A 72,089-nucleotide genomic window follows, 5' to 3' on the forward strand; every position below is an offset into this window, starting at 1 on the left:
GCAGTGAACCGAGCAATTATCACAAAACATTGATTACCGAGCATGCAAAATCAGAATTTTGTACAGTATAGTGATAAGAGGAGTATATCTAAATATACTATTTCATTGACTAATGTACATACTGTCTGTTTAGTCAAATTTTGCAAGTATATAGTTTTTTGAGCTATGAGTTTGAAAGTAGTTTTGTCAAACATCTCAACTAATGTCAAAAGGGGAGATTGTTACTATTTATTAAGTTGCCATTAGTTTTATATCCAAAGTCATTCTATATACTCTAGTTGGTTACCTCTACCAAAACATTCAGTCGGTATGCATAGAACAGTCAGTTAAAGAAGAAAGTATTCACAGAGCTCAATATACACTGAGCTGTCTACCAAGTATCATTCCATGTCTACCAAGCAGCAATAATGATACACCGAATTGATATACACCAAGTGAAACATTTTACCAGATTCATTGAACATAGACACACATGTGGAAAAGTGTTACAAGATCGAGGAACATAGAACCATTATCACATTGGAAATTGCACTTAAGGATTGTGTATGATTTTGAGGTCATCTAACCAATGAAATATTTTGTATGGTTATTCATTCGATAAATCATGTTTGTAAGATCGAAGCAATGAATCAGATCAGCGACATAAGAGATCTATTTATACTGATTCACCCCTCCCCTCTTAGTACATTAGCTTTCCATATTGGGCCTAACAATAGAGTTGTGAGCCTATAGTATTTAATTTGCACTATCGTCAAGTTGAAGACAAAAAAACACAATGCAACAAGGCTTCACTTATCCTTCTTCACTTTGAGCTCCACCAAACTCAAGAGGGTATTCCTTGCCTTTAAATCTTATAAATTTTACCAATGAATCTTTAGTAAAATCAACCATAGATTTTTTAGTGGTGGATAATTCTCAAATTTATTGATAATGGGTGTCAATGATTAAATGATTATTCAATATTTGTTCCATTTCTTATAATTAACTTGTGAGAATAACAATTCTACAATCTGCATGATATATACTGGAAAGAAGCGGTCCATACTATTGTATACACATTAAATAGAGTTCAACTAAGAGTGATAAAAAAAATGAGACCTATGAACTATGGTATGATAGAAAACCCTCAATGAAATACTTCAAAGTGTTTGGCAGCAAATTCTTTATGAAAAGAGATGAAGATGGATTAGGAAGCTTTGGTTCAAAAAGTGATGAAGGTATCTTCTTGGGGTACTAAACTCACAACAAGGCCTATAAATGTTTCAACAAAAAACTGAAGAAGGTGGTTGAGAGTGTACATGTGAAAGTGGATGAAGATTTACATAAAAGAAAAAAGAGTATAATAAATAAGATTGAAGAATCACATAATGAAGATTAAGAGCAATCTGAAAGTGAACATGAAGAAGAAGCACCTAGCAAAGCCCCTAATAGATATGTGCAAAAGAATCATCCAAAGGATCAAATTATTGGAAACAAAAATGATGGTGTGCAAACTAGAAGGAGAGAAAGGAACACTGAGCAAGTAAATTTTTGCCTTATGACAGAAATGGAACCTAGGAGATATGATGAAGCCAACAAGAGTGAAAAGTGGTTAAAGGCTATGGAAGAAGAGCTACAGTAGATAGAGAAGAACAAAACATGGGAATTGGTTCCCAGACCAGCTGATAAAAATGTCATTGGAACCAAATGGGTTTACAGGAACAAGATGAATGAAGAAGGCAAAGTGGTAAGGAATAAAGCAAGCCTTGTGTGCAAAGGATATGCTCAGGTTGAAGGAATAGACTTTGAAGAGATATTTGCACTAGTTGCAAGACTTGAAGCTATAAGGATGTTACTAGAATTCTCAGTATATAAAGGATACAAAATATATCAAATGGATGTCAAATCTGCATTCTTGAATGGCAATCTAGAAGAAGAGGTGTACATAGAGCAACCTGAAGGCATTCAGCTGCATGAAGATGAAAACTTTGTTTGCAGACTAAAGAAAGCCGTGTATGGTATAAAGCAAGCACCTAGAGCATGGTATTCTACGTTGGATAAGTACCTCCATCAACAAGGTTTTAGAAAAGGAAATGTTGACAACAATTTATATATCAAGGTAGATGGAGATCACATGATCATAATAGTGGTATATGTAGATGATATCATCTTTGGAGTCAACAAAGATGTTCTATGCAAAGAATTTGTTGATCAAATGTAGTCAGAATTTGAAATGTCCATGCTTGGAGAGTTATCTTAATTTCTTGGTTTGCAAATATCACAACAGAATAAGGGGATATTCATCTCTCAAACCAAGTATGCCAAGGACATGTTAAAGAAGTTTCAAATGGAGGACAACAAACCAGTTAGTACTCTCATGGTGATAGGATGCAAGCTTAGCAAGGACGATGAGACACCAAATGTAGATCAGACCTTGTATAGATCCATGATTTGTAGCCTATTGTATCTCACAGCTTCAAGGCTTGATATTGTGCAAGAAATGTGCATGGCAACAAGATTTCAAGCTGCTCCAAAGCAATCACATGTGAATGTAGTTAGAAGAATCTTCAAGTATTTGTAGGGGACACTTACTTATGGCTTATAATATCCAAAGAAAGGAGATTTCACTTTGCAAGCCTATACTAATGATGATTGGGTAAGTTGCCTCGATGATAGGAAGAGAACCAATGGTGGAGCTTTCTTCCTTGGAGACAGATTGGTTTCGTGGTACAACAAGAAGCGTGATTCTATTTCTATCTCCATGGTTGAAGCAAAGTATATAGTTGCTACCACATGTTGCTCACAGGTTTTGTGGATGAAACAGAGCTTAAAGGACATTCAAGTATCATTTTCAGATCCTATTTCTATTATGTGTGATAACTCAAATGCCATTAACATCTCCAAGAACCCAGTTATGCACTCAAGGACAAAACATATAGCAACTAAGTATCATTTTCTCAGGGAGAAGGTTGCAAAGAAGGAGGTAAAGGTTGAATATGTTCCCACACATGAGCAGGTTGATGACATTTTTACAAAGTCTCTTCCAAAGGACATGTTTCACTATCTAAGATTCAAGTTGGGTGTTGTTCCACCTTCCTTCAACACTTAAATGTGTTGTTGGGGTCTGTGGTTTAGGGGGAGCATACTTTTTTTTAACTTTTCATCCTTGAACCTCATGTTTGTCTCGGGGGGGTTCTAAAATTTTTGTGAGCAGTATTAATACTGCTTCTTATATTGTAATAATGGTTCATCTAGTGGACTCTATAGAAAACATCAATTGATAGGCATTATCCAGGTTGAACGTTTATAAGGGAAGAAGGTGTGTACAAGTTTTATGGCAGGTGGTGTGCAATTCCCTTTGCCATTGTTGTCAAAGGGGGAGAATGAGATGCCTATGTGTGTTGAAATCAATGCCAAAGGGGGAGATTGTTGGCATTATTGTCATTGATGTCAATAGGTGTTGCAGGGATGCCTTGAGGATGCAGAGGAACAAGTGTTGCAGGTTGCAGGTTGCAGAAGAGATCAGAATAATACTGATAATCATGATGTTGAGGAACAAGTGTTGCAGATTGTAGAAGAGATCAAAATAATATCGATAATCATTTTTTATCTTCTAAGTTTAGTCTGTGATTGTACCAGGATAACTCGGTCGATGAGCAGCGAGGAATAACAAATCAGAATAACTAGGTCAATACCGAGTTGTGTGGAGGAAGTTGCTATCGACATAAGTCAAGTTGATGTAGGATCATGTACAATTTATGTCATATCGGGATAGCTATGTCGATCAAGTGACCGAGGATGTGCATTGGGATAGTTGACAATGGTGGAGTAACAATTTTGTGTAATACAGATAGAGTAAACTAATCTGATGTCAATGTATTGGAATAGCTATTCCGATAGAAGGAAGATAAAGAGTAGACCCCTTGGTAAGATCTTTGGAATAACCTATGACGATGAGGTTTGTCAACATGGAGATTGTGTTTTGGGATAGCTTATGGCGATAAAGGTGAGTTGACACTATACCATCGGAATGACTTGTTCTATCATTCCAACATGTTTTTCCTATGCCAATAGTTATGGTCATTCTGATATGTGGTCGTTTGGCTTGGAGGTTGTTTGATCAGGATAGCCTATAGCGATACATGAAATCGAAGGTGAGGATTTCATCAAAGTAACTCATGCAGATTTCAAGGGATCAAAGGCATCACATGGTCATCAGGATAGGTTGTGATGGCAGAATAGATGTGAGATGTCTGCTCGATAGTTAAAGTCATTCTGATGGCATGTGAACAATGTGACATTGTGATAACTATGGCGATGAACATGAGGAAAGAGAAATCTGATAGACAGAATGGATAGGCATAAGTATTTGGTGTCAACCCGATACATGCAACATGTTCACATAACACAAAGGTTTGTCACAGCATGAAGTTAAACTGATCTGGGTAGCCTGATGGTCCACAAGGATGCTTATTAGGATTGATAGAGTGATTTGGACAAAGAATATGAAGACGTGTGGCTTCTTGGTGGATAGAACAAATCAGATTTGCAGAGTTAGTACATCTGATGGAGATAGGTGTCGATCTTGTATGGGTAGGTCGACAAAGGATGAAGAAGACATTAATGGCGAACCTGTTGCAGTTGGTTGATGGGCTTGAGGTGATTGACAAAGGTAGGATCAGATCTGTTAGATAGATCAAGCTTACTAAACTTAGCAATTCAGTACAGTCATTCAATGCAAGTGTTCGATCTAAGAAGAGAGATCAAATCTAATTCATGCCAGATCTCTGAGGACAAGAATGAATTGATTTTTAAATTTCAGTTGAAAAAAAAAAGATTCTCTGATGCAAAGATGATTGAGAAGAGCAGTAAATGTGATTGGACTAAAGTAGTGAATCTTGTTGAGATAGAGATAGACGTGAAGTGCTAAAGTGTGGTGAAATGGCTGAAATGATTTGTTGCTAAAAAAAAAAAAGTGTTGCCACCAAGAAAAGGGTAGAGATTGAGAATGGTGAAGTGTTTTTGTGGAAGTGAGGGAGAGGGAGAACATAGAGAGAGAGTTGTGAGCAATCACAAAACTAGTAACAAAGAGTAGCAAAGATCAGTAATCATAGTGCAGAAGGCAGAGACAAGTAGAGGCAGCAAGAAGTTGAGTAGGGACAAAAAGAGAAGCATAAGGAAAGAAGAGCTAAACAAGGCACAGAGAGAAGAGAGAAAAAAGACAAAAGGAATTCAGTAAGGTGCTACAAAATTTCTTTCATAGCAAGGTATCTAATATGTAATTGAATCTACTTTTATTGTTATCTCTGAGTGGGTGCTCAAAGCGGAGATAGGTGCTCCTTTGACTAGGTGCTCATAAAATTAGGGGTTGGTGCTCCTTGGGTTGGTGCCCTAAACATTGTAATTAGTTTTACTTGTGAGGCTGGATTGGAGCAGTAGACTCTAGCAGCTATTCTAATCAAGGTTTTTCCCACATTGGGTTTTCCTTGTACATTTGGTGTTGTGTGATGTGCTCTTGTGTGTGTGTGTTTATGTTTGCATTACATCCTTAAGATATGCATACTGAACAAAGTTTTGAAATACACTGATTCACCCCCCCTCTCTTAGTGTCCATTTGTGTTCTTCAAATAGGGGGAATAAAGATTTGTAGTAAATTAAAAACTAATGTTATCAGCTAAAGAAAAGAGACTAAGAATTAAAAGCCAATTTACGAACGATGGCAAACCCTTGAGGGATGGACTTAAGTTAAAGGTGACTGGAACAGAAAGTCAGTGATAAAAAAGACAATGCCCGCCCAAAGGCATTTGAATTCTGATTGGAATTTTGATTTCCTCATTGAGTTATCAAACTTTGATGGTACTAACAAAATCTTTGCAAACAATGATTTCATAATACTTTGGCTCTTTTCATTCAAGATCAATCTTTGGTGATTTTCTTTCTAAACCCTTAATTCAACACTGTGAAGGTTTGGACAACAATCTGCAATTTCAACAACTTTATTATTCTGTGCAAACCCTTGGCATCTACAAGACTTTAATAATCTCCTTCAATGATTTTATATTCTAGCAATCCTCATTACACTCATACATTTAAACCTGTGTTCTTGAGCTCTATTCATGAACATGCTCCAACTTAGACCTCTCCACAACACTTATAGCGTGCCTTGATATGTGTCACACCCAAGATCTCCAGCATCTACTTCGATACCACTTGTAGGTGATGGATGGCATGGATCATAACACAAAATATAGAAATAATATCAACACATCTAATATAAACACTTTATCAAAAACTTATGTGTGCTACAGCACAACTCTTCATTAATCAAGTAATTACAAAATCATTACATCAATTGAGAATGTTGTTGCATTCACCATACATGATTAGCTAGAATCCCTTTACACTCAAACCATTACAACTGCCTCTTTAAATAGAGGTCTTTAGACTTCTGGAAACTAGTCAATACATTCTAGATGTCAAGCTGACATGCCCAAATTAACAAGTATCTAATATTTTCTTCCTTTTAACCTTATCTCTTTTTGACTCTAGAACATTACATTCTTATCTAATTTCTATTTAGAAATATATTGGTTTCAATTTTGTCTTTTTCATTTAATTAATTGCATTGCATAGGTGGGAGAAATTACATATTCCAACAATGAAGTAGTTGTTATCAAGCCTTAATAATATGGCCTCAACAACTAGGAAGGGCAATTTGTTTACAATACACTCCCAACTAAATTGTGTGTCCCTATGGATAGGGTTTGGCCAGCCTCATCTAATTTCCCCACAATGCCCTTAAATTCATCACCAAAATCAAGGGTTCCATCACCAATGACTAAACTCAACTCGACTTTAAGAAGAGAGAAAACAAGAATAACAATATGAATATAAAAACCAACAAACTATTACATGCATCTCAACTTTAAAAAATCATAGATTTTGCATGCCAAAAACAAAACAAACTATAATTCATCTCAACTTCTAAAAAGTGATTGATTTTGTATGCCAGAAATAATAATAAACTTTTCAAATTCCAACAAGGTTTTAAAGAATGGTGTTTGAACAAATTAAAATTTCTAAGTTTGTGAGGTTTGGAGGTTTAAAAAATCTTAAAATAGATAAAATTTTGTAATTTTGAACGTTTAAAAACAATAGATGAAGCTATATTTGTCACAATGGCCAAGTATTGAAAATCCAAAACAAAACAAAAAAAGAAACAAAAAATATATTACAAAACCTCGATGTTAACATCCTTCTTCCTCACTTTTTCTTCCTTCATCCTCATTTTTTCTTCCTTCTTCCTCTTTTGTCCTTTATTTTTCTTCACCTCTCTTCAATTTGCAATTTCTTAAAATCTTATCTTGGTTTATGCAAATGAAAAAAATAAATTAGTATACTAGGACAATAGGAATAAAATATTTTTTTTTTAAATGGTAGTGACCTACTCAATCTTTTAGGTTTTTCTTCCTTTTTCATAGTGTACTAGGGAAATAAGAATAAAATATATTTTTTTTAAATGTTCAAGAGCCCACATATTTTAGGTTTCTCTTCTTTTTTCTTAACTGTGGGTTTTAAATAAATCACGTTTCAAGTGAGACACTATAAGAGGCATCAAAACGTTGTTGAGATATCAGAGGCACATTAAAGACACCATGATGTCCCACAAGGTCCCTTTAATAGGTAGCATGTCAAGAGACATCCCTATAATTTTGAGCTACACCTCAAATTTTTAAAGAAAAAAAGACAAGGTGGGATATACTCATCTCTAAAACCCATTGAAAACAAAGAACATTGGGTTTTATATACATAGCCTTATTAGCATTTAAATTCAATAAAAATTGGTAAACTACAAACCTCCATCTAACCCTATATGAAAAAATATTAGGACCATTAGGCTTTGGCTTACATAGGCAGGTGAAGTAAAAAAGCACTTACAAAAATTACAAAAAAAATCATAACCATAAACTAAAAAAAATATTTTATAGTTAATGTTAATGTTAAATATAACATAAAAAAGGCAACATTTATTTTTAATCTTAAAATTGATGAATAATGATGAACAACAAATACCCTAATCGGTACTGAGAGGGGGGGAGGGAGGGGGGGGGGGGGGGGGTGAATCAGTATAGACAAAAACTTTCTCAACAACTTATCAAGTTAAAACAATACCAACTAGTTGTCTTCATCACTGAACTTAACCATGGCAATACTGGTTAAACATAGTAAGACTTCAAACAACATAAACTGATAAGTCTGATCACTTCAAATACATTTAATACTTGATAACAACTTCACCACAAACATATGCATGTGGTATACCAATAATACCATAACCTATTAGCTCTTCATGCATAATCACTAAAACACAAAATACTTAATCATCACATGAAAAATGCACAACTCATGACACGTAGATTTTTCACGTGGAAACCCAAATGGGAAAAACCACAGTGGGGATGAATACCCACAAGCTTGTTTTGAACTCTTTTGAAACTCGCTCTGTTAGGAGCCTAGTTCGGTTAAAGACTTTATAATAAGGTTCTATTAGGAATCGATCCTATTAAAGATCACCCGGTTAAGGGATGGCTATATACCCTGTTAAAGGTTACCTCGCTAGAGGATTTGAAGAGCTCAATTGTCTTGAGTCACTCGGTTAAAGGATTTACAATAAGCTTGTTAAAGCTACTCGGTAAAGGGATTTTCCAACAGTTGAAATGGTTAGAAGACAACAGGTAAAACTCTGATCTGATAACAACACTACATGCCAAGGCAGATCCTTTTCATTTCCTCTCTTCTGCAATCATAGTCTGTAGTTTTCCTCTTACTGGTCTGGCAAGTATCTCATCACTCGGACACACACACAACATTTGCCAACAACAAACAATAACAAACATCATTGACCTTATAGACAACAATTAGGTCGGTAGCATAAACCATAAACCCTAAGCATTTAGGTTTACAATACAAGCGGTCCAATCTTGACCGTCCAAACACTTTGCATAGAGCAATACAATCTCAAACAGGTCACAAGACAATCTGCATCATTCATTCTTCACCGCATATGGGAATCAGTAACCCATCACTCTCTCTTCTCATATTGCCAAGAAAAATGTTCATTCTCGAGGTAGACTTTTAATGCAGTCGATCTTCTCATGCAAGATCCTCAAGAAAATCCTTCACATGCACAAAACTGATGTGGCACCTCGATCTCATCCACATCTCTTAGCTAAATCATCACAGGATGTCTTCGGTTGCATCGCACAAGCTAGATTGCCAAACCGGAAACCCTAGAGCTAAGACTACAAATCGGTAGTCACACTTAGTGAAACCTCGACACCGGTTCACTACATATCTTCATACCGGTTCACCATCTTCTTCCAATCTACATACCAGTTCACTTTCACTTATTGACATCAATGACAACATACATTATCATCATATCATCATGCCGGTTCATCATATGCCAACAATATCCAACAAAAATTTGTGCTTAGGATTTACACCTTCCTAGAATTTTAACACTTAGGAAGATAACTGGAGTTGAATTATTTAAAACCAAAAACAAAAAATTACTTCGCAAGAATGTAAATTAATGTAGACATCTAAAATTATCCACACTTGGCTATACACAACTTTATCCTATCCTAAAATTAATTAAATAAAGAAAAGCATTTAACTAACCTTTTCAACCACCTCTCAGCAATTGAATTCATCCTCAATCTTAAACATTTTTTGGAGGTCACCCTTTTTCATTTGAACCTCAATGCCTTGACAAGGCATCAAACTTCATCCATTTACTAAAACCCTAATGAGGTATCATACTTCTCCTATCTCTAATACCCTAATATCAAACTTCTTCCTTCTCTAATACCCCAATATAGGACTTTTCCCATCCAATACCCAATATTGGACTTCTCTCTTCTTTGATATCCCAATATCAAACTTCTCCCTTTTGTGATACTTTGATATACAACTTGTCCTTCTTCGATAGCCCAATATTGGACTTCTCTCATCTCTAATACCTTGACAAAGGTATCATAATTCTCCAATTTCTAATGTCATGACAAAGGTATTAGACTTCTCTTATTTCCTTTGCCTCCCAAAACCAAAATGAAGTCATCCAATTATTCTAGAAAATCATAACCCTGTGATCCATCCACATGGATTAAAATGTAAGTAATTCATCATTTAATTGTTGAACACACTAAGAGGCTAAGAGGGAGGGGGCGTGAATCAACATTAACTAAAATTTAATCATTCATTAACCTTTTAATCATTAAATCATATCTACAAAAGTAAAGTACAGAAATAGAATACACACGACACAAGAACACCAAGATTTTTATGTGGAAAACCCAAAAAGGGAAAAAACCATGGTGAGGATCAACTCACAATATATGAAACAATTTTTACAATGATTGTTTTAGGCTCATTACCAAGGAAGCCCATTGCTCCTTGAATGGAATTGCAGGCTAAGGGACACTGCCCTAGGGCAAGATACAATGGACTTGCAAACTGAAGATCACTTCTCCAAGGCAAGATACAATAAGATTACAACAATAAACATAATGTGAATTGTTGTAGAAGAAGCATTTGACAAATGTTGATAGTGCAGTCCTCTTGTAACCCAATTTTTCTTGTAACATAAATTTTGCACATCACAAAATTTCACATCAACTCTCAGATCTTACCAAATGATTTATCCTTAGATATCCTCCACAACATCCCAAAACACCAATTAGGTCAGCCCAATAGGACCTAACAAATGAAACGTGTGACATAACATAGGTTGTCATCAAAATGTATTCATTGTCAACAAAGATAGGTTGCAAACCCACTCAACACTTAATTGAACTCCAAACATGTCATAATACATCCTTCAAAGCAAATGAGATAGGTCAAGATCAATCAAGATTGAAGGAACATAATCTAGTCGACTCAAATACCAACTCTTCTATCAAAATAGTTAACCGTTAGCCACCGTACCACCGAGGAGAAACTAAAATCACCATGTAAACCATCATGAAGGATATGTAGACCATCAAAGACCTTTCTACAAACATCTGCTAGAGGAATCAATCCTCAAATGTTGGTACAAACGAAACAATCCACTGAATTGGTAATCGCAATGCAAATCGAATAGACTGTGTGACATCAATATAATAAATAATATGCACCGAAGCACCACCCCCCTTGAAAATCATCATTGATCCAATACACCATTCTTAACATATCATTGATCCAATCATCGTAGTGGAATGTGGAGCATTCTAGTGAGCCAACAGAAACACCTTACACTAACAAATTGTGATCCAAAGTACAAACCCTCATAACTTTTTTTGTACAAGTGTGAATTTCATGAAAACTAGTAGAAAGACACTTTTCATGCTCCACAACTTGACTCCTCAACCACACGCCCAAAGCATGAAATGCAACAAGATGCAGACCAAGATTACCAATCCACAGTCACACTATTTTGTACTTGGAAAAAAAATTCAATCAACCGACTGACTTCTTGAACATGTAGACACCAACTAAAGTGACCGCATCATATAACCAAATCATAAGTCGTGTATCAATACATACCATGTACCTAGGCTAATATATTATCATCTAATGAACCTCTAGACTTTCTTTTGTCTTTGATCAATTTGAAATGGTACACAATGCTCTCAAATACATGGCACAACTGCTCTTGAATATGCACAACAGACATCATCTAATACATCAATGACCATAGTACATGTTCCAATCATCTCCTCAATGACAACACATATTGCCAACCATCAAGTTGAAATAAATGACAACACATATTGCAAACAATAACATGCGTCCTCACCCCCTCCATGCTATCATATGTGAGCATGCTAACTTGGAGGCATGTTAGCTCTCCACATCAACCCACTTCAAGCTCCCATATGTGAGCATGCTAACTTGGAGACATGTCATCCCTCTACCTCATCCCTTGACCTTAATTTATCTTCACCTCTTTACTCACACATATTTGAGCATATCTCCCACATATGCCACCTTGCTCACACGTGTGAGCATGCTTGGCCTTCCACCCCAGATGCCACCATACTCACATGTGTGAGCATGCTTGGCCTTCCACCTCACATGTCACTTACCTATTTTCATTTAATCCTTGACCTTAATCTAATCAAATCTTTTAATCATGGATATTCTCCCTTGTCAGTTGTCAAAATGCTATGACTTCAATCCATGTAAACTCAATCTTATCCCTCCATCCTATTTTTGCATCTTGGCCCTGCATTTTTCTCTTATCCCTCCATCCTATTTTTGCATCTTGGCCATACATTTTCTCTTGAAAAATATATTTAATAGAGGCTTGTCATCCCATTTAATCATTCACTCCTTGCTACTCTTATGCTACTATTTTTGTGAGCTAATCATCCATCCATACCAGCTCTAAAATTGGTGAGATGAATATAAAGAGCAACCACATCTATGCATTGGAACACATCCACAACCAACAATGAAGATATAAATGATTCCAATTTTTCTTATCTTGCATTATCATTCATTATCTTCAATGGTTTGTCCTATCTAAATATACCTTTCATTGAGTTTTGGATTTGTGTTTGCACACTACTCTATTTGTGTTGAAAGCTCATCCATAAAGTCCACAATCAGTAATCTTGAATGCATATCACACTGTTTTGCCTTATAAAGTCTGATATTTTTCCTTATAGTCTAAAGTTTAAAAAGAAAAAAAAAGAAAAAATCAAGCATATATAACAAAGAAATTGCGGTTTCTTAGAAAAATCCACGAGTAATTCATAGGTTTTCATGGGTTTGAATTGAAATCTCTCATCCTCTTTAACAACTAACTTTCCTAAATGCAAATTTCCTTTTATGCTACTGTTGGATATTAGGTTCTTGTGAAATCTTGAGATACTGAAATGCTAAGAAACATGATCATCTGCAAAACAGCATAGTTACACGGGATATGTAGAACTAGCTAAAACAGTTTCTTACCACCACCTCACAAGCGTATGGACTGACAAAACTGAAATATTATACAATGTGGATCCTATATTAGAAGTGAATGAATTATAAAGTAGAAATAGAAAGACAAGTGACAGAATAAAACTGTAGGATATAAGGTAGAGGAATGTTATATATAGAAGAACTAAATACTAATGCCACATTCTGTATATTATTTTGAGTTGTTCAATATCAGTTTTACACATACATGACTGAGAATGCTGACAAATAATTAGAATGCTGAAACTGTTCCTACACTACTATTATTTCACATAAAAAATCCATTTGAGTGAAACCCCTATGAGAGCAACGCTGATATGTTTACAACCAACCTTCAAACCCTGGAATGTGATCAGATTAGATGAAATGTTAAATTGCAATATAGCTTGTAAACACTATCAAATGCTGAAACTAAACTAACATAATATCATAGAGGCAAAAGATCAGCATTCACAAAGTTAATATTAACAAATGGCTTCATAATCCTTAATCGTTAAACAGGTTAGATCTCAGATGCTGTCATATCCCCTATTTCAGATTAAAATAATCAATAATATTTTTTAAGTTGGCTGTGGTCAGTTTGATTTTTGGAACATTTTAAATAATGTCATTTTAATAAATTAAAAGAGTGTTTTTTTAAGCACTTGCATATAAAAAATATTTATAATAGTAGAACAATTAAAACTAAATTAAAAAATTTAATTAAAATAAATGGAAGGCCTAAAAAGGCAACTATAAAATGAGCATTTTTCCTCATTTCATCATCAATCATCTTTCTTTGCATCCAATTTTTAAATTTGTTCAATCTAAAGCATCCAAAGATGAAATTTTTTTATTTGTTTACAAAAACCTCTTGAATTCCACATTTGGGATCAAGAAGGAAAACCCTTGTTTCAAATATTCGGTGATTCCATCTGGGAATAACAATTGTGCTGATTTGTGATGGAACTAGATTTTGCCATAATGCTGCTACAATGTCCCTATAAACAAAATCATCGTTTCATCACCTATGCATATTTGAAAGTTTATATATTATTTTTAGATTTTTTGGCAATTTTTTGGTCATCCTAAAAGGCTGGATCTGAGGTGTTACAGTCATACCAACTGCTGGATGATATTATTGGAGGTTTCAGCACTATTTTTGGAGGTAGTGCAGCTGCACAAAAATTTTAAAATTTTTTTTCAAGGGTGGCAAACCATTTTGAGATATTGATTGCTGATTGGGGAGGCACCAGCTGTGAGAACAATCCATACAGGTTTATTTGCCACTATTGAAGTCTAATTTGTGTCTCCAGGGTCTGATCTGCATTACATCAACAGCAAGGAGGGTAGTTTTGGTTATTGTAAGCTCCTACCACAGCCGTACAGCTATTGTACCAGTCCATCTAACCCTTAACCTAGCTAGATCAGCCAGCCATACGAATCCAATAAGGCCTATGTGAATTTAAAATTGTAATTTCGGATCTTTTTGTTTTGGAACTATTTCCAACTCGTAATCCTTGCAAAAAGCAATAAAATCAACATTTGAGAGTTTCCAAATTTATGTTTTAATCTGATCTGAGCATTTGAAGTGACCTAGTGTTTGTACCAGCCATTGAATTTATCAAAATTTGGTTCAGATTTAGCTTATCAAGTGTTTGAGAGATTGATTGAGTATTTTCCATCATTATCTTCCATTTTAGTTAGCTATTTCAATTTGTTTCTTGTTTTAAAAAAAAATCGGAAAATACCAAAAAAGTATAAAACTGTAAAAAAATGTAAAGGGTACATGACATATGCTTTGAATGAATCAGAGAAGGCATATCTCTTAACATTCTCTTGAGACATTTTTGGATGAGCCATATAGGCTAGGATTCAATGATCGGACTTGCAGAGTAAGCATGCCCTCAAAACAAGTATTTTGTAGTATCATACAAGCATTCAACATCAAACAGCCTATGGCACCACAGAATGTTTTCAGTGAAGTAATGATATCATTCTTAGAAGTAGGTCGAGAACTAAAACTAAGAATGCATCCCATACAAAGTTGAACCAGCAAATTAGTGATTCTCATTATAGTGATAAAAATATTGGCAAGATAAGTTGGTGTATAAAGTACTTCAGGAATTGCCTTTTTTGAGTTTTTTCATATTACGCCATTTATCCTTCAAGTCACCAGGACGACAAGAGTTATGAAATACACCTTTGCCATGCTCTAATATGCATTTCCATTTCATTCCGTTGGAATCGCATGGAAATTTGTTCATACCTTCCTGCAAGGAAAAATAGACCTTTAAAATCTCTTCTTCATCCTTTGTCCAAGGTAACTTGACTCTACGTGCACCAGGCAAGGGAAAGGTTTCCCTGCACATATAACAAATGATGAACAGGGTTGAGCATGTTTTAGAAATGGAAACTGTTAAATCATTTATTTTGGACTAAAGACAAAAAATAAGTAAGACTGGAAATAATTTTTTAAAATACATGAGCAGTGTAGACAACTGACACAACAATATAATATGTCAACAAATACAGAAATTGTAGGATAATTAATTATTGTGATCGTTTTTGGTTTCAATTGTGTGTATTTTTTGATGTAAAAAAACACACAATCGAAACTAGAAGTGATCATAATAACTATCATGAATTGTGGAAAACTAATATCTTTAAAGAATAATTAAGTCATTTAAAATCAAAACTTTCCTAAGTGAATTCTTATTTATACACACCTCGTTGATGACTTCTTATTACGAATTCTGTTTTTCCTATCCACGTAGTGATTTTCTCCAAGATCTCCACTAAGCCTACAATCATGAGCATCTGTCTGCATAAATTGCTGTTTATTTCTGATTCCACCAGGTATTTCATTTTCATGGACAATACTTTTGGAGCCCCTGCTATGTAAAGACAGTTGTTTTCTCTTATAGTAAGACTGAAAATAGTGTCAAAAATTCACGAGCAATGTAGACAAGTGACACAACAATATTAGATGACAACAAATATATAAATTGAAAGATATTAAAATCCATGAAATACTCAAAACCCAAGCTTTCCTAGACTGAATTGTATTTGTACACACCTCATCGATGACTCTTTATTACAAATTCTGTTTTTCCTATTCCCATGGTGACTTTCTCCAAGATCTCCATCAAGCATACCATCATGAGCATCTGTCTACTTAGATTGCTCATTATTTCCAATTTCATCAGGTAATTCATTTTCATGAGGTAATTCATTTTCATGAACAATACTTTTGGAGCTCCTGCTATGTGAAGGCAGTTTTTTTCTCATAGAGGCTAAATTAAATGCACATGGATGATTAGAATGATCCTTTGAAGTGTTCCCTGTGTCTGGAAGCACTTGCTCTTTACTTTTGCAGTTGCCTCGTGAGGTCTGTTTGTTACCTTGGATTGCTTTGATATCAATGAATGCAAGTAACCTCTTTTTAGATTCAAGTTCCCTGTTTGAGAGCCTAAAGTATTTCTCTTCTGTAAATCATTTTCAGAGACATTATATCTAGCCACAATGCATTCTTTTATCTTCTCAACATGCGATGGAGAGATATCATTCTCATTATGCTTTAACTTTTTTTGACCTTCTGCAATTCTATTCTGACACTCCAAGGTGGCTTCTCTGCAACATCGCTTTCTAGACACACGTGTGATGATTTCATCTCCTGTTGACACATGCTTCTTATGTGGGAAAGATGTACAGGTATAGCGCCCATCAGCAATATCACAAACCAGCTGAAAACCAATAACTGAATATTGTAAACTATCCTGACATGCAAAATAATTCTGTGAATCTAACTAGAAAACCCATTCTCAAGTTGTGAATTGCTTGGCAAGGGACTTTTACCTGATCAATAACAGTTCTACTGAAACAATTCTTCTTCTCATGAATAAAATGAAGCAAATCACTCCTCAATACTTCAACTGGATATTTCTCTAGTACTGAAAGACAGGAACTTTTATCCTGTGAATTGATAACAGCACAATTCAAGTTAAATCAATAAATGACAAATTTGGCAAAGGCCTCTTAATTTAAGCAGAAAAAATAAAATACTTTAAACCCAATTCTAATCCAATTTTCTGCTACTGCATAAAATTCTTAAGCTTACAAAGCTTTAGGTTTCCCTTCAATGTTGATTTTCTATATGAGAAAAAACGAAGTACATACTTTTACCAGCCCTAGGAGTTCATTCCTTCGGCTGACAAATGGCAGCAATAAGTTATATTCTCCAAACACCTGATTTAAATCATCTTCAAAACCCTCCCAATCTCTTTCTCCATCTTCATCAACCTCTCTTATGTGGCCTAAAACAACCTAACTACATACAATTAGACATAGAATTAGGGATTTTTCACACCATCTGACTAGTCTTTAAAAATTGAAGTAAAATAAGCCTTGAAGAATATTTTTATATAAACTAGACAAAACAATGACAACAAAAAATGTTGGTTAAAAATGGGGTTTATAAAGCAGATCTCACCCATCTTCATATTTCACAAAATTGTAAAACGCAAGAGCAAAAAATTCAATGCATTCTTTGCCACCAAATACAATGTTTTCTTGACTATCTAATCCAACAACAAACAACTATCATGAAGTGGAAAAAGACTAGAAAACATCAAAAAGCCTAGTTTGCCAAGAGACACTGCACTTTATCATTGATGATGCCATACAGGTTACAACAATACCATCATCACTTAATCTATCATCAAAGCTGAGTTCTACTTCAAACTGCAGCGTCCAGATGTGGTTAATCTTACAGGCATGATGCTACATCTTTAACTAAGTTCTCAGAAGAGAAATGCAACCAGAGATGAAAACCTCATGAATTTGTACTGAGTCTCTGCATAAATATGCTATTTTGCGTACAAGCAAACTGTCGGGTAACAATATGATATTTCAAGGCACACATCAACAAACATTCAAAGGAATCGATCTTGTTTCCATGGCAATTAAAGAGTGCAATATTCATCACCGTATACAGATGAGAGTATGTGGTCAGAATAAAATCTGAAAATATTATTATATATTTTCTTAGATTATCTATATGTTAGTATTTTGCAATTTTGAAGGTCTTAAGGGCATTTTTAGCCCCTGCCACCGGCGAAAGAGCATAGCTAAAAGCTATCCTCTTTCAAACTTGGGTCTGCATCTCTTGGAGACCTTTCCAACGAGATCAACGGCTCGTAGTTTCGAGTCCCGAACAGAAAGTTATGTGTAGTTGAAGTTAGGATAAATTTTCATATAGTTTTTTTGAAAATTTCATAGTTTTTAGATTTTATTATGTAATAAACAAATGTGACTGTTGGGCTTCGATTCTCAAGAGGTCTCTGTGACCCTTGGAATCTCATGAACTTCTATATGTTGGATTTTCGAAAGAAATAGATTACTTTTTGGCTTGCTTCAATTCTGTATTATCTTGTTCATCCACAACACTGCAGGTTCTCACTTAGGTGTTGTCCTCCGAATCCATAATTCGGATCAGTGTTATCAGAGCAAGTTCACTCCTGTATGTCATATCACACGCGATCAACATATCAAAGATTGGGGTTGGAAACAAGGAATCCTTCAGACTACCTTCCTTTGAGATGCACACGATCGCAGATGGCTAAGTTGCAAACCGATGAAGACATTAAAGCATTGGTTGCAGATGCATTAACAAAAAAACGAGAAGAAATGATGGAGCAGTTCAAGCAGATGTTGGAAAGTTGTGGGTCACTTGTAAACCCACCATTCACAGGGTATACACCATTCAAGGTGCAAGTGAATTTCGATATACCCACCTTTCAAGGAACGATTGATGCAGATGCCATTGATGACTGGATTTCAAAACTGAAAAGATATTTCTCTATCAACCAGTTCTCAGATGAAGACAAAATAACTTTCGCTCTTCTCTGTTGTTCCTCAAAATCTAATTCCCTTCAATGTCCTTGGAGTAATATGATTTAAACTGGGTGCAGAGGAGACATCAAAAGATAAGGAAATCTCAGAGACAACATATGACAAGGTTTGATTAGACCTTCTACACTTCGGGCTTCCTTGGAGCCCAGGTGGGTATACCTTTGTGAAATAACTTCACACTTTTAAACAATAAACCCACAGCAAACCAGTCCAGAAAACCAGTGGATTTATTCACCTTGAAATCAACTGAAAACAAAGAATGGAACGATACTTAACTTCAGCATTTTGATCAACAAAGCATGCAATAAACAACTTCAATTAATACCAGTGCTTTATCCAAGGTTACAAAGTCACCTAAACTCAAATAAAATTCCTGAAACAATATATCTTTATGCTTTCCATCAGCTTGGTTTCCACTAATCCTTGCATATGCCTGACACGTACAAGAATTCAATCATTTCAAACTAAACTATGGTCCTCAAAATTCAAAGTTCCTTCCAAAGAATTTACTGGTATGAGTGATCCTGCGTATTTAATTTCCCTCCTAAAGAGAAAAGCTAACAAACACTTATACTGAGATTGCTTTGCAATTCCATTCAAACAGAAAAATCCTGGATTATTCAGAATGAAAACAGTAAATAAATTTGTGAACAAACTTGAAGACAACACAAAGCTTTACTCAAAACCGATGGCCTGTATATTGATATTCATTTGAAGAGATGTTAAAAGAAATTCTGATTCTCCATTAAACTTTGGAAAAGCTCAGATAAATTTCTGCAGCGTTTTCTTACAAAATTTTTGTGATCATTTTCCCTCTAGTCCTAGTATCCATTTATATCAACATGGATGCACAAAGCTTCAGACTTCTCGAGGAGAGTTTGTTACAATTATTTCAAAAATTGAAGAGGTTACAATTTTTACGTAAAAATAGTTATGCATTCTTTTTAGCCTCTGCAGTCTGTTCAACAAGTTGTTCGGTTGCAACCTCTTCTGGCTTTTCAGGGGCGCTCTCCAATTGTTCCGGATCATGGGTGGAATATTTAACTCCCCACTCATTATATGTCTCTTCTGTCGGCCATGAAAAATTAATCACATCATTTTTAATTTTAGTCAACCTTTTCCAAGAATTTCTCAGTTTGTTGACTTCTGAATTAAGAAAACCATAATGTGATTTAATTTTTTCTATTTCCTATATTGTTATAACAAAGAAAGAGGTATCATCAAGATCAATGATTCCCTTAACCCTTGCTGACAATTTGACTTCTATCTCTTTGAGCCATGTTTGCTTATCTTTTAGCTGATCCGGATTGGTAAAAATTCCTAGGAGCAACTCAAAAACCTGATCAGTGTATTCCTTCTTGCATAGATTGACCTTTCTATCCACATTATCTACATCTGCTGCCAATTGCATTAAAACTTTAGCGACATCAGAGGTAGATTTGATAATAGGATTGGCCCTTGCTTCATCACAGGATACACACATAAACTCTAAATCTTGCTCCCTAGGCCTCCATCTGTCAAAAATGGGTGTCAAAATGGCTTTATCTCTCCTCAATTCATTCCATATCTCCATAACTTTTCCCACACTATTGTAAAGCAATGAGGCATTTATCGTATCTGCAAAACTAGAGATTGTGGCCCTTATCTTTTCCTCATATTTCCCTGCATAAAAGCCCTGAGCCTACTTCAGGTTCTCTAGTTCTTGGGGAGTAATCTCAATCATTTGGGAGTTGGAAGGTGCAGGAGATGGTGGAAATTCAATAATGGGGCTAGTAGGCGGAGGTCTTGCAGGAGAAGAGGAAATCATCAATGTTGAAGACTCACCTTGTTGATGTTGTCCCATCAGCTGGCTCTGCAATTTGGCAATGATGCTATCTTTACCTCTTACCTCCTCCTTGGCACTGTTATAAGCCTTCAAAACTGTTTCCAACTTAATTTGGAGGGCCTCCTTTTCTTTGGCTTCCTTCTCAGCCACTGCAACACTGAATTTTGCAGTTTCTAGCACAGTGCTAGCAGCCTCTACTACCCCTGTACTCTGCACTCTTTTTACCATCAATCCACCAAGGTGACTTGACCCTGGAGTGTCTTTTCCCTTTTTGCCCTCATTTCTCTTAAGGGACCACATAACTAGTGCAGCATTATCCTTACTGAATGTAACCCTTTCCATGGGTTTAGTTTCTTTTCTTACTGCATCCAGCACCAGAGCATCAGCAATATTCCATTCTAGCAAGATGAGCACTCCAGCTTGTGCTACTAGATCTCTTCCTTGTTCAGGAGTGATGGTTTTGAATTCTTCCATCATCTCTTGTTTTATTTCTTCCTCCACTGAGGCTAGATCTTTGTTGGGCTGCTTTGCCTTTCTTGTCTCACATCTAGCATTATATCTATCTATATGCTGCTTCCAAATGAATTGCATGAATGCTTTAGATGTGACAAAGTTGTCATTAGCTAAAAAGGCACTACTTGCCTTTTTTATCTCAGGATCCCACTCTCGGCCTTTAAGTTCAGTTGAGGTAATGTCCATTTCAGCTTCAATGGGCTCTTCTAGCATCCCTTCTTCCACTTCATCATAAGTGTATGCAATCTCCCCCAAGCTGCCCAACTGCAAGAGATGTGTAGCTATTGCTTGTTCATCTCCTATGTGGATGGGGGATTGGGATGGGGAATACAAGGGTGTATCTGATTGCACTTCCTTCCCCACCCTTTGCTTCTTTGGGCTGTCTTGGATGTTAATGACATCTTGTACTTTCCTCTTTCCTTTAGATGAAGAGGGCTCCCCTGTTGTAGGCACCAGCACATTGTAACCTGATTTCTTATGCAGGGTGTAGTCACCAGGAGGGATTGCTTTGGTGGAAGTTGACTTGCTCAGGATCATTCTAGCCTTTTCAGGGTTACTCTTAATCACAGCTTCCCTTTTCTCCTTCAATGTTTGCATCACATCTTCAAAGCAAACAGTCAAAAATTTTATTTTTTCTTCCAATGGGAAGAAGCTAGACAATGGGTCATAGCTAGCATCAAATTGATGCACAAAATCCAAGGCTTTCTTATAAGCCACCCACTTTTCTTTCCTTAATTCCTGCTCATTTAAATCAAATTCATTTCTGATGAGATCTTCAGGAAATTGGAATTGATGAGGCCTACCTCTGCATGCTACCTTCTTCCTGAACATACCATTGAAGAAGTCCTCCGGATCAGCACACCGAGACACTGCAGTGGATAGATGGTAAGGTTTGAGGAAATCCTCAAAGCAATTCCAGCCTCCCTTTGTAATTACGAATTGGTGGGCTATGGTGGCTGCAGGGAAAATAGTTCCTTTACCTCTGCCTGTTAACTCTGCCTCTTGCAGGCCACCAATTTGTCTAAGGATCTCAGCTATTCCCACTTTGAGTAGGACCTGGTAAGGTAACAAAAATGGAGTACCCCTGAAACCAAAAACTCTGAAAACCGTGGAGATTGGATATAAATACATGTCTCCCCAGTTATGAACAATTTTGATGTTCTCTGCGAATTCTTTTGGCCTTAGGAATTCCAGAAGAACCTTGGGGACTCTTGGGTTATCAGAGCAAAGGAGAGTCCTTATTTTAGATGCAAAATATTTATCAAACTTTAGGAAACTAGCATCCTCTCTGTCCCATGACAACACAGTACTCCATAGTTGTACTGGTATTTTCTCTCCTTCCTTCTCTTTAACCAGGTCCAGTCCACCGGCGAAATAATCACCACCTTTGAAGAGAAAAAGGTGCATTAAGAGTGAATACCATCCGAATGGCCTATCCACCTTTCCATTTTTTATTCCTATCAACCCTCCATGGATAGCATCGGCAATGTAAGAAGCATAATCAAATGTGATAGCAAGAGAAGGATTCAAAATCTGAACAATCATTAACAAGTAATGATTTGGCATATTTGCTTCAGCATCCTCTCCTAGAACTTGGCAAAGTGCCCAATACATTCCTTTAGCCCTCAAGGTAAACATACTCAATGAAAAAGGCTCTTGTGTGTTGGGCCCTACAACTGCTAACCCTCCTATTTTTAGAAAAAGTTCTTTAAGAGGCCCATTCCTAAGATGACTCTTTTGTGCATTGTACACTTGGGCTAATTGTGTGAAATTAATGGGTTCCAAGAAGTTTGTGAACTCATTGAGCCCAAATGTTGTTCTTAATTCTTCTGCATTAATTTCCACAAGGGTTTTCCCATTTACATCCCGGATGCATCTTGTGACTGAATCATAGTTCAATGCCATTTGAGTTAACAAGTCTGTATCCATGAATACCCCTGGGACTACTAATTTCCCAACATCTAGTTCCCAAATACTGTTTTGAGGAGCAGGAGAATTTCTCATTCCAAATCCGACTCTAAACAGCCCCAACCCGGACAATCCAACCCGTGGGTCTCTCAACCAATTACCTTTGTCATACAATCCTTCTCCTATTTTCAGATGGGGAGCCCTGGGCACTAACTCTTTGGCCTTTGATGCCTGGTTAGTTGACAACGTCAACTGTTCTAAAAAATCATCACATACACTTCTTTGTAAATAATCAACCTTGCCGGAAAATTCCCTTTTAGGAGCCATTTGAAAATGCAAGAAAATGAACACACTCTTAAACAATCCTGCAATACGAGAATGATTTTATTTAAAACACCACACAAGAATTGCTTCAAAACATGAGAGAACCTGATGCTTGCTTGAAGGAATTTGCTCTGCAACTGAACTGCTTGCTCTGTATCTGAAAAGGATAACTCTACATCTGCTCTTCTGCAAAATCTTTTAAAAGATATCTTTACTTGGTTGTTAGGAAATAAAATACTTGTGCTCTGGGCCTTAACTATAACATTGATTCTGCATGCTTCGGCCGTCCCTTCAAAATCGAATTCATACGAGAATTCATATTTTAGCTCCAATGGGTCGCAACCTTCTGGCAAGTGTCTCACTGTTACCTTTTCATTTTTTGACGGCTTTGTCTTTAGTCTAGGTCCCGTTTTTCTATTGGCTACATCATACCACGCGGCACCCAACCATTGGCCTTAAAAATCCCTTTGCATTCCACTTGATTCTGACCGCGTGTCTCTCTTTATACTGTGACGGGCCCACATTTTCTTTTTTGACCATGTCACCATCATGACACGTGGACGGCCCTCGTTAACTCTCGCTATTTCGCGGGCTTAAAGAGTGAGCATTTTACCCTTGCGAAATAGCGCGGGCCATTAGATCATCCCTCAAGTTGATCACTAATTAATCCTTTTAAAAAGCTTCTCAGGAATGGTGGGCCCACTGACTCGTCACTAACACCTGGCATCCAGTCACCTGCAGCGTTGATTTGCCGCTTTGTCATTCACCAAAAGAAACCGCGAGGGGCTCCACTTTCGTCTCAACAGGTCTACCTCTCACGTCATCATCATGACACGTGGACGGCTCATATTAACTCTTGCTATTTCACGGGCCTAAAGAGTGAGCATTTTACCCTTGCGAAATAGCATCGACCGTCGGATCATCTCTACAGTTGATCGGCATTTAATCTTTTGAAAAGGCTTTCAGGGGTGGTGGGCCCGCGGACTCGTCATGAACACATGGCATCCTTATCACTTGCGAAGCTGATTTGTCATTTTCTTATTTGCCAGAAGGGAACCATAGGGACCCACATTTTCCTTTTAGACCGCGTGTCATCACGACACGTGGACAGTTCTTGTTCATTCTCGCTATTTCTCGGGCATAAGGAGTGAGCACTTTACCCTTGCGAAATAGCGCGGGCCGTTGGATCATCTCTCAAGTTGATCACTAATTAATCCTTTTTAAAAAAGGTTCTTAGGAATGGTGGGCCCAGTGACTTGTCACTAACACCTGGCATCCAGTCACCCACGGAGCTGACTTGTCACTCTGTCATTTGCTGGAAGGAGCCACAGAGTCTCAATAAATTGTTAACAGCTGTACCTGCCAGGTCATCTCCACCTGCGACCCGACTCATCTCTGGGGCCCACTTTGAACCTTTAATCCTGACCCGCTGACTGTGGTGACTTGTGCCGCGTGCTACCTTTTAATACGCCAGAAGAAAACCATGGGGCTCCAACTTTCTCTGACAACTACACCTTTTACTTCCTCCGTTATGACACGTGGACGGCCCCCGTTCATTCTCGCTATTTCGCGGGCCTAAAGGGGGAACATCTTACCCTTGCGAAATAGCGCCGACCATCGGATCGTCTCTTAAATTGATCGGCATTTACTGGGCCCGACACTTTAGAAGGAATGCATACAAGGCGTAAAATTTTCAAATAATCAACATAGCTGCCTAGGCCCAAAAACAAGGGGGAACACTTCCTACGACCCCGCGACCCATAACTTAAGTGAATAAAGTAATGGAAGATTAGAAACCAGAGGGTTTAACACAAAAAGATAAGATCTAAAAAATCAAAAACCCTTAAACCCCTAAGGTTTAGAACAAAGCTGTAGCACTTGGGACTACACCCTATTCAAAAAATTTCAAGGTACCATAGCCAATTATGGGAAAAGAAGAACCCAATTTTAAAACAGTGATAACATTCTCAAAGTTGAAAACATGTGAAAGATTCATGGGAAGCGAAGTTAGCAACCAAGGTAGCAGAAACGGACACTACGTTCATCTTTGATCAAAAACCCACATGGGGAGAATTCATGGAGCACATAAAGGAAGAATATTTTCATGTAGATACATATGAACAAAAATATATGCAGTGGCAATTACTTCGACAGAAAAAGGACCAAACTGTTCAAGAATATACTAATATGTTTCATGCTTTAACAGCAAAACTTGGCATCAAAGATTGTGAGAAGCACCGAGTTTTAAAATATCAGAGTGGACTCCATAGGTATATTCAAACCGAAATAGAATTTCTGAACATAGAGAGTTTACCTAGTGCATATAAATTTGCTACAAAAATTGAGGAGAAATTCAGACAGAAAGAAAGGAGGGATAACTTCACAAATAACAGATGGAAGAGCTCCAATGAATCTTTTCCCAATTCACCAACGAAAAAGGCATGGGGTATGAAGAAGACACAAGAGAACAATATGTGGTGTGAATTCCATAAGAGTCCCTCTAACAACACAAAAGATTGCAGAACCATAAAAAGTTTGATGATGGAGACACATGAGGACAAGGAAGAACCTCAGGTGGTAGAATCTTGTCCAAAAGAAAGTCATGAATAGGTCATTGATGCTGATCCATATGCAACGGTAGCTACAACAAATATATTGCCCTGAGATGATGAGGAGAGATTGTTTCACTCACAGATGTGGGTCGGAGGAAAAGCCCTGCACTTTATTGTTGATAGTGGAAGTCAAAAGAACCTAATATCATTAGAGACCATGAAAAGATTGAATCTGAAAACAACAGCACATCCGCAACCCTATTCTATGGGATGGGTAAGTCAAGGGAGAGATATCCAAGTGCACCTGCAGTGTCGCATTTTCTACTCTATAAAGCCTTTCAAGGATGAAGTAATCTGTGATGTGGCTCCTTTAGATGTTTGTGATGTTTTGTTGGGACAACCATATATGTACCAGCGCCATGGTGTCTATGAATCCTGACCTCGCAGCATGACAATCAGATTAGGTGAGCAGAAATACCGAATACCAGAGGTAAGCCCTGCATACACTACCTCCTTGATTAGTGCTAAGCAAGGTAGGAGGCTAGTTGTCAAAACAGGGGCATTCATATTATTAATAATTCATTCTGAAGAAGAAAGGAAGTCTGTATATAATTCCAATGACATCACAAACACCACAACACAGCAGAAAAGATCAATGGACCAAAATTTGATAAAATATGAGAATTTGTTTAAGTTGCCAACTGGGGTACCTACACACTGTCAAGTAAGACACACTATTGGTTTGATACCAGGAACTCCATTGCCTAATGAACCAGTCTATCATAGATTAGTATTAGGAAATGATGAAACTAAGAGGCAAATTCTTCCAATTGAAGCACCCTATGGTAGTCCCATGGTTCTGGCAAAGAAAAAGGATGAAATCTAGAGCATAATTTCCAATTCGGGGACAAGGTGTGGCTGCATATTCAGAAGGAACTCTCGAAGCGATATTTTCGTCCACTATTAGATGTTACAGAAACAATTTCCACTACAAAATTGAATCCAAGTGCAACTTCTTCATTCCAATGTGATCAGATTGTGGACACCATGGTGAAAACACTCAAACAACAACAGATTTATCTATAAAAAGTGGTTCAAGCATGGCATATCACTCAACAAGGAAAGTGGTTTACCAAGGAGCAGCTTCAGCTCCGTTTCCCTCATTTCATTCAGAGTATTGATGCAATGGAGCCCATTGCTCTTCAAGGGGAGAGTAATGATCAGAATAAAATCTGAAAATATTATTATATATTTTCTTAGATTATCTATATGTTAGTATTTTGCAATTTTGAAGGTCTTAAGGGCATTTTTAGCCCTTGCCACCGGCGAAAGAGCATAGTTGAAAGCTATCCTCTTTCAAATTTGGGTCTACATCTCTTGGAGACCTTTCCAATGAGATCAACGGCTCGTAGTTTTGAGTCCCAAGCAGAAAGTTATGTGTAGTTGAAGTTAGGATAAATTTTCGTATAGTTTTTTGAAAATTTCATAGTTTTTAGATTTTATTATGTAATAAACAAATGTGACTGTTGGGCTTCGATTCTCTAGAGGTCTCTATGACCCTTGGAATCTCATGAACTTCTATATGTTGGATTTTCGAATGAAATAGATTACTTTTTGGCTTGCTTCAATTCTGTATTATCTTGTTCATCCACAACACCGCAGGTTCTCACTTAGGTGTTGTCCTCTGAATCCATAATTCGGATTAGTATGCTCCTAGCATGCATATGTTGATTGGAACAAAAAATAGACACTTAAAATCTATTTTCTGTATTACATGTACCATCAAATCTTACTTAGCCACTCTGGCACAGGCTTTGAGCAATAAGCGCAATGGAAGAGAAAAGATCCAAACAACCATATCATAATCCACTGAGTTCAAGCACAACATAAATAGAATACATGAATTAGCTTTTCCAATTCAGGTGCAAACTAGCTCAATTAGGGATATTGTATGTTCTAAACACAGATGTGTTGGATACAATAGCTTTTAATATATGGTTTCCATCTTTTTAAGCATATAGTTTTACACAGGATTACAAGTAGTCTGCTTTCATAGTGTAAAATCTTTGATGTGTGTGACAGTATATGGAAGGAGTCTTTTCGTATAGGATTCCAATTGAACACGAATTGTATTCTTTTCATACAGGATTCCAATTGAACATGAATTATAATTATGCCTGTAAATCCTTGGATGTATGCCAGGAAATAGTGATTCACATCCAGAAGGAAACAAAGAAAAAGTGAGTGTGTGAAATAGTGAAAGTGACTGAGTTTACCACATCATCTGAACAAAATCACTCACCCAACCATATTTTCAAATACCAGATTAACTTCTTAAGATTGATGCAGCAAATCTATTTCCATGTTGTAAGCAAAACCATAACCAGCTAAATAAAGGATATTCTTACATTAATATAATCCATCTATACATAAAAAGTAGTGATTGTTTAGATGACTTCTTTGCCCTTAATTTTTATTTATTTTTCAATAAAAGTCGATTATTCCACTAAACTTTTTTATTAATATATTTTTATTTTTTTTTAAATTTTTTACACAGGAATTAAAGAGCATACCAGAGGAAAGAACCCTGGGAAGAAAACCTCTGGTCACAGCTCATAAAATAAACCTATAGTATCTAGCAGATCAGTTTATACACCCCGTGCAAAACCACATACAAAATGCGGTCACAACACATATAATATCAGTTTTACATAGAGCCCATATAATTTTCAAATGTAGACTCCACAGTTTCTTTCAATGGAAGAAGACAAAATTTTCCAAAGCCCTGTGCCAAATCCCATGAGCCAAAAACCTTCCTGCCAAAAAAGAAAGTATTAAAAAACCATTGGAAAAACACTATTGTATCAAATACCATGAGCTCGAACACTCCTTCAGACAATGAACATGAATACTTGAAATGAAAGGGGAAAGCAGGAATAATTATCATCATAAAATTTTACATCAACATTACTCAAGAAAATCACATAACTATTGCTGCAAACCTTCCCATACCCTAGAAGGAATTTCCTCAAAACCCACCCCTCGCTGATTAGCATTGCTATCAGTGGCTAAATTTGCCAAATAATCTGCAATCTTATTAACTTCTCTGTAACAATGGGATAACAAGAAAGATTCAAATAATTCTAATTTTTGTAAAATTAGATCAAGTATATACTGCAAATTCCAACAATTTGATTTCTTTCTCATAACACATTGAATAATCACCATAGAATCACCTTCAATTATTAAGTCCTTAATTCCCAAAGAGATTGCCATATCCAATCCAAAAGACAAAGCATGAAATTCCGCATAATTGTTAGTTTTAAAACCAATAGCATGACACTTAGCTCGAATAAAATTTGTATTGTGATCATAAATTACCATGCCTACCCCAGCCGGCCCAGGGTTACCACAAGAGGCCCCATCAAAATTTAGTTTAAAGTGCCCCTGCGGAGGAGGTTTCCATCTAGCAGAGCATCTCTTACCTATTGCATCATTCTTTTTTAAAATTGAACCATGAGAGGGTAAAACTGACAACATCTTCCAAGCTCTAGTAACTCTACTATCCTAGTGCGAAAAAGAAGTAAGATTGTCCAAATTCTTATAAATAAACAACAGAGCAACCTCAGAGATTGAAGACTCAATTTTTAATAAAACCTCAGACACAGGAGAACTTGTTTTTCTAAGTATCCTATTGTTTTGCTCTAGCCAAATATTCCAAATCACAATAGATGGAGATATGATCCAAAGGCATGCATAAAAAGATGAGGCAAACATAAAGGGCCAAGATCTAAAATGGGAAATGAGATCCTTACCAATAACAAAGGATATATTTAACTTCTCAAACAACCACTGCCAACATTCATAAGCATAATCACAATGTAGGAACAAGTGTGAAGAAGATTCCAAATTTTTGTTACAAAGGACACAAGGGAAAACAGTAGTAATACCAAGCCTATCAAGTCTCATACCTGTAAAGACTCTATCCTAAACTGCCAACCAAGCAAAGGCTCCATCTTTAGGAAGACAAGTCGAATGCCAAAACAACTTATAAGGCCAGGATGATAAATCTTTAGCAACCATAAGAGAGTTGTAACCATCTTTAACAGTGTATGTACCAGAAATATTCTTTGTCCAAATAAGTTCATCCTCAAAATCAGAAAGAAATACAATTCTATCCCCCAAAATCTTCTCAAAATCTAATTTCATACTTTGATCAACATCTAAGAAATCAATCGACTTCCATCTAGCTAGCTTAAGGGGTCCACTAGTCACAATTTCAAAATAATCTGCTACAAAAATACCCCAAAGGGAGGAAAGAATAGTGATCAGAGGAGACCAATCCCTAACATTCACCAAAGGTGTGTATCCATTCCATACTTCATCCCAAAATCTGACCTTTCTACCATTGTGAACAATCCATGAGAGATGAGGTAAAATAACTAATCTATATTTACAAAGGAAATTCCAAATGGTAGAACCCGAAGGCAAATTTGAGATTTTAAAAATGTACTCTCTCGGTCCATTATTTAAATATTTGGCAAACATAATCTGTGCCCATAAGGAGCTAGGCTTGTCATATAAATTCCAAACCAACTTAGCACCTAAGGCTAAATTCTGATTCTCTAGACTCCGAATTCCTATTCCCCCAAGTTCCTTAGGCAAACATACCTTATCCCACAAAACTAAAGGGAATTTTTTCTTGCCATCTTTATTATTGTTCCAAAGAAAATCTCTAAGGGTATCCTGTAAACTAACAATAACTGCTTTTGGAGACTTCAAAATAGACATGAGGTATATGGGAACAACATTCAAAACAGACTTGATGAGAACAATTTTACCCGCCAAAGTTAACCATCTATGGTTCCATGAGAGAATTCTTTTAGAAATGACTGAAATAATCTTATCCCAAAAACCAATCTTATCCTATTTAACAAAGAAAGGAATCCCAAGGTAAGTACATGGAAGATTTCCAGTCTCAAATCCCCAAAAGGATTGCAACCTATGCTAAACCAATTGTGATGTATTAAGGAAGAAAATTTTTGATTTATCACCATTCACTTTCTGACCAGAAAATGATGCATAATTTTGTATTATTCCTTTAATCACTTTTGCCTCAACTAACGAAGCATGTCCAAATAACAGAGTATCATGCCCTTATTGATAATGTTCCTAACTTCACTAGAAATGTCATTTCAGAAAATTAACAGTTCTGTTTTTTCTTCCAGTCCCATTCCCATATTTGCAAGGGAATCTCTCCACTCAATTACCTTCCCATTATACAATCAATCTCCTATTGTTCTCTAAAATGTACTTGATTTGCACTTTGAACCATTTCTCATGGATAAACTGTTAATAACTTTGGAGTCTCCTTCCCCAATTAAGTGTTCACTTTGTCTCTCTTGCTAAGCTGATCTGAATTCAAAGGCGAATCCAGGTAACAATACTAAGTACGTGGAAACTTGCAGTATTGCTTAACAAAAGTGGAGAATAGCATAACTCATGGATAGAGATGTGAACTTCAAAAGTCGAAATTCATTCAATCCAAAATGAAGTTTATACAATTATCTGGAATGCCAATAATCTCCAAAATCTCATCAATTCGAAATGAATAGTTGGCTAAATAAAAATGATAAACAAAATTACAATTTTCAAAAAATTAGAAATTTAGATACCGCAACTTGGTAGGGTCGTAAGTTTCTGCTTGGTGCTCGAAATCTAAAATTGTTTACACCATTGGAAAGATCTCCAAGAGCTATAATTTTAGTGCCTAAATATCTTTGCCTTCAGCTAACAATTTTTAGGAACAGACAACAGCTTTGACCCCAAATTCTGCTCTAAAGGTCTTCGAAAATGCAAATTACTAAAACGTAGAAAATACCAAAAAAATTGGATTTTTGTTTTTATCCATCCCTGCTTGTTCCATCACCCCCAGACTACTCCGAATAATAAATTGAACCCTAATAATAGTGCAGGCCACTACCAAATTATAGGTAACTGACCCATAATCGTCTGCATATGCTAACATTAGGTACCAAATTTCATTTCTTCAAATGCCCCATCTTCTTGCAAGGACCAGGCTGCCTTTGGATTCTTAGTTAAAGATGAGTATAAACCATCTCTTTTTAGCGGTTTCCATTTCGCTAAAACTCTATTTCCAAACTTGACCTTAAGAGAAATATAAATACTCAGCAGTATACTTGGATTTACTTTTCAAGTACCAAATATCCTGTAAACTCAACAGAAAGTTCAAATTAAAACTAAAAGGCATCAATATTGGTGGATACATCAACTGATAGTGCCATCCCATACAAGGGGCTTCCTAAATTTCTAATGCAGGGATTGTTTAAAAATTGGAGGCTATTTTTTTGGTTGGTCCAATGTCTTTTTGTTATTGCTACTTACTTTTTAGTTCACGTAAAATCTGGAGGGAATTTTTCAACATAAAATTTGCATGGAGAATGTCAAGAAAAAGTTGTAAGGAAAGTCCAATCTTCAGGCACATGACAAAGATTTAAAAACTGTTGCTGCATAATCTCAACCCTATCTCCCATCCTAAGTTGTAGCCACTCCTACTTGTAAGGAGAAGATTCCAAAACATGTTGTAAGTTTATAGAATTTGCATTGGTCACTTGTGCCTTATCAAGAGAAGCAGTGGTCCCTGCATGGGAGAATGTTGTAGGAACTAAACTCTTGCATTGTTTTATCAAATCCCATAAATTAGGTCAAGCAATGTTAGAATTTTAATATGTTCAACACGTGTTAACCATTGATTGCAGAACAATGAAATAAACTGTACAAAAATAAAATGGAGAAAATTTTGCACAACACACAAAATTTACTTAGTAAAAACCTTATTGTCAAAAACCCCACAAAAAAGTATTATTGAGTTATATTAATCAAAACCTGTCTTTTAGACCTCTACTCTCCTTCCACACACAACTTCAATACCTCTGGTAAACTTTAACAAATCTCAAATTTACATATCCAAATTGTCACAGAAGAATCCTTAAATGTAGGATGAAACTACCCAATACTGTTTTGGGTTGTTTTATCTTTTTGTTGGAAAATGAGCCACACTCAACAGCAACTCAGCAGCAAATGGGTGGTAGGCTCAACTCCTAGCTGGTCCATAAATTTTCTGGTTATGGATTTGATTTGCAGAAATTTTCTATTTTTGGGGTTTTCCAGAATTTCAAGTATTGAAATTTGTGCCAGCACAGTTTTTTTAACTGTGTTTTTTTCACTAAAAAAAAATCAAGCATTCAGATTTGCTGATAAAATTTTTTTGGGGTTTTTTCAAAATTTCGAACCTTGGGTTATGTGCTAGCCTTTCAAACACCCTAGGTTCCGTATTAGGGCTTTGCTTCTATTTTCCAGATTTTTCGAAACTTGTACCAGCAACTGCTACAGTTTTTTTTAACTGAATTTTTGATAGAAAAATCTGATTTTTTAATTTGCAGTTTGATCTCGTCTTTTCATGCATAAGAAAACAAGAGGGATGACATCATTGACAAATGTCATGTTGGAAAGCATTCGGAAGTTCAACGGACAGAACTTTAATACTTGGAAGTAGAGGATGTTCTCAATTTTTGAGTATCGTTGCCTTGATCAGATTGTTTTGGGCAAGGAATCTCGTCCTACAACAATAGGTGATGATCAAGACCAAAGTTCCCAGACTCAGACTCGCCTCTGACTCGGCTGGGACTCGGCAATGACTCGGCAAAATAAGAAAACCCTTGAAATTTAGAGATTTTTAACGATTTAAAACTTGTTTCATACACCCATTATTGAATTAAGCTTAAAGACACTATAACATCATCAAATAGAAGCTAATTTGATCACATACATAAACAAACATCCATCACATGCATAGAAATGTAAATTGTAGCTGAAGGAATTGTAGTGTCCTAAAATTGCGACACTTGCAATTTCGACTACATTTCGGTCTTCACGATGGCGACGCAACACGAAACCTGAATGGAGACCCCGAAACTTGTCCACGACACCAAAAACTACATTTTTCCAGCACCCTGGCCTGATCCTCCTTGCACCCTGCTGTCTCTGGAGGTGGGACCAGAGCGCCCAGTGCCCTGGTCCTTCAGGACCAGGGTGCCCAGCGCCCTGGTCCCTGGCCCTATTTTGGGCCCGGTCTCCTATGGGACTTCAGGTCTTTTTGTTTGCAAATTGGAAAATAACATTTCCTGGTCAGCCTAAGGTCGGAAAAATCAGTCTTTTAACCCTAATTGACAAGTATATAAACAACACTTTCCTCTCTCATTTGGATGGATGGAAAAAAGGCAAAAGCGATATTCAAACATTCAAGCATTCAAGCATTCAAGCATTCAAACATTCCTTCAAGCAATTGATCATTCTAAGTCTCCATTCAAGGCTAAGTGTTGCATTCAAGACAAGGATTCAACCATTGAAGAGGAGATCACATACTACAACATACAACACACAACAAACAACAACATCTATACCTTTGCATATAAGGATACAAACATCCTTACAACAAGGTATTAGTACTTGTTTTACATTACAATCATTTACATTTACAGCATTTCTCATTTCTTGGTTAATTCCAAAACCAGGGTTTGACCTAAAGGCAAACCCCTAATCCCTAACCCCCTAACCGTCTTCGCTTTTCTGTGTGTAGGTTGCAGGTACGCGGCTGAAATTGAAGATCTGGAATCCTTGTGCAGAGACAAACAGATCCCCCTTCGTTTCGTGGATTTTTCGGAGGACCGTGTGCATGTCGGGCGCCATTGTCCCGTCAACTTTTGCTCAAATTTGCAGGACAGCGCCGTATCGACATTTTACTGCTAATTCCAGGTCCACAGCTTCATCCTATATCCCTATCTCTGTTTATAAGCGAATCTTTCTCACTTTTCATGCATTCCTAGCTTGATCATTCTATGCACATTCTTTACAAAAGAGGGTAGCCTTGCTGCCTTAACCCTTGAAACTCATTTAGAATCCAATCTTGCATTGTGTGGGATTGGATCTTGTGGGTTTCAACCCCTCTTTTGAATGTAAAGTCTCCCTAAGTGAAAACCGTCAATCCTAGTAACCTCCCTTCTCTCTCCTTGGAGTTGGAAGAGGGGAGAGCAACTAGGGTTCAATTATTTTCCGCTTTACAGGAATTAGAAAACATAGATATATAGAGTTATAAATGTTGTCCAATGTATATAAAATCCATGACTTCAAATGTTCCCAAACATATATGTAACTATAAAGTGTAAACAAAAACAAGTCTATGGCTCAGGCTTAGGCTCAGGCTCATCTATCTACCTCCTAGAAAGGCGTCTAAGGTAGGTCCTGGATGACTGAGTAGCCATAGTCTCTGCCTGTGATGTGCCAGTCTGAGTAGCCATAGGTGTTGTGCTTAATCGTGCTCTATCCTCCTCCTCTACCATAGCCATAGCCTCAGCCTCTCTGTCTGCTTGGTCAACCCACTCAAGGTCCTCATCAGTGAAGACTAGATCGGTGGACTCAATGAGCCAATCGGACTCGAGGTCAACTTCCTTTAGAGTGATCGTAGAGGAGTCAACGTCCAAAATCTGTCTGGTCGTAAGACGGGGGTTGTAATGAACAAAGACCAAATCATTCAACTTCTCCACAGACAATCTATTTCGCCTCTTTGAGCGCATGTGCTCGAACATGCTCCAGTTGCGCTCATATCCAGAAGCGCTACATGGCTGGCTCAATATGTGGATGGCAATTTTTTTGAAGGTTTGGGGTTGAAGGCCCAAACATTTGCCACCATCCATCTGAGATAAGAAAAAGAAAAAAACATTAGTCTCATTTCCAACTTTAAAGGTAGATTATAAAATGGAAAATTAAAATGCATAAGTCAGAAACTTTAGAATTTTCTACTTGGCTGCAATTTTGTCCGACCCTCTTTGCACAATTGGCTGGCAAAGATCGCCCCTATTGCATTATTAAATGCATCCATCTCAAGCAGTGTAGTTGTAGTATCAGTGCCTGTCCATTGTACTACTGAATATAGCCTGCTAAGAACCTCATAAAAGTGAATGCCAATGCCTTTTAGGGTTATAAGAAAGGGAAATGGCAAAAAAAATCATTAAAAAATGTTATGTTTTTTTTACTGCCCTTTTTTAAGTGATGTCTGTCGAGTCACGACCCTCGGACTCGGCGAGTCAAGGAGTGACTCGCTGACTCGGCGAGTTAGGTGAGTCATGCCCCCTAACCTGTTCGAGCCCAAGTCAGGGTCACCGTGACCCGGTAGGGGTCACCCGGCCCGCTGACTCGTGTGACTCGCGACGAGTCACGAAACTCTGATCAAGACAAACATGATGTGAAGAATCGAGAGTTTGTCATGCTTATCAAGTTATCCGTCAGAGATGATCAACTCTCTCAGGTGCCTTCAGGTAAAACAACTAAAGAGATTTGGGATCTATTGAAGGATCTTCATGAAACGTCTAATAAGAGTCGAGCTTTCTTTCTGAAGAATATGTTGTTTTCTATCATGATGGATGAAAAGACATCTATCTAGGTACATCTTACAAAGATCAAGGAGATCCGTGACCAGTTGGAAGCTATTGGTTGTACCATGGTGGAAGAGGATATGGTAGTGATCATGTTGAAAAGCCTTCCCTGATCTTATGAGCATTTCATTGACACGCTCAATATCTCTTCTACTAGTGGCGATCTGAAGTTTCCTGATCTTTGCACCAAGCTTCTACAACAAGATTGATGGAAGCAGCAGTTTGGTAGTAACAGTGTCAGTGCGGAACAAGCTTTTACTGCCAAGGACAAGGGCGAAGGTGAGTACGCACAACAGAAAGGGCAGCACAACTCTAAGGAGGGGTTCACACAGAGATTCACATGTCACTATTGTGGTGGACCTGGGCATATCCAGAAGTTTTGCAGAAAGAGGTTGGCTGATTAGAAGTCCAACTAGGGAGGGTCTCAGGAGCAAGTGCAAGCTCATGTTGCAGAGCATTTTGAAGAGGAGTCAGCCTTCTATGCTTTTTGATTTTGTCATCGGTTGGATTTTTTATTTTTCTCCACAAAAAATCATGGGAGGGTTTTACTTGATTTTTTCTTCAAAAATCAGGGAGTGTTGTTTTACCACATGATGTCTGCTATTTCGCCGCATGAGGTTTGTGTTTTACCACATGATGTCTGATGTTATGCCATGTGATGTATGATGTTATTGCATGTGATGTTTGGTGTCTTGCCACATGATGACTAGTGTTTTACTGCGTGATGTTTGGGGTTTTACCGCACGACATTTCAAGGTTTTTTTCACCATTTTTTCCACAAAAAATGATGATTTGTATCTTCAGTTTTGGAGGGTTTGCTGATTTTTCCTCAAAATCATGGTTTCAGGTTTCAATTTGGCTACCCAACATTAGGTTGGATGGATTCTGGTATTCTTGGTCGTTAGCACTTTTCAAATCTAGGGAGGGTCTCCACCGTAGCAGAATTTTCTTTTCGTTTGTGATCAAAAGACCTACAGTGTCTTTTGTAGGGTAGTTAGAAGATAGAATGACCATTAAGGGAGGGTATTAGAATATTTAATTATATTTTAGTCACCTATATTTAGTTCCTTGTTTAATGGTCATTTAGCTTTTTAGTTAATTAGCTTTTAAACTTTATTTAAGCGTTTAGCTTTTTCTTTTTAGTTAATTAGCTTTTAAGCTTTATTTAGCATTTAGCTTTTTAGTAGTTCACTTTAAACGACTTGTTCTTAATTTAGAATGTCGTCTTGTAATCTCTATATATATGCTTGTATATTGTTGAATAGATTATCCAATTATTTGAGCAATCAATTTTTCAATACTAGTTAGGAGTAGCCTATGGTGTATGATCGACTAGGGATTGTGTAGGATCAAGCACAAGTCTATGATGGCATTAATCCAACTTCTTCTACTTCCCTACAAAAGGTCGAGCCTTTCCAGTAGGAAATGGCACGGGGGACTAGTAAGTTCATGGTTAGGCAGAAAAGCACCCTGATGATACTTTTCCTCTTCACATAATGAAAAGACCACTTAAAATTCAAAAAGAGAATTCAGAAAACTGTATTCATTGAACCCTTCTTCTGTATTTATGATGTTACACTTTACTTGTTATGTTTAAATCATATGGAAATGTTTATATTTTTTCTAGTTTAATTTTTCTACTTTCAAAAAAAAGGATAAGGTTTTCAGATACACTGTTGCATTCTTAATAGATGTTAGTTGTTGTAAGTTTCCAATTGTTGAAATGTTGTTTATTTAAAGTTGCATAGTGAATGCTTGTTACATCAGGCCTGATTTGCATTGGTTTGCAAGGGTCAAACGAAGTGGAGAGAAGTGATTCATCACTTGCCGATTTACTTGGCATTCCATTCTCTTGTCGTGGATCAGACTTTCCCTTGGAAGTGTTCTATCATGGTCATGATCATCACCAAGCAAGGGAAATGTGAGGTAAAAGTCTGCTGATTTGCAAGGGTAGTGGAAGTGATATTCTTCATTAATTGCTTAACTTGCTACTTCATTCACTCTTGAATGTTAGATTGCACTTCTACTCAGGCGGCAAAGTGCCTATGCCTTCGGTCGCACATTGTCATGGACAGATGCAGTCATTGCCAAGGAGTGAAAATGCCTTAAGTTGCTGAACAAAGAAATTGCCCAAGATGATTAAATCGCACCTCCACATTCCAAGGGAAATGAAATCAGACTTGCTTGAAACTTGATTGAAAATTAAAATCCCTTAATTTGTTTATCTTGACCATCAGAGGCAATGAACCGTATTCAAGAGGTGTCCTAAGCAATTGGAGGAAGTGATGAAAATGTCTGAAGTCACCCTTCCAAGCAATTAAAGGAAATGACCAAAATGCTAGTTCGTGGACCTGACCTTCTATTGGAAGTGATTGATCTCATTCACGCTTGTTATTGTTTGAGCCTCTTAGCAACGTTCTTGGCAAAAAACAATGACCTCATTCAAAGCAATGCAATGCCTTAGTTCGCTGATTCAAAGGGATCAAAGGAAATCAAAAGCTTAGGTCACTGATTGGAGGGGGTAAAGGAAGTCATCTGACTATGGCAATTCTCACTGTCTTGATCAATTTGCTTCCAGCCTCATGATAATTTGAACTTCAGCTCTCTTATCCTTAGAATATTGACCTCTAAAACCCACTTGCCTTAGCCAAACTTGCATTTCTGATTTTGCAAGCAAAAGATGCAAGTCACTCATTTCCTAAGCCTCAAGAGCTGACCTCACTCCAACTCAAAGAAAGAGACTTGACTTAATTACCCCTTGCCACTTACACCTCTTACAAGCAAAGGCTAATAGCTAAAGACTCTACAGCTAATCTAGAAAGAAGAAAAAAGTGGGGGTCCCGATTTGCAATGGGGCTATGTGTGAAAACGTCACAACAATCTCCAAAGAATTAGATACTTGGTTTGGGTGCCAAGCACCACATGGCTGCATCTAGGTAATAGTTCTCTACACTTGAGTCATGTTCTACTAATGCTATTCATATTTGTGATGATTCAACAGTTGATGTTAAAGGGTTAGAAATTAGAATCAACTACATAGATGGTGGACAATTCAATGTTGTTCTTTGTGTACCTTCATTGCCATCCAACTTACTCTCCATCTACCAAATTACTCATATAGGTTCAGGAAAGCAAGTTACTTCAAACATAATCACCATTCAAGAGCTTGAAGATGATTCCCTTGTTGCCCTTTGAAAGGCAGAAAATAAGACACACTTGTATACTTTTCACACTTTGTGCCTAATTCACCTTCCAAGGTTCTTGTTACTAACTTGAATGATGTGGGTAAACCATAATTACAAGACACGGACTCAGCTCGAACTTGGCCAGCTGATTTTTGACCCAAACTCAGCCAAGACTCAACAAACTGAAAGTCCGTGAGATATAGAGATTTTAACAGATTTAAAGATTTTATCATGCATTCTACAATCTATAAACTTTAAAGACATAATAAACTAATCACACTTTGATCACATACACAAGTATTCATCGATTAAATGAGTAGAAAAGTGGATTTAACTGAAGGAAGCAACATTTTAAAATATATAAAATTATAATATTGTCAAATGTATTCAAAACTCATGAACTGTGAAATCCATGGCATCAAAAGTAAAACAAATATTGAAACTAAAAGTACAACTATAGCTAAAAGGAGCCTACATCACTCCTCCCACCATTCATAGTTGTACAATGAGTCCTCCATGGGCATCTATCAATGCTGCTCAATTTGTCTACTAGTTTTTGCTTCAATGCTATGCGATTTTTAGCTACAATCCTCTTTTTCCTCTTCCTTGTGCTTGGAAATGAAATGAATCTGATTTTAGACTCTTAGAGGTCATATACATCGAACAGGTTTACCTTTTTAATGTTTTTTTGTTTTAATTTTCTGAATTTCAAGCTTTCTTGCAATGATCTGATTTTCCCCATGGGACTTGCTAGGTTTGGCGAATTTAACCAAACTTGTGAAAAAATTACATCTACTCAGCCTAGGAGTTGCCAGATTGGGCAAATGTACGAAAAGTCTTGTAACATTGGAGTGAATTATGACATGAGTAATTTGGCCACCTAAATTACTATTGCCTTCAATACTTGAGCACTCACGAAATTGCTACAAGATTTCCTCTCATATCTTTCTCCAATGGTGTCTACCATGGTTGTGTCTTAAGCATGTATCCTAAAGAGCAATATGACAATGGTAAGGCAATGAGATCTTAAACAATTTGTAATGTCCCCTACTTGGAGTATACCTGTTTTTTTCCCAAAGTACAATTCCACAGCATAATTTGTTTTACAAATAATACTTCATAGCAAAGCATTTAATCCCTTATTGAATTTCAGAGTAAATGAACAATTAACATCAATGAAATGATGAATAACTACTACATTTTGAATCTAATCCATAATTTCTTTTCCAATAGCCAGTCATAGTAGAGATTGGAGTGAAGAGCATGTTAGGGCACCTGGAAAAACTATTCATCACAAGTAAGCCCAAGGGCATGCTCATACCCCCCTTGGCCGCATGAACTCCCGTCCATCCAACATGGGGTTGGTGTACTTAAATTGTGAGAACCTATACCACCTCTCCCTAATATGTTTCCTCGCTAACCCTACTCATGACTGCTATTTGCAAAAGAATATAGATTAAACCAAGAATTATATTAATATAAATAAATCCATGAATTCCCTTATTCTCTACTTAAACAATATATATGTATTCATTTTACATAACATATTTATATTTCTATGCGTACCAGTCTAAGTTAGAATTCTGCTATTAATTGCTGTCGATATAAATCTCTAATCTGATCTGATGAATGCAGATTGCAGATTATAATGATTCTCATCCTTTTTCCCCCCTTCCTTTAATTGAAGTCTCTCCTTAAGTAGCCTTCACTTTTTCCCAGATTGGTGTCTCCTCATAATGTTCTTTGCCCCTTAAAAATTCATTGCTGACAATCATAATGAAATCGCTACCTTAATCATTATCGAGATTGTTTCTTTTTAATAATGAGATTGCTAGTTTTATAAATAATGAGATCGCTGCTTCACAATATTTATATGTGCTGTTGTATACTGATCGCTGGGTGTGAATCATCCTATGCATTAGTGTAGGGTTAGTTTCTAACATCTGATAGGATAGAGTCAGTCTCGATCCAAATGGAATCAAGAAAATTGTGGAGTCTTAAATGGAAACTCTTTATTGATGATAGACCATACATAGAATAGCTATGCAGGGTGAAATGGTAATACAAAACAGAGATCTTATCATGTTAGGAATATGATTACTGAATCCTAATTGTTTGTGTGATAGCTGTACATTAATATTTATAAAGAAGCTTGACATAGTGGCAGATCACTGTGTGCAACCTGATTCTGCACTTCATTAGGTTACAATACTTGTTTTAACCTTCAACATGATCTCAATGATGTTTCACTATGCATGATAGTGGCTAGCAGATTTGGGGAAATGATAAGTACTATTGAGAGTTAGAAAATGGAGGAGCTTCCAGAACAAAGAGTATCATGTATAGATTATGACCAGACAGTGGACATATAATACCCTAAATAACGGTTATTCTACCATTATGCACTGCTCATGATTGGTCTACAGAGATGTTTAGGTTTCTGGCCCCATAAGTGGTGAGATGATTATGTTTAAGTCAATAGTTAAGAGATCTTATAACAATTGGTGAGATAAATTTCTCAAAAATGTATAGAGGTTGTATCATTCAGGGAACATGAAAGATGTTTGATCTAATTTCATGTTGATATCTAAGACATGACTGAATTACTATCTGACTTTGAGACTAAGATGTCCTGCTATGAGGAGTCCAGATTGCACTAGGAACCTTGCACTACAAGAGTTTGGTAATGCCCAACCTTGCAGGTGATCATCAACCTTTATAAATCTGGAGACCCGCAAAACTGAAATATTTTGATGCTAGCCCTGACCTCAAATCTAATCTAGAGAATGAAAATTCCCCCTCAACCTATCTCAGCTTTCTGGAGCTCTCTTAGAACACAAGTCTCCAAGATGTGAAACTGAATGGTGATTGATGATGGCCCTTCTGCTGATTTAATGGTTGATGTAATACGAAACATGAAGTTGTTCCCTATTCTCTGCCTGTGTCTTGTTGCATATTTCCAGAATGGTTCCTGAGTTGATTTCTTTATGCTGATTCAAAACATCAATTGCAAATTTGATTTCATATTTAGATGATATTTAATATTATAAATTATAATAATGGCGATGATTTGTGATGAGAGAGAAGGCAGAGGGCTACAGTTTGTCAAAGTGATATCCTTCCTACTTATACAATAATAGTGCTCTAATTGGCTTCCTAGGACAGCATCCTACTGAATAAGGCTTTTATAGCTTGAGCTACATAAGCTAAAAACAACCATTCTTCATTAGAGGAGTAACCTCTCCCACAATTGGTGATTCTCCCATGTTCAATCTCTTAGCAGGGTTTGTTCCTCGAGACTTCTCTTAAGAGCTAGAAGCCATTTTGAAGATGCAAATCATGTATACAATCTCCTCTACTAACCATCTTGGAGTACCCTTGCACTTTGGAAACTTGTTGGGAATTAATGACAGATGTGCATGTCAAGCCTGAGTTGGCCTAGCAATTCGCTAATCTGCAGGTATACAAGTTTGTCTGTAATAAATCTCACTCCAATTTCGTCATATTTGTTCCATTTTATATAAACTTAAGTTCTTTGGTCTCCAGGAAATATCTCCTTATCATTGTCCTCTTCCAGATTGTAAATATATCATGTTGGCTAGGTGTGCACCTTCATCTTGGTTTGCATTCTCAGGAAATCACTCAAGATGAAGTATGGACTACAAGAAAACTGCTAAGTTGATCTTGCTTAATTCATTCTAGTTCGAACTTTGCTAGTAGTTTAGTCTGTAAAATTAGAAAGAGTTTGTCTTAGAGTTCACATTATTATCAGCTACAAACATTTTCTGTATCAAAATTCAGCTCATCATTAGCATATTTTAAATATACAGAAGAAATTTCACAGGATGGAAAGTATAGACACGAGTCTGCAGATGTGAAAATATCTATGCACCCTGTCCCCAAGACCAACCAAGCCCATAGGACTCTGCCAAGAATTATATTTGTTCAACATGAGGAAGGAATTATCAGATAAGTTGAGATTAAATGAATCTGCTTTCTCTTCACTGTAGCAACCGTGAATCCTATATTGGTTAAGTGTGATGAATTTCCACTGTGGGTAAGATAAAGAAACTAGCAACTTGAAAACAAGTTCGAGTATAAGAAAACCATCTACTGGTGAGTAAAGCTCATATATGTAACAAATGAGCCTGATAGATTCCTGAAGCTCATAGTCTTTCCTTTGAGCAAAGAAAAGACAAAGATCTTGAATGATAGTGTACCAAGAATTTACTGTCAAATGTAATCTTCCAAAAATCATGAAACAATGTCATGTCCCCAAATTATAAAAACCCAAATTTTGCCCTAATTCTTAATTGAAACAAGGTAGGGTTAGAGATACCTTTCCCTTTAATTCAGATTCTGCAAATAACTCAGGAATCACTCATAATCGTAATTCATAAAATAGATATACTAATTAGAAAGCAGAGATTGCTTAAATCATATTTGAAAAGGTTCAAAATTTGGAAGCCAAGATAGGATGACTCAATAGGGTGCCCTAGAGACTATCCCAGGGTCAAGGGCAAACCTTGTCCCCCTTGGCCTCATGTGGCTTGTGCCGTTCATATTGTGTAAACCAGAAATTAATGCAGCACATAAACAATTAAACAACCATACATTGAACAAATGAACACCAAGATTTTCTAAGTGGACAACCCAAACAGGGAAAAACCATGGTGAACACATACCCACAAAAATATATCCACTATGTATATCAGATTACAATGAAAAGAGTTCACTGCTCTGGACTTGCAAACCAAGGCTAACTGCTCTTGAGGCAAGATACAAAAGAGGACTTGCAAACCTGAAGCTAACTGCAATAGGGCAAGATACAAAAATGATATGAAAAGAAGGATCTCCTGATCATGAAGTTGTCCTTGAACTCTACATCAAGCAACCAACATCAGCACACACAACTCAAACCTCAACTGCCAACACTCTATCTCATATCTCTATCACAGTTTCAACACAACTTGCATATCATTCGAACACAACTCTTCTTCTCTGCTCTTCACCAAACCTCACTGACTATCTTCACATCACACATCTACACTCCACACCTCATCACTCACTCAACTCAATCACATTCATCCTTATATACAAGATAGATCATCAAAGCTTGAACCAAGTTGATTTGAACCAAAATAAACCCAAATGCGGTCAAAAATTGCAAGGTCGTAATTTTATGATGCTACAATTACCAGTTGTTGGCATTAAACAAAACCATTTATTGCATCATGTACATTTCACTCTTACTTTTTCTTATCCTCATAGCCTGGAAGTGTTACTTCCACCACCTTGAACAAATTAGGCTCTTGTGTCTTGTTGAATTCATCTAGAAGTTTAATTGCTTGATCAATCTCAAATTGATCTCTAACCACTGTTTTTTCCTTTTCTATGCTACTTAAATGATTTATAGCATTTCCCTTCATCAAAATATGATGTTGATGGGATATTGTTTTCATAAGATTATTTCTAAAGTTACAAACTATTCATGCTACCATGGATACTTCCTTTGTTCCATAATCAATGCCACAACTTTCACAATATATCTTTATTTTATGTTCTCCCTTTTCTTAAAATACTTTGAATAAGTTTCTCATTGAAAAAATCTTCCATTAAACTATTCACTTTCTGATTCCAAGATGCCAATACATCAAGATCAACAATTATAATTTGTTCCACTGACTCAAACCCATCTCTAAATCTTGGTTGTTTATACGCTCCTACCTCCACACTTTCTCTATTATGTTGAGGGTTTTGTGTACTTTACACTATATTTGACTCAAGTGTACCGACATTCATTATGTCATATTTCCTTGTAATGCCTATAAGTGTTGTTGTAGCTTTCCTTTTTTGTTCTTGCTTTATATTTAAAGGATTCCCAAACACACTAATAAAATTGAAAGGATGTTCAATGATTTCATCATCCACAATTTCATGATATTTTCAACAAGTGTACAACCTTTTCGACAAATGACTATGCCAACAATAGAATTTTCTTCACTAGTAACAATTACATATTATGTATCTACAATTGGATCCATCTGTACTTCAATTCACATGTACCTATCAGTTAGTTAATTAATGAATAAATTTATAATAAAATATTCAGAATTCTGGTTATAATATTACTACGAAATGATGTGTATGTTCATCCTGGTGCATCCATAAGTAAATGAAAAAATAAAGTCAAATTTACACATGAAGGGGTTAATTTGGAAATGAAGAAATTAAGAGTCAATGAAGGTGTTTCTTTTCCTTGGTACTTGCCTTGAGATAGTGTTTCTTTTTCTTTCTATTCCATTTGGGGTTACCAAGGCATGATTTATGAGATCTTTTGGTTTCAAATAAGTGTAAATCAACATTGGTTAAACTTGAAAAGAATGACATGGCTTCACATGGAACTGCAATTGCATTCCATAAGATTGTAAATCTCCATTTTGACAATAGAGTCTGTCATCCATGAGGCCACAAAAAGAATAGAACAAAGATTTCATTGAAGCTCGATGAGTTTATTTTCTACCAGAACTAAAAAGTAATTAATTGAATTCTCCAATTGTATCTATTTTTGCAGTCAAAGGTACAAAATGTAGTTTTGAACATAACAGGTGGCAGAAGGATGAGCAATGGATGATAGAGTCTTTATCCTTTTTAACAAAATGTCAGTGATGTGCAACAAACTAAAGATTTGGGCACACATTTTAGAAATAGATCCCAAAAAGCTATGTTTTGAAATTTGTTTCAATTGTTAGGATATGAAGGCTATAAAGCAGTGATTCCATCATCACGTCCATGTACACAAAATGACAAACTCCTTTGGTGTTAAGTGTTTGTGTGTATACATGAACAATCTTAGCGAATACTCAAAGGAGAAAATTGCCCACCTATTCAACAAAGGGAACATGCAAAAGAAGATGTATGTGATAAACATTTTAGGGACAAATTTCTGGGCTAATAGGCATGTACATGTTGGAATTGTTTATGAGAACCTGTTCTCCCCCATTGTCTAGATTTTGGGATATGTTCTTAATGCCTTTGTATTGTGAATTGCATAGTGGAGGAGGAGAATGCTGAAGGTGTCAAGACTACATTGGAGACCCTTGAGATTGTGCCATAGTCAAAGATCATGCTTTTCTTTATCTTGATGTAGAAGGTAGAAAGACCAAAATGACTAAAGCATGGAAGTTATTCAAAGTTGGGGTAGGCCAGAAATATAGCTTGGATGCATTTGAGGCCTTCATGAGTGATAAAGTGATAATGGTGATTTGTTCCCTCAAGAGATCATAGAAAGGTTGAAAGTGATTGGAAAGGGGATTGGTTATTTGTATCACTGATCCCCCCTATGTCCCCCCTCTTATCACTATTCTCCACTATGTCCCCATGTTGTCCCCCTTCTTAATATCTATGCACTTGTTTTCTATTTTTTAACATAGGCGACTTGCATCCTTATGGTAGTACTTATGTAAAAAAAATCCTTATAGTTTTCTAATATTTTTTGTTGTTGTTATAGTTTCTTTTACTCTATTTGAGGTCTCCTTACTCATGGTTATTCTTTCTAGTGTTTTTCTATTGGTAATATTAGATATTTTAAACTACAATCAATCTTCACTAGCTCTTGGTTATAGATCAGATGGTGGTTCGTCATGTGTTTTTCACCCTAGTTTACTATTTTTTTCACATACGAATTGACATTACTAAGTTAAAAAAAAATGAATGAGAATAATAGTTCAATGGAAGGGACAAGAATTTTTCTAAATACCTAATTAAGTATTGTTCCTCGGTCCTCTTCGACTGTAAATCTTTATAATGGCTTAAAGTTGTAGATTTCCATGAGGTTTCCTTCCACTTTGCAATGGAAGAGGTTTCCTAACCATGATAGACATGTGAGATCATTATAAGACTTTTTTGACTCCCACGACCCACCGATGATGACACATGTGGAAGTTGTTAGATTCTGTGAGAAGCAAGAATTGAGCCAAGATTTGATGTCAGTTGTAGATCACATGCAACTCCAAGAAATAGATGATCCAAGATCAAATAGCTGAATGAAGATAAATCTAATATAAGAGAAAAAAAATAGAGATAAAGAAGAGAACTTTGAGAAGGCTCTCACTGAGCTATTACTAAACTAGTGAAGGTGAGAGTATAGTGCTTATTATATAGAAAAATAAAAGCATATACATCAAAGGGGTGCATTAACTCCTATTCCCCATAAAAAGTGGGAGGTTTTACCTTCTTGATAAATGCCAAAAGTTGTGACATAACCTCCTTACATGAGGAAAAGAAAGGAGTTGAGAAAGTTGGCACATAAGGCCAAAAGAGGGTGAGAAACCCAACTACCCCATAACACACTTAGGAAATGATAAAATAGTGGTTATGAGAGGTGGCAAAACAAGATAAAAGAGGGTGTGTAACTCAATTACCCATGTGAGGTGGAGAGTTACACATGTAGTTGAAGTATTTCACAACGTGTCCTTATATTAACCACTCCTAATAACCTAAGAAAGCTTAAATAATATGTAGGAGAAATAAATATCCCCTAACATAAGGAAAAATAAAAAATGTACACTAACACCCCCCTTAAGAATAGCTTAGGTAGATGAAAAGATGGGTCCTAGAAAATGAGGCCATGTGAGGTACCCATGTGCATAAATATCCCACCAAAAAGAACAATCCCCCCATAAGAGGAATATACCCCTAAAATAGAGAGAGAAAGAATGAAGGAATAAGAAGCCCCTCTTGAAATAGACACCTATCACATCCTAAGAAAAGATCGCAAATGAAGGAACTTGCTTTCACCGAAGGGTTTTGTGAAGATTTATGCAGTCTTCTCTAATGTTGAACAATACTTAAGATCGATGATATCTTCCTAAATCAACTCACAAATGTAATGCATATATATCTCAATGTGTTTCATCCCTTGGTGATGAACTAGATTTCTTAAGATCTGTATAACACTTTGATTATCACAAAAGATGATGGTAGGATTTTTGATTGGAATACCAAACTTGGTGAGAATATTTTGAAGCCAAATAGCCTCAGTCGTGGCATTAACTACCCCTCGATACTCAATCGATGTTGATGAAAGAGCAAATGCAGACTAATTCTACTCAACCAAAAACTAGACTAGAACCAAGTGAGAAGCAATACCCTAAAGTAGACTTGTGATCCTGAGAGTCGCCTGTCCTATTTGAATCTGTATATCCCACCAAGTCAATATCCATTCCTGTTGCATACTAAATTCAATAATTTTGAGTACCCTGAATGTAGTGGAAGATCTGCTTAGTTGCTTTCCAATGTAGTCCATGTGGTTCTTGCATGAATCAAGAGACCATGCCTACAACATATGAAATGTTGGGTCTCGTATGAGTCAAGTAGATGAGACTCTCAACAAGTTGTTGGTATAAAGTGTCATCAACCAAAGGTGAAGAGAACTTAGCCTCCAATTTGATCCCTGACAAAAATGGAGTCGGTGTAGGCTTACAATCAGCCATACAAAATCTAGAGAGCATATCAAGTGCATAGTTGGATTGTCAAAGGAAGATACCTAAATATGACCGAGTAATCTCAATCCCCAAGAAGTAATGAAAAAGAACCAAGTATGACATCAAAAATCTATCATGTAGAGTAGTTTTCACTACCTTGATGGTGGATGAATGTCTCCCTATGATCAACAAGTCATCAACATAGAGAACTAGAAATGTGAGAGTTTCATCCTACTATAGAATATAAAAATTTAAATCAGAATAGCATTGAGTGAAACCAACTATCAGAAGGAATGATTACAGGTCATAGATCACATGCAACTATAAGCAATAGATGGTCGAAGATTAAAATAGCTGAATGAAGATAAATCTGATATGAGAGAAAAAAATAGAGACAAAGAAGAGAATTTTGAGAAGACTCTCACTGAGCTATCACTAAACTAGTGAATGTGAGAGTATAGTACTTATTATAGAGAAAAATCATAACACATAATTCCAATGGGTGCATTAACTCCTATTATCCATAAAAAGTGGGAGGTTTTACCTTCTTCGTAAATGCCAAAACATGTGGCATAACCTCCTTACATGAGGATAGGAAAGGAGTTGAGAAAGTTGGTACATAAGGCCAAAAGAGGGTGAGAAACCCAACTACCCCATAACACACTTAAGAAATGATAAAATAGTGGCTATGAGAGGTGGTAAAACAAGCCAAAAGAAGGTGTGTAACTCAACTACCCATGTGAGGTGGAGAGTTACACAAGTAGTTGAAGTATTTTATCACTTGTCCTCATATTAACCACTCCTAATAACCCAAGAAAGCTTAAATAATATGTGTAGAAAAAATAAATACCTCCTAAAATAAGGAAAAATAAAAAACCTACACTAATAGAAGTCTTATGTCCAACCCCTACTTCTGACATTTGACGAATAAAAATACCTCTCAATATTCATATTCAGGATAACAATTTATAAAACCCTTATATCCTTGATATATCTACAATATATTGCTTCAAATTTTCAAGATATTAAACCCCCTAATATAAATGTGTGTGATATCATATTGCCTAGTAGATGAAGCTCTTGTGCTGAAATGGGGGCATGCCTAGCATAAACATGGCCACTCAGATGCATTGACGCTGATGATTTGTGTCCAGGACAAACAAAGTGAAGTTAAGTTATATTATGATTTTTAGGCTTATTTATGTACTCTTAAGCCTCAAACTACGGAAATAGTTTAACTTGTGATTTAATCAGCTAATTTTCTTGAAATTTTGGATTCTTGATGCTTATCAAGCACATGAAGGAAGTTATGGAGAAAAAGGTGACAAATCATGCAAGATAATAGACAATAATTCATTTTTATATTTCATTACAAAAATCATACCTCAATTGTAATACTAAGTATCTCAATCAATGGAAAAAAAAATTATATTGCACACAAGTATCTCATAAAGACATCTAATATTACAATGCCTCAAGTATTTAATTTGTACAAATATACAATTCAAATTTATATATATCCAAATAAGCTTGATATTATTAAAAAAACACATTTACATTCAATCCAATGAACCATCTGGATCCACTCTACTTGTTATCCTATCAAGTATTGTCTCATGGTCAAACTCATGAACATTTCATAGGTTCCTATTTAGTGGTCTACCCCCATATTTGTTCAAATGAACATTTGATGCCACCACAAGGTTGAAATAATGAAGAATCTTTTTATGTGTCTCAAATTCCTTGAACAACCACAAGTTAGACTTATTCATTGGGTACCTCCTAAGCCATGTACTAGTAATAACCATTGATCCTGTAGGGCATTCATGTTTTCTCCATCTACCTTAGGGCCATCCAATTTGTTCTTTTCCTCCACACAACAATACAAATAATAATATGTTCCTTTATCATTGTCTCCAGGTGCAATAACTACATAAACATGCGCTGCAATGATATGTGCAATCATGTACATGAATTTAGTGAACAAATATGATATTAAATTGAATTTGATTAAATATGTATGTAGATAATTTACCTAGTTGCACTAGATCTGACACACGGTCAAAGTCAATTGACACTTCAATTTGTATGAGTTACAATGCTATCGGGAGTCAATATGTCTCAAGTGGATTCAAGGTTCTTGTACACCATTCGTCGACCCACTCCTTCGACTCACACTCATTCCATGATTCATCTACACACGATGAACAAAATTACACCATATATTTCATATGTATACTCCACGAATCTACATTAGAGCTTCTAAAAGAGTGTACTTCACTCGATCTTGTCCATGTACAACAATCCTCATATTTTGGAATGTTAGTATCATCTATCAACCAAAAAAATCTATAAATTGTAGACTCAACTTGATTACTTGGATCCATTGAATCATTGCACCACTTGACAATAGATTTTGCATTTGTAAACTTTTCTTTATCTTTGTACTTTAATTCTTCTTGTGCTAAGGCTCTTTTCATGCATTCTCTAGCATTGCCATGCTCCCCCTTTCCATTCTTGGCCTCACAAAAATTCCACATATGTTGAACACCACTAATCTTATGCATTCTACCCAACTAATAAAACATCTTACAGTTCTTAAATTGTGATGCACAATTATTTGACCATATGATATGTTGACAAAATCAAATACCATAGCCAAATTAAGGTAGAACATCTGAAAGAAACCTTGTACAAACTTTGTAGAATGTGTGCAATCATCGTTGATATAGAAATGATACTCAATATATAAAAAAATGTCACCTTGAAATCGGGAACAATGAAATTTGGTTAGCAAGACATTTAAACTACTATTTTCGACTGTAAGATCGCAACAAGATTTTAACAATAAATATTGTCATGATTCTGGTTTCATCAACTCTTACATGTTTGCTTTTCTAAGTCCTTCTGGTTTTGGCTATAAACTTATTTCTGGTACTTGAAAATATATTGATTTTAATTCATGGTTTGTGGTTTCCTACTATAGGCTTTAGGCTAAGGAACACCTACAATGTGAAGATTGTCTAGGACCTTTGGCAAATGTTTAATTAAAAATACCCTTCCAATGATGACATCTAAAAGTTTCAACAACATCAACAAATATCTCGATGTGAGACAATTTGGACACATCTATTCTGGCTTCAAAATAGTAGTATGGATTGACTAACATGCATGTTAGTCATGTGTTTTACACCATCGATTTTGTAATAAACAGCTACAATTGACTAACACATCGCTATCACGTTGTATGAGAGGTTTGTTTTAGAGCCAAAATAGCTGCAGCCAGATAATTTCAGTGGGGCATCCCCACCCATAAAAACCTACCGACTAACAAGATTTCTATCTATAATAGAGTTTGTTTAATAACTGAGGTTGCAAACATGGACATGACAGCCTAAGTGATAGCGTAGACCAAGGAATGGGTTGAATCTCTTTTTGCTGCTATGTTGGACTTGCCTAAACCTAAAAAGCAAGAGCAAACTGAAAATAAAGCAGGAGAATCCTCTAAGACTGGAAAGCCTTCCAAACCTACTACTACAAAATACAAGGGTTAATTTGGAGAATCATCCAGGCCCTTTCCCACTGTATTCAAAGAGAAAAAGGTAGGATCTTCTAAGGCAAGAGAACCTGTTGAAGCAACTGCTATTAAGAGAAAAGGTACATATCTCTTAGGAGAGTCTAAGACCTATAAAAAGAAAGAGTAAAGAGGAGATTAGAACTTCATTTCTTCTTCAATAAAAAATTAACTTAAAATTGAACAAACATAATTATATATCACCATCACAATCATTATTAAAATCTAAATATAATTTCATTGCTAAGTGTTAAAAAAGTCATAAAATTTCAATTGTTTTTCAATTTTTTAAAATTTGAAAAATTATAAACATCCAAACTTTCATTTATGCTTCACTAAATGGATTGCAAAATACAAAGATGATATTTTACTTTAGTGTGTGTGGTTTAAGGCGAGTCGTTCATATCCTCTGCTAGTCACGCAGCATATGGAAAAATTATAACTTCCTAATGCACTCATGATTTTTTTTTTCCTTTCATGTTTTTAAGAATTTGACATTAAATTGAAATAAATGTAAAATTGAATGCACGAGCCCGATATTTCTTGGAGATGAGATGAAATTGCTCTTTAATAACATAAACTTGTTTAAACAAGTTTTAGTTGTGGATGGATTGTGAATAATAGTAAGATGCCAAAAATCTCATGTCGTATGAAGATGTAATGATGATATTTTATTTAGTCATTGAGGTGATACAATGATGCAGACTAGTTTGTGTTTGCTAGATATGTGTAAGGGAAGCATACCAATAGTGTTATAGTTAATTTCACACACTCACAAGTCTTTCGATGATTCTTTTTTTGGTGTCTTCATATGCGATTTAAATTCTTATAGTTATTGTTTTGGCTAATGATGCATGTCATTGGATCCATTAGCTCGCAAGGGTCAAAATGTGGTCATTTTAAAGTGTCATCCACTACCTACTTAAAGATGCCCCAATAACCGTGCACTACAAACACCTCAAAGATGGTCAATACTTATGCACATATGCCCCAGTAGTCATGCACTATGGGTACCAATAAAGTTGCACATCTCCTCCAACTAAAGTCCAAAAATTCTAACTACTTGGGATAAAGAGGGTGGCTATTCATACATGTGATATCTTTTTTTTATTTATCAACCAAGGTCTAATGTTGATTATATTAAATAAAAGAAGAAAGTACATATAACATAAGATTAACCAAGTACACGTGAAATTTTTTAATAGGCTTTTAGTTATCATTTTCTTGGTTTCTTTAAAGTTGGTAATTGGGAGGTTGGGTGACCAAGGGTAAACAGTAATAGAAACATGGGCAGTAGCTAGTGCTCTTACCCAAATAAGTTCGGTGATTGGATAACAAATTTGAGAGGGTTGGAGCACTTAGACCTCTCTACAATAATCTGAATGTGATATTCCATTATAATTAAAGGTGAAATTCCATTACAATTAACAAAACTACAAAATCTAAATTTTTTTTTTTTGCTTGGTAAAAGGCCGAAGCCATATTTTATTTAATAAATAAAATTACATTCTCCACTCAGTGTGGGCACCAGTAGGAAAGAGAGGAGAGGAGAAAACCTCCGGCCTTTCCTGGGACCTTAGGTCCAGTCAATAGTTAGTATTAAAATTCTACATCATTTATTGTGTTACATATTTTCCTTTACAATCCCTTCATTCTGGGCATAAAAGGCCCATCACAGGTAATTTCTATAATCTTCCTTGTCAAAATTTTCTTTCAATAGTCTTCCTTGTCAAAATTTTCTACCTTTATCCTATTTCATTGCCTTTTGACTCACTCTGTCACCTACAAGACAGATTCACAACACAATCCTGTTGCAAACCACTTCATTGAGTGTTAGTGCAAAAAAGGAAAGAACTATTATTATCTCAACAAGATTCTGTTATACTTTCCACTATTGTTATTGTAACCTAGGCTTCTTTTATATTGAGTCAGCACCAGGATCATACTGTTGACTATAATATGAAAGATTACCCAGGTTACAATAATATTTGTGAAATAAACACTGGTCATCAAGAGACTGATAATAATCCAAGCCATTTGTCATGTTATCCATGATTGTACCTTAACATTCTAATCATAGAAATCTCTTAATGCAAATGATATAACTAAAATTAAGCCAAATATGCAAGTGTTACAAAGATACTTCCTGTCTCTGCATCCTGAAGATAGATGTATGCGAGTGGCCTTAGGTCATAACTGTTTAGTCATTTCTGAGATGCTAATATAAGAAAACCAACATTAGAGTATATGCCTGACTGAAAGATAAATCCTGATTCTAAACTACACTATTTCAATATATATATGTCTTGTAAATGAAACCAAATCAGTGGCTTTGTCCTTATTTACCTATATTATAACAGAGCCATACGTTTCTGAGTATATGTCTTGTCCCAATCAACCCTTTTGTCAAAATGCATTCATAATCAGTTCTATGTGTAAAGTTTACTATCTATAGATCCTTCTTCCCTATGTATTAGAGTAATTATATCTACATACATAGAAAAATATGTTATGAAGATTTCCTTATTCATCATTATCATTTGTGGCTTCCATGCTAGAAGCCCGTGTCTCCTCAACCCCCATGTCGATGGGGTTTTGACTTGTAATGGGGTCCAACCCTCATCAATCATATAGCTTACCCACCAATCTCCTTTTGTCTCTTTTACCACACCAAGCCATTGTTTAAGGAATGTAACATTCCTTGTTATATCTAGTTGCCATTGCAGGAAGGATTTCTGGTCCTTGATGATAAGAATGGGCCTCTTAAAATCTATTTTGAGTGATTCTCCTTTGTCTATGGCTTCTGAAGCTCTAACGTAATCTTCTGGATAAGGGATACAAAGATTATCATCAACACATTTAATAGCCAACTCTAGATTAACCAGGTATTCGTTATTGAATATTAACCTGCACAATGAGATTGTGTCTGCCTTGTCTTCTTCCATTGTGAGTAATATGGCTGCAAACCCCGCAAGGATGTCACTGTTGACTCATTTCCTATGCTCTGTGTTCATAAGCTCATTTCCCAGAATCCTCTTGGTCGCATGAATGACCAAATCATCCTCTGACCTCACAATAACTGACCAACGTTTCTTAGATATCTCTCCCACAAAAGACATCTCACACTTTTTTGGGCATAAGCAAATACCAGAATCCATTGTTTATGATAGAGTTAAATTGTAAGTGTTACCGCTAGATATATTGGTTTTGCTAACCATCACTATCGGTAGGTTAAGTTTCAACCCCTGTTGAGAGGTAAGTTATTCTGTGCTGAGTGACTATTCACCTCATGGTATGATGTATGATTATTATTAGATAGATCTAACAGGTCTCCATCCCCAGAATGCCTTGTTGTTTCAAATCTAAAGATGTTGATTACTTTTTAATGATTATCTATTAGCCTTTCACTCTTGCGTTTCCAATGCATGATTGCTTCAAGCAATCAAATGAAACCTGTATGAGAAGGCCTAACATATGATGATTGAAAATCAGATTTTATATACATATACATATGTTATATATTTACACACGCACACACGCACACACACACACACACACATGTATATATCTATATATATGTGTGTGTGTGTATATATATATATACATATATATATTTATGTAAATATATATATGTATACATATATATATACATATATACATATATATAGATACATATATACATATATATATACATATACATATATATAGATACATATATACATATACATATATATGTATATGTATATATATATATGTATGCATATGTATATGTATCTATGTATATATATAGATAGATACATATACATATACATACACACACACACACATATATATATATATATACACACATAGATATATACATATACATATATATATATATATATATATATATATACACATATATACATACATATATACACACATATATATAGATGTTCTATGTTTGTTATTAGTGAGTATATATATGAATATATATTTGTATATGTGTGTGTATATATATATATATATATATATATATATATATATATATATATATATATATATATATATATATATATATATTACAAAATCTTTAAATTTTGGACTTATCAAAGAACATAATTTTTAGGGCCTAAATCAATTGATTTTATGAAGTTAACAACAATGGAAAATTAATTAGAAAATGTAGAGACCAATCAGTAAGAATATGATCATTTCTATGAAAATGATGAAATTGTTTATATAGATGAAATAATAGTTATGAATAGAGGACAAGATATGGAGTTGGCAAAAAAATTGAGATTAGTAAAATGTTTCCACCTCTGACAATAGTTTGTCAAGTAACATTCCTCAAAATATTGGACCACTCAAAGGTCTAGTTATTCTCAACATTTCAAGAAACCATTTCTATGGAGAGATTCCTAAATCCAATGGAGATATGACATAACCAGAATCACTTTATATTTTACAAGACAAACTCTTTTGGAGTATTCCTTCTAAGTTGCACAATTTTTCACATCCTTAAGTTACTTTGATGTGTCTTATAATAACCTATCAAAGATGATACCACGAGGAGGACAAATGATATTTAATTTTTCATATTTCTCCAACAATTTATACGCGTATGTGGCCTACAGATCTATGTGCCATGCTTGAGTAGCCTTCTTGATTCTCTGAAGGAACATGAAGAAAATAATGAAGATTCATAGGACAATATATGACTATGGAATACAAGAATGAAAATAGGGTATGTAATTAGCTTTGTAATTGTAACGAGAATGTTGTGGCTCACCAAAACATTGAGTGCCATGGGCTTCAAATTAATAGATGGCATTATAATTTTCCTATTCCAGACAATGAGAGAGAAATTTTGTTCTTAAATGCTAGATCATTTGTGTTTTACTTTTGATCAATAAGCTAATCATGTAAAATGTATTGTCATATTTTCATGTTGTAGAGTGCAAAATACATAGAGTTGTTGGCTTGATGATGATTGTAATGTATTCATCACTTGTTGCCATTGATGAAACACTCTCACACACACATATAATTATATTGACTACTCATGTAACTTCAATTGTTTTACACTGTCAACTGGTATGTTAGAGGTTTATCTCTAACTGTTACTCTGTGTTAATCGGTATGTGCATAAGAGACAACCTACGGTTATACTAAGTCGACATCAAGATGAAGATCAAGATGGAGATCAAGTAAAGATTCAAGGACAAAGGTTCATATGTTTTATTCAAACTGGTATTTGATTGTTCCAACCAGTATTTGGTTATTTTTGTGATGAGTTATCGACACCGACTACTTGGTGATAATTTTTGTGATGAGTTACCAACACCAACTACTTGGTGGTAATTTTTGTGATGAGTTATGATCACTTGTCCAGATACACTGCACCTAAGAAATTGTGTTATGATTTCCTTAGGTCGACATGAAATCTGAATGTCTATATATGGACATCTCAATAAATCCTCAAAATATATGTATGCATGAAGAGTGAAAGTTTTTGGCTGAAGAGTGATAAGTGTTAAGATGAAGAGTGTGTTGAATAGCAATGTTGAATATGCTTAGAAGGATCTGATTAAGCAAGTATTATGCTACTCTAAATAGATCAAACCATTCTTATTGTTTTCTAACCATTACAGCAGAATCAAATCCCCTAACTGGGTAAGCTCTAACAAGCTTCAATGTATAAATCCTCTAACAATGTGATCCATTAGTTTGGATTCTAAAATCCTCCACTGAGGTTACTCCTAACAGGGTACTATCTTTAACAGGGTATAAGCTTCTAATCAAGCTTTGTGATCTCTAACAAGATTCGCTCCTAGCAGAGCACTTTGTAGACCTTAACCAGTCAATTATCTATTACTACAGATAGTTAACTTGTGAGTTCCATCTCACCATGGTTTTTACCTAATTGGGTTTTCCAGGTACAAACACTTGTGTTATGGTGGATGATTTACTTTTTGTGGATGATGTTATATCATTTTGGATTGTATGCATTGTGTTTAAAAGTTTTGTTAAGTTCATCTACTGGTTAGTGTTTGAAGTAGTTTTAAATTTGCTGTCACTGATTCACCCCCCCACTCTCAGTGCTTTTCAAGTCTATCAATTAGTATCAGAGCCTAACTTCTTTGAAGCCTAACCGCTTAGAAGAGAGCCTTGAAACTGCCATGGGGGACATGAGCTACTTTGAGATGGCTAGAGAGCTAGAAGCTAGCAGAAATGAACTTGAAACCCTTAGGGTCAAACTAAAAGCTTCTCAAGTCAAAAGGAGAGAGCTAACTGAACAACTATTAGAGATATTTGATAATAGTTCTTCAGATGAAGCCAATATTGATGCTTTAGCAGAGGAAGTTGAAAAGATAAACAGTGAGAAACCGAATCTGAGAAGAGAGCTAGAAGGTCTCACTATCTGCATGAGTCAGGAACTGTAAGCCATAAGAGCTATTGAAGATCTTATCAAAAAAAGAGATCAAGAGATTACAAAGATCAAATGAGAAAATGCCACTATGCATGAGCATTTGATTGTTGAAAGAGAAGAAAAGGAGAACCTGTAGCTAGATCTTGAGCTTGCATCATCTCTGAAAGAGAACCTGTCAAAGCATAATGAAGATCTCACCAAACAGCGTACTAAAGCCAATGAGAAATTGGAGAAGTTCATCAAAAGCTCTACCATGCTGGAAGAGAAAATTCAATCACAAAGAATGAAGGGTGATATCTCTAGACTTGGTTTTCACACAACTAAAAAAGGTGAATCCTTTGGTACAAAGAGAAACAATCCTAAGAACAAATCTACTCCTAAGATCAATAAGCCGACTAATAAGAAGGTCTTTAAACCTGTTTGTTTTGTTTGCCATAAACCTAGTCACACTGCAAATGTTTGTAGACACAAACCTAATAGAAATGCAAGTTACAATACTAATGCTAGGTATGTGTCCAAGAAATTTGAAGGTCATTGCTTCACATGTGGAATGTATGGACATAGATATGTTGAGTGTAGATATGGAGCAAACAATCTTGTACCACACATGCATCCAAGACCAAATGGTGACTAGATGAGGAACTTTGACAACCGAGTAAACCAGAACTGGCAAAGATCCTACGACAACTAGTTTAGTCCATTTGAGATGGAAAAGGTAACAAATTTTATTTGCACCATCTGTAATAACTTTGGTCATGTGGCTATGAACTGTAGAAGAAGAACAGGAAGAGGAAATGTAGAACCTTGGAGATCATTTGGTATGGTCTGTTATCACTGTAACAAACTGGGGCACTTATCAAAATTTTGTAGATCTAGAAATAGCAAACTGGTCAACTCTTCTAAGGATCAAAAAGGAAAGTAGAAAGTTGCTATTGAAGAAACCAGAGAGGATATGAATCAGATTTGGAAGAAGAAAAGTGATGACTCACTTGGAGAAGAAACTATTCCTTCACCCAGTGAACAGAACCCTGCAACGGTGAATTAAGCCTTTTAATATGGCTAAGGGGAGCTTAACGGTTAAAATACCTCCAGACCCCTTGAGAAAAATGAGCAGGAGAAGAATTTTGAAACATGAAATTTTTGGTAACTTTTTGTTAACATGTTATCAACCGGTTTCCCACTTGAGTAGTGAAATTAGGGTTTGTAATCCTAAACGAGCGAGCATTTAATGTAGTGGTTAAAAAGGATAAAAGCGAATTTTACTTTGTCATTTTTACCCTAATGCATTTGAGAAAGAAATTTGAAGCGCTTGTAGAGCTGAGAAAGATTGTTTTGTTATAAATTGCCGAATTGTTTCGTGATTTGTGAAATTTAGCTAAATTGAAGGTTGCAGAAGGTCAAACTAGTGTGCACTTGGGCATTTCAATAGGTAAATGGGGCATCATGTGCGAACAAGGTATTTATTTGAACATACCACTTTGAATCTTGTTCATCTGGAATGGTATCAACTTCAAAGTCTGTAGAGAGGTTAATGATTACTTCTGAGCCTATGGAAGTTGCAGTGGTAGAACAAATTATGTCTTATAATGCATTATCACAAGTTTTGAGCGATTGTTTGGTCAAAGGTGATTTGTCTAGTTACATTGACTGCAAGATAGAAGATTTAGGATCTCTATACATTTACACCCAGTAGAAATCACTATGTGATGAGAACGGTAAGATTAAGACAAAGTATATATGCTAGGGTTCTCAAAAAGGGTTTTCATAATGCCACTTACTTTCTTGAAGATTTTGAGGATGAGCATATTAGAATCAAATTGAGTCGGGTTCATGGAGAGAATATGTATTTAAAAAGAACTCACACAATAACTAAGGAAGCCATTCAGGCTGTGACTGGCTATTTCTCAACTGGTGAAGTACCTGAGCTAAGAAAAATTTCAAAGGATATTGTCTTCAACTTAACTAGTTTTACATCTGATGGGCATTCTTTTTTCGTTAACAACATTAAAGACCCTATAGTAAAACTAGTAGCAATGGTGATAGGCTACCGAGTATTTTACTCCAATAGACTTAATAGTGTTCCTTCGACAGTAGTTCATACAACTCACATAATGATTGTGGATAATACAAATTATGATCTTTGTGAAGCTATCAGGAGACAATTATTTTTGAATTTGCAATCTATCAAGAAGGATAGCAATTTGAAATTCAAGTTTGGTCAGCTATTAGTTGGACTGTTCTTTTATTTTTAGAACTTTCTACTAGAGATTGGAGACATTGTGGTCAAAGGACTCACGAGTCTCAGCACAAATTAAGAACATCATCAAGGCTGTAAAGAATACTTTCCCTGCTGCCATGAATAAGTATTTTAATGAGTTCCAAAATAAAATGAGCCTAAGGATGAGACTATCAGAAGAAGTGGTAAAGAACTTTGAAATGGATATAATCTTCACGGTTACCACTGAGTTTTGCCTGATGCAAGCAATTGAGCCAAGAGAGGAAGAAATGGAAGACATGAGTTATGAGGTAAACTATGATCTACTGATTGGTTATGCTAATACCTTATTAGCATCACCTATAGACAAAAAGTAGGCAAAATTGGACATTGTCGCAGTCCAAGAGGAACCTACACAAACTAGTACTACACCTATTAAAAGTACAAGAGGAAAGAATAAAAAGTCTGATGAAGCATCTCCAACAACAAAGAATACTAGGGTTACCAGGAGTGTCCTAACCAAAAAGGGAATGGAACCAAAAGTATATACTACGAAGGAGACAAAGAAGAGAGGCAGAAAATTAATTTTGCAACTAGAGCCTAAGGGAATGGATTCAGATGAAGAACCAAAGAAGGTAAAAGCAACTGGAAAAATATCCAAGAAGGTTAAGGAAGTGCCAAAGGCAACTGTGCCTATTGATATAGCATCCTTCAAACCTAAAACCCATTTTGAAAGGACAATGAAGACAATAAGGAAGAATAGGTTTGACAATGTAAAAGAGTATTTTGATTCCTTCACTGAAAATGAGAAAGAGCAAGTGATTCAACAAGTAATCACTCATCTGTGTCATTACAGTAGATATCCACATGAGCTAGAAAAGGATATCTCAAATTCTTTGTACACTATTATTTTGAATAAATGGGAGGAAGCTATTAATATAGAAAAAGAAATCATTGACGAGGTATTTGTACAATATTTCTTTGAATTTTCTAAGGATGATATTAGTGCCTTAGTTGCTCGATACAAATCTCAGTTTACATTCAAAGCAATGAGACTGAAGTTACTAAGTGGAAAGAGGGTAATCGTTGAAACTGAGACCCATCATATCGCCTGTGAAATCAAACAGATAGAAGAGCTCATCCAATCCTCTATGAATGAAGATAATGTTGTTGATGATGTTAATAGACTGGAAATGGATGAAGAGGAGATTATTCAACTTGATGAGGTCTATCCTCTCAAGAAAAAAGATGACTCCATTATTCATGATGTTGATGATGTTTAGGACACAATCGACCTATCTGAAGATAACACTGCACTGGATATGGAGCCTCCTGCAAATGTTGATGTACAAGTTACCTTAGTTGAACAACCGACAACTCAACTAAAAGTGGACAATCCACCGACAACAGAACAACTGGAGAAACCCCAATCTCTATTGGTCATTCAAGCTATTTAGAAGGAGCCTACTGAAACTATTGACACAAAAAGGAAATATAGAAGAATATAGAGAAAGCTATCATTAAGGTTGTATCCCCTGAACCAGCAAAGCAGAAACAACTTGAAGATGATGATGATGATTCTCTAAGTATCTCAGGACCAATCAATATGAACAATTTGAGCGCATCAGAAATGATGAAGATTGCAAATGTCATGCAATCTAGAGTGCATAAGAAGAGATTGAAAGAGCAAAGGGTTGAGGATGAAATAATTCAAACTGCAGTAGATATTTTATTTGGTCTGCTACCGAAAACATCTACAACACATCTATCTACACCCATTAGCAAAATTGGTTAGCTAGTTGCAGATGCATCTAATCAAATCAAGTCACTAGAAGATGTTGCTCAACTGTATGCTGAAAAGAGTCACAAGAAGAAATATGGAGAAAAAGTGGCAAAGGATATTGATAGTGGCAAAATGGCTCTATCACACAATAAAAGTATGTTGAGTAAAGGTATTGAAGCAGGAGGAAAGTATCTTGCTTGTACCTCCAATGTTCCTTTCTTTTATTCTGACATTACAAAAAGTCAAATTAAAATAGAGCAAGAAATGGAAAGGAAATGCAAGGCATATGTCCCACTCCAAGACTCCATACATGTCTTTAGCAAATCTATAGTTGATTTGCATAACAGATTGGACATCCATGATAATGAAAAGGCAAAGAGACTTCGATCTCTTAAAGAACTCAAAAGTCAGCTCACCTCACAAGTAGACATACTTCAGAGAGCCCACTCCAATGTAGAAGCTATTCTTGCAATGCCTGAAACCTGCACATTGGACTCAATGAAAGAATTTCATTCATAGCTGTTGTCTACATTTGAGTATACTAAGAACATATTGGAATCATGGGAAAATGCTTTGTCACAGATGAAGAACAACTACAATGTTATTTTATGAGATTAGCTAATGCATGAATTTTTACGTTATTGTTGTATATGCTGAACACTTTGGTACAAATTTTCTATATATATTTTACTTTTTCAATTTGGCATTGTTGTCAAAGGGGAGTAGAAATATGTATGTGTGTTTTTGAAAATTTTGTATAATGTATGCATTAAGGGGGATCATGAGTATATGTGTAAATTTGTTGTGCATGCACACTTAGTGGTATTACTGTAAAATTTTCTAAGTGTTTCCATCAATGCCAAAGGGGGAGATTGTTGGCTTGATGATGATTGTAATGTATTCATCACTTATTGTCATTGATGAAATACTCACACACACACACATATGATTATATTGACTACTGGTGTAACTTCAATTGTTTTACAATATCAACCGATATGTTAGAGGTTTATCTCTAACCGGTATGTGCATAAGAGACAACCTACGGTTATACTAAGTTGGCATCAAGATGAAGATCAAGATGGAGATCAAGTAAATATTCAAGGACAAAGGTTCATATGTTTTATTCAAACCAGTATTTGATTGTTCCAACTGGTATTTGGTTGTTTTTGTGATGAGTTACCAACACCGACTATTTGGCGGTAATTTTTGTGATGAGTTACCAACACTGACTACTTGGCGGTAATTTTTGTGATGAGTTATGATCACTTGCCCAGATACACTGCACCTAGGAAATTATGTTATGATTTCCTTAGGCTGACATGAAATTTAAATGTCTATATATTGACATCTCAGTAAATCCTCAAAATATATGTATGCATGAGGTTTAGTAATATTTTCATTTGAGATTGAATTGATTTATGTTCATCATACATCCTTTTTCACATTGACATCAGTTGGTGGTGACATTAGATTTTAAAGGAAGTTAGAATATTTTTATTTAAATGATTTGTATGTAGTATTACCTTTTTTGTGTGGTATTTAATACTTTGTCTTAAATATTAATTCTAAAGGTTTAAAAGTACAATACCTTGTAAAACTTGACTCATCTATTGTTAATAAATATATGGAACACATAAATATAGGATGTAATGCTTAAAGTTAGAAAAAATAATGACACACTCACAATACAATCAAACAATTAAAGATTCATGGACACAAAATTTTAAGATATAACAATCTAATAAGAATTGAAGTATTCTGAAACTAGTTTCTAAACTACTATTTAAAAAAAAAATAGTTAAGATTATTGGGATGAAGTACTACACACATAAAAGTGTTTCTAATTTCCACTAAAATATAAAAGTGTCTGGTGTGCTGTCAATTTTTTTGTTGCATTTAGTATTTTAAAAATTCTATCAATAAAAATATACCTAAGAGTGAGTACTAGAAATTTAATATTTTTTTTAAAAATATTTAAATATATTGTTTTGTGATTTTTCAAAGGGGATGCATCTTTAAAAATTGCATCATTAATATGTGTGCCACATAATTTACACAAAAACAACATTTTTTTTTCTTTCAATGTGCAAAGAATGAAGTGTTGGACAATCACGCACACATAAGAAAATAAAAAATAAAACAGAGAAATAAATAAATCTATATCTTAGGATTATAGAAACATAAGTAAAATAAATTAAAAATAAATGTTATTGTTTTTCAAATTAAAAAAATGGTTAGAAAGCTAATAATATGTATGAAATTTTGGAGGTAATTTTATTAAATATCATTGTACAATATGTAAACACAATGATGTGCAAGTTGGAAAATTCCAATGCATGTAAAAAACACATGAAATGAAAGAAAATTAATAGTCCAAGCCTTAAAATTTGTTATCCAAACCTATATCAATGGAAAAAGGGTAGGACTTTTTTTTCGCTAAAAAATGCACTCATGTTTCATGTTCCACAAATGCAATCATGTTTTGTCGAACATGAAATATAATGTATTTAATGTTCCATAAAACGTAATCATATTTTGTTATACATGAGATGAAATATTTTATTAAAAAAATAAATAAATAAATAAATAAAAATTCACATTTCCTAAAAATTAACACTCCCTCTCTCTCCCTCTATATCTAAATTTCCCATTTTCAATTTTTTCATTTCTCTATATATCTCCCTCTATCTTATCTCTCCACTCTCTCTCTCCCTCACTCCCTCTCTATCTCTCTATCTCTCCCTCTCAATCTCTCGCTCTCAATATATATATATATATATATATATATATATATATATATATATATATATATATATATATATATATATATATATATCCCCCTATATCTCTTTATATATATCCCTCTCCCTATCCAAATATCCTTTTATATCTCTCTCTCTCTCTCTCTCTCTCACACACACACACACACACACACACAATTTATTATTTTTATCTCCCTCTCACTCTTTATCTCTCCTTCTCTCTCTCCACCTCTATCTCCCCATCCCTATATTTTCTACCATCCCTCTCTCACTTTCTCTCCCTTTTTCTCTACCTATCCCTCTCACTCTCCCTCTATCTCTTTTTATCTATCTCACCCTTTATTTATGTTTTTATCACTATCCTTGACCCTATCCGTCTATCTCTTTTTATTTATCTCACCATTTGTTTACATTTATCTCACTCTACCTCTTTGTCACACACTCTTTATTTCTCTCTCCATATTTATCTCTCCATCTATCCCTCTCTTTGTATATACTTCTCTCTCTATCTCAATCTCTATTCCTCTCTTCTCTCCTCTCTCCCTCCACCTCTTTCCCTTCCTCCAATTCTTCCCTTTATATCTCTCTAAATAAATCCCTCCTTCCCTATATCTCTTGTCATCTCTCCATCTACCTTTCTAACTATGTCTTTCTATATTTCCCTCACTCAATCTCTCTCTCAACTCTCTTTATCTCTTTCTCTCTCCATCTCTCTTTCTCTATTTATCAATTCATATATCTCTATTACTATCATTATATATCTAACCCTCTCTCTCTATATTTCCCTATCTTCTCTCTCTTTCTCTCTCTCTCTCTCTCTCTCTCTCTCTCTCTCTCTCTCTCTCTCTCTCTCTCTCTTTTGTATTTATCCCTCTCCCTCCCCCCCTCTCCCTTTAATTATATCTCAATATCACTATCTATATTTCTATATCTCTCTCCTCCATATATCCTTATATATATACCCCTCTCTATCTATCAATCCACCTCATTTATCTATAAATATCTAAATCCCCCTCTCTCCCTCGCCCTATATATTCCCCCTCTCTCTATGCATATTTATTCCCCCCACTCCCCTTCTCCCTCTCCCTCTCCCTCTCCCTCTCCCCCTCTCCATCTATATATTTCTATCTCTCCCTTCTTTATATCTATTACTATCACTCTCTATTTTTCCATCTCTCCCTCTCCCTTTATCTTTTTATATATATATCTACCTCATTATCTTTATATGACTCTTCATCTTTCTCTATCTCTTTATACCTCTCTCTATCTCTTTCTCTTTCTCTATTATCTTTTTCTCTCTATCCTCCCTCTCTCTTCATATATTTTCTTCTCCCTTTCTCTACCTATTCCTCTCTCTCTCCCTTTATCCCCCTCTCTATATCCTCTCCCCATCCCCCTCTCTTAAACAATTTTTATTTCTCACCATTTATTTATGTTTCTTTCACTCTCCCTATTTATCTCTCTATCTTACTCCCCCTCTTTCTCTATCACTTTTCCTTTCTATCTATCCCTCTCTTTATCTTTATCTATCCTCCCTCTTTCTCCCTCTCCCCCTCTCTCTATCTTTTTATATTTGTCTCACCATCTCTCTCTCTCTCTCTCTCTCTCTCTCTCCATCTATATCTATATCTTGGTATTCAAAATCTCCTTATCTCTCTTCCTAATTATCTATCTCTCTCCCTCCTTACTCTCTCCCTCTCTCTTTCTCAATCTCTCCCTCCATTTATCTCCTATATCTCTCTATCTCACTCTCTCCCTCCTTCTCTTTTTGGCTTAATCTTTATGTATGTCTCTCCCCTCCCCTTTCCCTCTTTAAATCCATCTCTCTATATGTCTCTCCCCCCCATTATCTACTCTATACCTCTCTTTATTTATCTCTTTATCCAAATTCTCTTTATCTCTCTTCCATCATCTCTTTCTCTTTTTCACTTGATCCCTATTTATCTCTCTATCTCTAGAGGAGAAAAATCAAACCACTACAATGCATAATCAATCCTCTTAAGAACTCTATTTCCAACTCTCCACTCGGAACAAGCCATCACACAATTGCAACCTCTACGTTTGTTCACTATTAAGAATAAAGTATGTTTAAGTAACCAAATTAATTAATTAAAATATTTAGTTCACAAAGAAGGAGAATTCAGGTTATATACACCTAGATAGTTCCATGGGTTCTTTTCACATATGCATGGGTTGAGGACGACAACGTGTTGTACAAATGTCCTATATGGACATAAATAGAAGTCCATACTAGAAAGTACAAAATGAACAAAATAATGTCCTATAAGCTAAATATAATGAAAGAGTAAAACAAAAAGAGACTAAACACAATTAAAACAATATGAAGTCTTTTTGTTTAAGAATTTTGTGCAACAAACACCATGATCTTATCCATTGGAACTTGCACAAAAAAGACCAATGGTGAAATGTTGGGGGTGACTATTCTGAGAGGTTTTCCTTAGTCATGTTAGGAATTGCATGTAGAAAATATCAATTAAATGCAAATAAAGATTAAATAGAGGAATGAAAAACATAGAAATAATAACAATGAAGAGACAATTTTTAACGTGGTTCACCCAAACTCAGGCTACATCCACCAAACATAGAGTCCAACATTATTATCCAGCAAATCAAACCAATTACAACTAACAATCCCTTGCAACTCAATACCATTGCAAAATGCTACAAAAACTCGACAAAACCCTAACCCTTAGCTGTTTTATCAAGACTTGTGTTAGTTACAAAAATAGGGTTAGTATATGTTAGCCAACAAAAAACTAACTCCCGATGCCTTTATTAAATAGTAAAATTCGTTTGAGCTTGCCCCTAAACCTTGCAAGGGGCGCTTCACCTTGACCTGCCTTGGGGGCATTGCCCCCAAACCCCCATTGAATAATTTGGGGGGAAATTGTGCCAATAAAAGTGGGGAAACATTAACCTCTGATTCTGATTAGGCTCCATCTAACAAGTCAAAACCCCACTTTGGTGTTTCCACCTCCATAAATAACATATAGACATGATCATTGATAAGATAGATAAAAAGGTATATTAGAGAATAAATGAACATGCTATAGATAATAAAGACAATAAATAAAATGATACAATAACCCAAAGAGTTACCCTCCTTCATGTAATGACCCACTTAGCTGAACCAAAAAAATTTGACCAATTCTTTTTTTTACTTATTCTTACTTGTGTCTGATTCAATTGCATACTTAGGTACATCTATCCAAAGAAGATAGGCATCCATCCAACCGGGATAGGAATATAACCATACAGGTTAGGAATCTATTCATATGGGATAGGGGGTTTCATCTATCCAATTCAGGATAGGCATCTACCCAAATGGGGTAGGCATCTATTGAAAAAAGCAAAAACACATCCTTAACCAAATCCTAATCCCCATCCCCAAATGCTTGAGTACTAGGGGCAACTCCATTCCTAGACTGCCTACATACTCATTTCCGCACGAGATCAAGGCATGAAATATGTAGTTATAGTTTCTAATTATGGTTTAATGTAAACTATTTAGTGGGTATGCAACCCTTTCTAGGGTCAATGTCCCAGATAGTTTCTCTGTGGTTGCTACCCACAATGGTAGCTCTATAGCAAAAAGACTTAAGGTGGTCTTCCACTCGTGGCCTAAAATAACTAAGTCCTATTTCTTATTATTTATGTTGCCCTTGATGCATTATCATTCAAGAAGCTTCCATCAAGATAAAAAAATTTCCAAAATCAACATACACAACCCAACCCTAATGGGGTTTTCTAAACTTTAACTAAACAAATGTTAGTTCATTTAAAATTTATCTTTTAAGGTTATCGATCCAAGGGAGATTACTCGCCCCTTGGATTTTAACTTCCAAATGACCCTTATTTCTCCTCGGTGATATATAGGGATGATGCCACACACCGTTGTTGCAACTTTATTAGGTGTTAAGTGTAGTAGTTCAACACGACAAAATTACTCGTAAGCGTGACTCAGAGGTACCATAGATATCGAACGCTGCTAATTTTTGGTTTCATCTCCTCTTGTTTAGTTATCTAATTATAAAATATGAAATCAACTCTATTATATGAAAAAAGAATCCATTTACTATCAAATACTTGAAACAATTTACTTGTAAGTTACTAATTCCTTAAAAGGGAACTATGTATGAACAATTTTCTTGATAATTATAAAAATAATTTGATCTACATGAAAGGCATGAAATTTACTACAATGCTAAGTCAAAGTAATATTTGCTTGACAAGAAAACTAGGACAATAATTTAATTTTAAAACTTGAATTAAGTACATGAAAGTACTAATTGCTTGAAAACTACGATACTTGAAAAATACTAATTGCACCAAGAATGAATTTTTAGTAGTAAATCTAGCACTTGTAAGATGCTAAATATTTGAAAGAAAAACTATAACTTTGTAGAGTACTATTTCCTTGAAATAAAATCTATTAAATATTAAAACTTGAAATGAATCTAATTAATTTAGAAGAATACTACTTATTGAGATAAGGCTTAAACAAGTCTAAAGAATTGCTTTGATACAATTAATATCATTGTTTAAAAGGGAAACCAACTATTAATAAGTTACTACCCTTGAAATTTTTTACTAAATGCTTGAAGGTTTATTTAAATTTATCTAGTATTATTTTCTTAAATGATTCGACTACTTGGGATTAGTTCAACTAAGCTTGAGTTACTCAAGGGAATTAGTTATTTCCAATAATAAATTATTTTCTTATATATATATATATATATATATATATATATATATATATATATATATATTTCAATTCTTTTAAGTAAATTAAACTAGTCTTACTTATAATAATTTAACTACTATTATGGGCATTGTATGACTAATAAGAATTTAATCAAAAAATAGACGATCTCTTTCCTTTTTATTCTCACACATCCTTAAAATACTTCCAAATAGAATGAATAGATCAAATATTATTTGTTTGAAAAATAAAACCCATTCCCAGAGTAATCCACCTAATAGTTTGAAATATGTGAACTATTAATGTATTTGGATGAAAAATAATTAATGAATATAAATACTCAAATGCACCTTTGAAAGGAGAATAATAAAAAGTTAGATGCTACACTTCAGTTCATTTATCATTGTAATCATCTTGTAATAGCCTGTAAGGTAGGAAACCTTCCTTTGGGTTGTAGCACTTTTGTAATTGACCAGTGAGCTTGAATGCAAGTGCATTCCCCTTTTGTAATATTGTTCTACTACTGGCCATAGTATAACAATATTGTGGGTACTCAATCTCAGCATGGTTTTTCCCTTTCTGGGTTTCCACAAAAAAATCTTGGTGTTATGGTTGTGTGGTTGTTCATTTTATGTTTCTACACTTTGATTACTTTCTCATGCATCTGGTGGTTTAAGAATCATCTTGATAAGTTTGCTAATTATAAAAAACTATTTCGCCACCCCCCTCTCTCAGTGTTCATTGATTCCAACAAGATAATATTTATTGATGTTTGAGGATTTGGTGGTAGTGCTTCAAACATTAATTATTTTCTTTGAATCGTTTTGGACAATGCACTGGTTGACATTAATCCTCCCACTATGGGTAATGAAATATTAGAACATGAACCAACAATGATATTTATTGTAGAATCTTGAGTCGAGGATGCCATGTCTTTCATTTCATTCAATTTGTGTTTGACAGTGATCATCTTAGGTTTTGAAGCATGATTATGTTCTGCACTTCTTATCACTTCACTAGATTCTATTTCCACCATAGCATGGCACTAACTTGAACATTTATTTGTAAAATAATTTGTACAATGCTAGATCATTTTATTCATTCTTTGTCGATAAAGAAAAAATGTGTAACCATTTAAAACAAATAATTTCTTGTCTTTTTGCCTTATTTAAGATTGAAGAGGAGTCATCATCAATATACTGATAAAAATAGCACACACTCATTAGAGACTTCATCAACACTGATTAATAACATGCACTTATTGAATGTGAATGATTATCATATGTCGGCTCTGCTTTCCACCATGAGTTGTTTTGATTACATAGTAATTTAAAGTAGGGTTATTGTGAAGATAGGATATTATTACCCCAAGATATTTTTTCATTGGGTTATTATGACTAGATTATTTTGTCATGGGTTATTTCATATGTTG

At 35.4% G+C, this 72,089-nt stretch overlaps 1 protein-coding gene across 1 annotated transcript; it reads right to left on the reverse strand.

Annotated features, from left to right (window-relative positions):
- Positions 1 to 14,758: 14,758 nt before the first annotated feature.
- Positions 14,759 to 55,704, reverse strand: LOC131875918 (uncharacterized). Its single transcript, XM_059220644.1, has 6 exons — positions 55,426 to 55,704; positions 17,149 to 17,295; positions 16,828 to 16,944; positions 16,049 to 16,715; positions 15,699 to 15,863; positions 14,759 to 15,333 (listed from the first exon to the last, which is right to left on the reverse strand). Exons 1-4 carry the CDS (start codon positions 55,702 to 55,704, stop codon positions 16,266 to 16,268), a joined length of 993 nt encoding a protein of 330 aa, XP_059076627.1. The 3' UTR covers positions 14,759 to 15,333; positions 15,699 to 15,863; positions 16,049 to 16,265.
- Positions 55,705 to 72,089: the final 16,385 nt, after the last annotated feature.

Source organism: Cryptomeria japonica, chromosome 5 (genome assembly GCF_030272615.1).
Source record: "Cryptomeria japonica chromosome 5, Sugi_1.0, whole genome shotgun sequence".
Classification (NCBI taxonomy): Eukaryota; Viridiplantae; Streptophyta; class Pinopsida; order Cupressales; family Cupressaceae; genus Cryptomeria; species Cryptomeria japonica.

What these genes read in the sequence shown, in the direction of transcription:
- LOC131875918 (XM_059220644.1), bottom strand. Translation starts at nt 55,704, where the DNA reads ATGGAAGAAGACAAGGCAGACACAATCTCATTGTGCAGGTTAATATTC. An exon ending in TTAAACAATGGCTTGGTGTG is followed by an intron (nt 17,296 to 55,425) that starts GTAAAAGAGACA and finishes GTATGTAGTTAG; the next exon opens with GTTGTTTTAGGCCACATAAG. An exon ending in GTAGAACTGTTATTGATCAG is followed by an intron (nt 16,716 to 16,827) that starts GTAAAAGTCCCT and finishes ATTGGTTTTCAG; the next exon opens with CTGGTTTGTGATATTGCTGA.